Below are 72,089 nucleotides of genomic sequence, written 5' to 3'. Positions count from 1 at the left end.
ACAAATAAACTGAAATTAGTTCAGATTTGAATAAACAACAAAAAGACTTAATCATTAAAAAAACACATCGAATTCACTTCTGAATCCAAATGAACCTCAATTAAACTAAAAAATAATCAAAATTACTTAAGGAATAAAAAATTTGGTCAATAGTTATCAGCAGCATCAAGTGAACCTCAATTAATACACAAATAAACCGAAATAAATTAAGAAATGAACCGAAATTATTTAATGATGGTATCAGAGAAAATCAGAACTAATAAAGATATTTATAAAATATTGGTGTTATTAGTGATGACGATAACGAAAAAGGAAAAGAAAAAAACAAGATGCAACATTGGATAAGAAGAAGCTTGCGTAAATTTAGAAGAAGAAAAAGAAGGCGCGTGATTTGAAAAGTTGTTATAACAATTCAGTTAAACTTGGTTAAGTATTTTGTTTGAATTTAGAGTTTTATTGAGTAAAAAATATCCCAACGGCAAAAAAGAGTAAACTACCATTTGTACCCACGAAAGTTGAAAATGCTGACATATCTACCCATAAAAAAAGAAAATTACCCTTTGTACCCATAAAAAATGATTTTTACAAGTAAAATTATCCAAATCCTAAAAAATTAAATAAAATTCCTAAATTACCCTTCTCTCCACCACTACCACTATCATCTCCTCCCATCCCCTCCCCCCTCTCCTCTCTCTCTCTCTCTCTCTCAATGTTCTCATCTTTTCTCCACTACTGTCACCACCACCACTAACCCATCCTCTCTCTCTCCTTCCATTTTCTAAGCTCGTCGCCGCCGCCATAATCCGTCAACTCTGCCAACTCTTTTCTCTTTCTCTTTCTCTCGCTTTCCTTATGTGTTTTGCTTTTCTCTTTCTCTTCTGCTTCTTCGAATTCTCAACCCAGAAAAATGGTTTCACCATCATCAATAACAACAGAACCATCTTCAGATTCTTTGCCCCCACACTCTCTCTTACCTGCAAAATCCCTTATCTTCACCACCACACCATCTTCTTCACCCAATCACCTTTCTAACCCTAACACTCTTCACCCAGCCACCACCCCTCTTTCCCTTTCTAATCTCAAATCCCACCACCACCCTCTTCAACTAGCCACTACCCCCTTTCCCTCCAAAACTCACACACGGAGACATTACACACACACCCACCCGAGGAAGAAGAAGAGAAGAGGAGGAGGAGCGAGACCGCACTAGCAACGTGGGGACTCACTGACGCTATCGCATCATCGTCGCCGTTGTTGAGGGAGCCCAAAGAGGATATGCGACCCAGAACCAAGGAAGGGAGAGCTGTCGCCGCCGTCGCGCCCTGCTGCTGCCGGCTGCGTCACATCTGTCACCGCCATTGATTGAGTCTGTCGCTGTCGTTGTCACTGGTCTGGAAGGAAGAGAGCGCGCAAGAGATCGGAGAAGGAGGAGAGGGCTGTAAGACCCAAAATCTTTGAAAAGTCTTTTTATGATCAAGTCTCAAATCATATAGTTATTTATAGCCTTAATTTCAGAAATTATTTTATTAAAGATAATCAAGGCAAGTTTTGATTTATTGGATTTGAGATAAGTTATGATTATTATCCAATTTCACAATTATTGGATTATTTTCTATATTCAGAGTATAAAGTTAGTAGTTGTGAAATAATAAGGATTTCTATATGCTTTGGATTAAATAATTAATATTTTAAATAGTAATACTGCTATTTTGGAAAAAAAATAAAGGAACTAAGTATATTATTTCTAATTTTTAGATTTGGGCATTTTATTGAAAATAATTTGTGAAATTGATGAGCAAATAGTATTTTCTATACATAATTAGTGTTGGATTTAAATTGGGTTTCAATTACCATAATTTCCCCAATTTCATTTGAAATTACTAAAATGCCCCTAACCCTAATTTTTGAAAATAAAACCCTAACCCTGAAACCCTAATCCATGACCCGGTTCCCCCTTTTACCCTCAGCAAACTCAGATTCAAAAACCCTGTAGCTGCCACCCATTTCTTTTCCCATCGGCAACTCACACAAAGTTTCCTTTTCCCGGAAAGAAAGAAACAGTGAGCCAGCGAGAGGGGGAGAGAGGGAGGCACGTCTCGTCGCCGTCGAGCTGGAGGGGGAGCTGTCCGCAGCGCCATGGCACCACCGCGACCATGCCATGCCTCACCGCGAGCTACCCAATCGTGCCATCGCCGTCCCGTGGAGCCATCGCCGGACCGCCGCGCATGAGGATGATGGGCTGTCGCTGCCTTCTCGTCGCAAAAGAGAGAGAGAATTCGGGAGCAGAGCAGACGAAGGAAAGATCTGAGGCGAGCTGGGAGCCTGACCACCGCGCGGAGCCGCGCTGCTGTGTGCTGTCGCTGTCGCCTCGGACTGCTACCGTCACTGAGCTCCGTGGAGTAGAGAACGACGCAGGTGAGAGGGGATCGCGCTCTGCTGCAGTCGAGCCGGCCTTGCTACCTCCGCGGCTGGGGCTGTCTCTGTCGCCGGCGAGAAGGAGAGAACCGTGCGGGAGAAACGGAGCGCGATGGGGGAGAAGCCGGCTCCGCCACTGCCTCTCACTGCCGCCACATGTTCCTTCGCCACTGCTAGAGGTGAGTTACCGGAACCCTCTGCCACCGGGAGTCAGTATCTCAGCCGCCCAGGAAACCACCATTAGAGTCACCGCTGTGTTGGGTAAGCTCTCCCATATTTCTGCTTCCTTGTTCTGCCAGTTTATTTCTACGTTGGAGCCTGTCACTGAAATTTTTTGTATTGGATGATGTGATTATTGTAAATTCCTTGCCGCTGCCGCCGCTGGAATCACGGACCAAGGTGGTGGAGAAGGCCTTTTTTCCGCTGCTGCTATAATCGTTCTTACTGTTGCTACTGTTTCGTTTGGTAATTCAGTGAGTATCTCACGTTTCGAAAACCCTGCTTTAGTGTCCGGTTGTGTTTGGTTAAAGACCTTGAGGCTTGGTAATGTAGGTTTGAGTTCTGATGATTGCGTTTCGCATAAGTGTTGCGGAGGCTGCTGTGCCATTCCTTTTATTTCAGTAAGTGTTTTTATCTCGGAATCCTCGCCACTTGTTTTTAGATTATGAGTTTTAAGATTTTCATGATAATGATGTGTTAGGAAGTAGTAACTGAGCTTATATGTGGCGTTGAGGCTGTTTCTACTTTTGAGAAAAAACACGCGGAGCCGGGACTTTGATTGTCGATTCGGGTTGAGGCGGGAAGGACTCTGTGACGCGTTTGGGTTATGGAATTGCGTTTTGAGGTAGGGGCGCTTTCCAAGAACTATGTTTTGTGTATTGGAATTATTACATATGGATACTGGTGTGAGATATTGTGTATTTGGTGATTGTATCTGCCTTATGTATTATTTGATTGACTCGAATGACTATGGATGTTGGTTTGGCTGAATTGTTGTGTGGCTTGTGAAATGTAATGTTTAGAAATTGATTTTTTAAAGATTTGAAATGTGAGTTTAATCCGTTGAGGATTGGTTTGAAGTAAGTCAATTATTTTGATCATGTGAAAGATAGAATACTCTTGAAATTTAGCTTGGGTTGCTTAAATTGATTTGGTTTTGATAAATGATTTACTGCTGAACCGATTCTTTAAAGCTTTAGAAATAAGTTAAATCGGTTGATATTGAGTTGATTTTTGAAATAGTTTCCTTGAGATATGCCACTGAGGCGACTGTTGGATTTAGCTTGCTTTTGAATTGATTTCTGGTTTTGAGCTGTTGAAAAGGAATGAGAAACAGTTTAGTTGGGACCCGAACCGGGTGGCAAAAGTCCAAGTTTTAGGGGAGGTGCTGGCGAAATTTCTACAAAATCCTAGTCTTGTTTGAAAAGTTATTTAAAAAGGGTTGGATTTGAGAAATTGTATTATTTGATTTATTAAGAGAATATTTATGTTTTCAAGCTTAACTTATTTAATGAACTTTATGCGTTGAGTTCGGCTTATTTAGAAAGGACTATTTTTACCGTTTGAATCACTGAAGGAAATAATGATACTCTAATATTGATTTCAATATAAAAAGGAGCTTTTAGTGATTTCAAAGGAATCTAGACTTTTGATTGAGTAATTAAGTTTGAGGCATTTTGGAAGAGTTAGAAAAATGGGTTCCAAAAAGAAACCTGAAAGTGGTTTGATTCAAATGAACCGGTTCCTTTTCAAATGAGTTAATTTTTGGACCGGGTTGGAACTTGTGATTTTGTATGGCCGGTTTTATAGTAAATTCAGTTTTATTTACTTGAACCGAGAATCTATGATTTTAAGAGTTTTAATGAATTTTAAGGAATTGATATATGTTGACCTTCCCTAAAGACTTGGGACTCTGCCGAGAAACTTTTGTTATAAAATCCCATTGTTGGATGGGTGATTTTGAATACTTTGAAATAAATCTTTAACTTGCCATGGTTTTGGAAGTTTTGGAAAGAGAATACCGAGAGTGGCTTTGTTTTAAAAAAGGGAACTCACTTTGAGTAAATTTGGCTTATGAGCCTGAGATGATTTGAGAAACGGGATTTCTAAAGCCAAGGCTGAAAAGAGTTAAAACTTGATTTCAAAGTGAAGCGATTGAGAAAAAATGATTTATGGCTTAAATGCCGGTTTTATGAATTTGATGATGTTGGATGGTGAAAGTGCTGTTTTGTTATGGGCCGGAATGGCTGTGTATGATTATGAATATTGGCTGGTTCTGGATTGAACCGTGAGCCGAAATGGCTGTGTATGATATTGATTTATGGATGATTGCCGAATGAGTTATGGACCGTATGGCTGACTATGAATTATGAATTTAAGCCGGATGGCTGAGATGGATGTTGATCCATGGCTGGGACTGAATGAATATGTGCTTGAGATACCTGGGTAGTAGCAAGGGTTGTGGTTCGTCCCACTTGCTCCAGGTTAGAGACTGTAACGCCTGGGTAGTAGCGGTAGTAGTGGTGATTCCACTCGCTCCAGGTTCAGCTTTTAAGCACCCGCCTGGGTAGTAGCCACAGTAGTGGTTATTCCACTGGCTCTGGGTTGAGCGGGTAGTAGCAATGGGGTTGTAGCTCAAACCTACTTGCTCCGCGATGGGTGTTTCTATCCATGGTTAGCTACCAGGACGTGTCGGGTTGGCTATATAACCGACAGATGATATCATCAGCCACTATGGACAGGCATGCATCATATGCATTTATGTGACATTGTTTGGGTGTGCATATTATACTTGGTTTGCCTATGTGATTAATTGCTAACTGTTCTACTTGCAATAACTGTTTGTTTGTGCTTGCATCTTCCTATTTGTGTTTGCTACTGGGACTCTGTTGGACTGTGGTGATTCGTTATTGTTGGATTGTTTGGGCCTAGGGCCGTGGTTGGAATGAGATGAACTTATGGTTGATTTTGGTTTTGTGTTTCTGGTTTGGAATAAAATATGAAAGGCTAGTTTGGTTCAGTATAGATAAACCCTTTTGAAAGGCTTTTGAGTTTTTGAGAATTGAACGGTTCCTCTTTTAGAAAAGAATTCCGACTTTACTTTTATTGTAAACTGTTGTTTTTGAAAAGAGGCATAAGATGGTTATTACTCACTGGTACGGTTTATCTTCATGTATCCTATTACAGTAATTTCAAAAACCCTCTACTGAGAACCCTTTCGAGGATGATGTTCTCACCCCCCTACATTTTTCCCTTTTCAGGATAAGGGCGCAGAAGTCACGAGAAGTTTATTTAGTTGTTGAGGTGCTCTGTATTGTTTTAGTTATGGTTTATTGTACCCTCGCCTTTATCTTAATATAATCTGTAAGAGGGTTAGGAATTGTATTGATTATTGCTTGTAATATTATTTGTATATATATTTATGTATATATATATGGATGTACTCTTTATGAGTTATTGTAAGTTGTATGGTATTTATGGATGTACGTTATCGAACGAAAGTATTTTTGGGAACGATGTTGCGGTTTAAAAGTTTTAAACGGGCTCATATTTTAGTATTAAATAGCATAAGTGTCGTCGTAATGTCCGAGCTATCAAAGTCGCGCAGCCGGAAGCGTGAGCTTTGGTAGTTAGGGTGTTATATTATGGTATCAGAGCGGTTCTTCCTGTAGAGCCTGAGGAATGGACTGACTATGCTTCAATTGCATACTCTGAGCGTTTGTCATGTATTAGGCCTTGTCGAATGACGAGAATTAGAGCTTTATGCACATGACGATCTATTGATTAACGCCATTAGTCTTGTGTTGCATAATTCCTGATATTAAGTTTGGGAGGCTTAATACTAGTGAATTATGTATATGAAAGCACTGATGGGTTATCATAGATGATATACGAGTTTCGAGTAAAGCGAATCGCGGGTTTTGGGGAACGTTAGAAACTATTTCTCGAGGCTATTCAGTTGTGTGTCTTGAATTCTGTTCGAGTCGACCTGTTGTTTCATATCCTAACTTGATGTTCTTGTTGCTAATCCTTTTGAAAAGTAGTTTGATTTTTCAACTCTATTCCTCTATTCATATACATTCTTGTTTGATCTTAAGTGCCTATGCTTGGTTGAAATTCTTGTTGTATCTACCTTTCTTGGTTTGAGTTCTTTTTTTTTCATGTATCTTTTGATATGACTTTGAACTTGTCCTAATGCGCTGTGCATTTTAACTCCGGATTCCGAGTCCATTATTAGAGAGATTGTTGATTCAGTTTTCCTCTTGTTTGACAGTGATTACAGCCAATTTTGAGGTTTTATAAAAATTGCTGTTGATTAGATATATACTTATCTATATATGAAACTTTGAGATTTCTTATACAGTTTAACAACTATTTATCTCTAATACCTCGCCTGTACTTTTACTGGTTTACGGAATTGAACTTACTTTAAAAGTAAATTGACTTTCTAGTAATTTTACTATAGTTCCAATGCACATCTTCATTTGATTATGTATTTGGATATTTTTCAAAATTTTGGAAAGGAAAGATTTTTCACTTTTATCCCGGTTGAGTTTCATTTGATAAGCTTTACCTAACTTATTTTGTATTGAGTTTGATTTAGCATGCTATATGGTTTGTGCCATTGTTGTTCTTTTGAAAGTGTTGGACTCATAGCTTTCTTCCTATGAACAGGCTAAATTCTCTATTTAACCTTTCATCTCTATGAATGTCATACTTTACTTTATTTTTGACTAATCTTTTACATTTTGTGAACATTACCATTGATCTTGGTTTGTCCTCTCTTGTGAATCTCATCCTTATGAGGGTCAGTTTAATTCATTTCAAGTTAGTGCATTGTCTATTCTCCTATTATCTCTACAAGAGTTTTTAGTCAAAGATTTATCATTGAGAAATTACAAATGATTGAGTGGTCTTTTTCTATGACTTTTGTATTCTTTGGGATCAATTGAAAGCTTATTTGATGTCTCATGCCTAGTGGATCTTGTTTGAACTATTTTGGTTTAAGATCCTTTCTTGCAAGGCTTGACTCATTTTTAGTACATCTTGAACTTCTTGAATGTTCTTCTGAGATGGTGATTTCAAGAACGCTTTTGGAGTCTTGTTTTGAACCTTTTAAAGAAGTTTTGAATTCTCTTTGAAGAAATATTAAACGGAATTTACTTTCTGTTGCTTGATTGAGATTGAAACCATTGTTCAATTTTGATGAAGTTAATTTAAAAATCGGCATGCGCTATTTTAAATGAGGTTCTGGAGAACTTCCTTATTTAGTGGAAACCGATTCATTTGTAAAGCACCACTTATTTCCTTTACCAAATTGTAAGAAAATTTTTACCTCGGAATTTCTTTTCTAAAAAGAGTTTAACTTCCTCTTTCATCCTTGCTAAACCTTTTATACACGCTTGTTAAATATGGACTTTGGAAATTTTTAAACAAGCATTTGATTTCCCTCCCGAGTTTTATGAATTGCTTTTGATTAGGTCGTGCACCTAACTATCTTTCTAAAATACTTGAGGAAATATTTTAGCTATTAGTCAAACTTGTGTGCATTTTGTTTTAGAACTCTACAAAGTCTACTTCAACATGAATTTGCATTAAAGCAAAGACACGATTATGCTTTTGTTACTCTCTTGAAGAATGGTTGTTGCTTAACTTCTCTTTTAGACCGCAAAGTGATTTTTTTCGCAAGTTTTCGGCTCTTTTAACGAACAGCATATTCGGAAGTATTTTAATTATGCTCTTGAGTTCTGTGAGCTTGGTCTTGGGTCTGGGATATTCTTTTCTGTAAACCTTATACCTCTTCGACTCAGCTTGAGTTTGTTTTAAACTGATGCGCTGGTTTTCTTCCTATTGATCCTGTTGAACTTCTTTGATCCAAGGATTATCTTTGAAGTTGTCAATTAATTTATTTCTAGCAAACTTCATTACTTGAGCGTCTTTGGTTATCTGGAAATTGGATACTTTCCGTTAAACCTGAGTATTACCCTTGACAATTGTCTCTCCGTTCTAAATCTGGTATCCTTCTGAGTAGACTCGAGAATTGTTTTGATATCACGTGCGACTTGTAGACGTAGTAACGCGATGCGTTAGTTCTTTAAGACGTGATGTGTGTATACGGAAGTTGAAGCGGTAGGTGTGCAACATTATGAGTTGTGGGTGTTTTGTTCCTTGCGGACGAGTTTGCGGTTGTAAGGCTTGTGATCGAGTATGGGATTGTAAAGTGCTTGATGGAGTTGGAAAGTTGAAACCTTGAGGTTGATATGAGATTAGTGTGCGGATATTGAGCACATCGTTTTAACTCCATCCTGTTTTATAGCCTTTGATGCCTTGCCTACTATCACATGATTGACCCATGTTATCTTTTGCATTGAGCCTACCTTGTAACGTTTGCTTTGCAATCACACTCCTACCTTTACATCCTTATGCTTATGACAATCAAAGTATTTGAAAATCGTATATATGATTATATTGAGATATTTTTGCTTCTTCCTTAAATGTGTTCAAGGGTGAACTGTTATGGAGTTTCTTTCATTTTGTATCAATTTTCGAGGGCGAAAATTTTTATAAGGTGGGTAGAATGTAAGACCCAGAATCTTTGAAAAGTCTTTTTATGATCAAGTCTCAAATCATATAGTTATTTATAGCCTTAATTTCAGAAATTATTTTATTAAAGATAATCAAGACAAGTTTTGATTTATTGGATTTGAGATAAGTTATGATTATTATCCAATTTCACAATTATTGGATTATTTTCTATATTCAGAGTATAAAGTTAGTAGTTGTGAAATAATAAGGATTTCTATATGATTTGGATTAAATAATTAATATTTTAAATAATAATACTGGTATTTTGGAAAAAAAATAAAGAAACTAAGTATATTATTTCTAATTTTTAGATTTGGGCATTTTATTGAAAATAATTTGTGAAATTAATGAGCAAATAGTATTTTCTACACATAATTAGTGTTGGATTTAAATTGGGTTTCAATTACCATAATTTCCCCAATTTCATTTGAAATTACTAAAATGCCCCTAACCCTAATTTTTGAAAATAAAACCCTAACCCTGAAGCCCTAATCCATGACTCGGTTCCCCCTTTTACCCTCAGCAAACTCAGATTCAAAAACCCTGTAGCTGCCACCCATTTCTTTTCCCATCGGCAACTCACACAAAGTTTCCTTTTCCCGGAAAGAAAGAAACAGTGAGCCAGCGGGAGGGGGAGAGAGGGAGGCACGTCTCGTCGCCGTCGAGCTGGAGGGGGAGCTGTCCGCAGCGCCATGGCACCACCGCCACCATGCCATGCCTCGCCGCGAGCTACCCAATCGTGCCATCGCCGTCCCGTGGAGCCATCGCCGGACCGCCGCGCGTGAGGATGCTGGGCTGTTGCTGCCTTCTCATCGCAAAAGAGAGAGAGAATTCGGGAGCAGAGCAGACGAGGGAAAGATCTGAGGTGAGCTGGGAGCCCGACCACCGCGCAGAGCCGCGCCGCTGTGTGCTGTCGCTGTCGCCTCGGACTGCTACCGCCACTGAGCTCCGTGGAGTAGAGAACGACGCAGGTGAGAGGGGATCGCGCTCTGCTGCAGTCGAGCCGGCCTTGCTGCCTCTGCGGCTGGGGCTGTCTCTGTCACTGTCGCCGGCGAGAAGGAGAGAACCGTGCGGGAGAAACGGAGCGCGATGGGGGAGAAGCCGGCTCCGCCACTGCCTCTCACTGCCGCCACTGCTAGAGGTGAGTTACCGGAACCCTCTGCCACCGGGAGTCAGTATCTCAGCCGCCCAGGAAACCACCATTAGAGTCACCGCTGTGTTGGGTAAGCTCTCCCCTATTTCTGCTTCCTTGTTCTGCCACTTTATTTCTACCTTGGAGCATGTCACTGAAATTGTTTGTATGGGATGAGGTGATTATTGTAAATTTCTTGCCGTTGCCGCCGCTGGAATCACGGACCAAGGTGGTGGAGAAGGCCTTTTTCCCGCTGCTGCTATAATCGTTCTTACTGTTGCTGCTGTTTTATTTGGTAATTCAGTGAGTATCTCACGTTTCGAAAACCCTGATTTAGTGTCCGGTTGTGTTTGGTTAAAGACCTTGAGGCTTGGTAATGTAGGTTTGAGTTCTGATGATTGCGTTTCGCATAAGTGTTGCGGAGGCTGCTGTGCCATTCCTTTTATTTCAGTAAGTGTTTCAATCTCGGAATCCTTGCCATTTGTTTTCAGATTATGAGTTTTAAGATTTTCACGATAATGATGTGTTAGGAAGTAGTAACTGAGCTTATATGTGGCGTTGAGGCTGTTTCTACTTTTGAGAAAAAACACGCGGAGCCGGGACTTTGATTGTCGATTTCGGGTTGAGGCGGGAAGGACTCTGTAATGCGTTTGGGTTATGGAATTGCGTTTTGAGGTAGGGGCGCTTTCCAAGAACTATGTTTTGTGTATTGGAATTATTACATATGGATACTGGTGTGAGATATTGTGTATTTGGTGATTGTATATGCCTTATGTATTATTTGATTGACTCGAATGACTATGGATGTTGGTTTGGCTGAATTGTTGTGTGGCTTGTGAAATGTAATGTTTGGAAATCGATTTTTTAAAGATTTGAAATGTGAGTTTAATCCGTTGAGGATTGGTTTGAAGTGAGTCAATTATTTTGATCATGTGAAAGATAGAATACTCTTGAAATTCAGCTTGGGTTGCTTAAATTGATTTGGTTTTGATAAATGATTTACTGCTGAACCGATTCTTTAAAGCTTTAGAAATTAGTTAAATCGGTTGATATTGAGTTGATTTTTGAAATGGTTTCCTTGAGATATGCCACTGAGGCGACTGTTGAATTTAGCTTGCTTTTGAATTGATTTCTGGTTTTGAGCTGTTGAAAAGGAATGAGAAACGGTTTAGTTGGGACCCGAACTGGGTGGCAAAAGTCCAAGTTTTAGGGGAGGTGCTGCCGAAATTTCTACAAAATCCTAGTCTTGTTTGAAAAGTTATTTAAAAAGGGTTGGATTTGAGAAATTGTATTATTTGATTTATTAAGAGAATATTTATGTTTTCAAGCTTAATTTATTTAATGAACTTTATGCGTTGAGTTCGACTTATTTAGAAAGGACTATTTTTACCGTTTGAATCACTGAAGGAAATAATGATACTCTAATATTGATTTCAATATAAAAAGGAGCTTTTAGTGATTTCAAAGGAATCTAGACTTTTGATTGAGTAATTAAGTTTGAGGCATTTTGGAAGAGTTAGAAAAATGGGTTCCAAAAAGAAACCTGAAAGTGGTTTGATTCAAATGAACCGGTTCCTTTTCAAATGAGTTAATTTTTGGACCCGGTTGGAACTTGTGATTTTGTATGGCCGGTTTTATAGTAAATTCAGTTTTATTTACTTGAACCAAGAATCTATGATTTTAAGAGTTTCAATGAATTTTAAGGAATTGATATAGGTTGACCTTCCCTAAAGACTTGGGACTCTGCCGAGAAACTTTTGTTATAAAATCCCATTGTTGGATGGGTGATTTTGAATACTTTGAAATAAATCCTTAACTTTCCATGGTTTTGGAAGTTTTGGAAAGAGAATGCCGAGAGTGGCTTTGTTTTAAAAAAGGGAACTCACTTTGAGTAAATTTGGCTTATGAGCCTGAGATGATTTGAGAAACGAGATTTCTAAAGCCAAGGCTGAAAAGAGTTGAAACTTGATTTCAAAGTGAAGCGATTGAGAAAAAGTGATTTATGACTTAAATGCCGGTTTTATGAATTTGATGATGTTGGATGGTGGAAGTGCTGTTTTGTTATGGGCCGGAATGGCTGTGTATGATTATGAATATTGGCTGGTTCTGGATTGAACCGTGAGCCGGAATGGCTGTGTATGATATTGATTTATGGCTGATTGCCGAATGAGTTATGGGCCGTATGGCTGACTATGAATTATGAATTTAAGCTGGATGGCTGAGATGGATGTTGATCCATGGCTGGGACTGAATGAATATGTGCTTGAGATACCTGGGTAGTAGCAAGGGTTGTGGTTCGTCCCACTTGCTCCAAGTTAGAGACTGTGACGCCTGGGTAGTAGCGGTAGTAGTGGTGATTCCACTCGCTCCAGGTTGAGCTTTTAAGCACCCGCCTGGGTAGTAGCCGCAGTAGTGGTTATTCCACTGGCTCTGGGTTGAGCGGGTAGTAGCAATGGGGTTGTAGCTCAAACCTACTTGCTCTGCGATGGGTGTTTCTGTCCATGGTTAGCTACCAGGACGTGTCGGGTTGGCTATATAACCGACAGATGATATCATCAGCCACTAGGGACAGGCATGCATCATATGCATTTATGTGACATTGTTTGGGTGTGCATATTATACTTGGTTTGCCTATGTGATTAATTGCTAACTGTTCTACTTGCAATAACTGTTTGTTTGTGCTTGCATCTTCCTATTTGTGTTTGCTACTGGGACTCTGTTGGACTGTGGTGATTCGTTATTGTTGGATTGTTTGGGCCTAGGGCCGTGGTTGGAATGAGATGAACTGATGGTTGATTTCGGTTTTGTGTTTCTGGTTTGGAATAAAATATGAAAGGCTATTTTGGTTCAGTATAGATAAACCCTTTTGAAAGGCTTTTGAGTTTTTGAGAATTGAACGGTTCCTCTTTTAGAAAAGAATTCCGACTTTACTTTTATTGTAAACCGTTGTTTTTGAAAAGAGGCATAAGACGGTTATTACTCACTGGTACGGTTTATCTTCATGTATCCTATTACAGTAATTCCCAAAAACCCTCTACTGAGAACCCTTTCGAGGATGATGTTCTCACCCCCCTACATTTTTCCCCTTTCAGGATAAGGGCGCAGAAGTCACGAGAAGTTTATTTAGTTGTTGAGGTGCTCTGTATTGTTTTAGTTATGGTTTATTGTACCCTCGCCTTTATCTTAATATAATCTGTAAGAGGGTTAGGAATTGTATTGATTATTGCTTGTAATATTATTTGTATATATATTTATGTATATATATATGGATGTACTCTTTATGAGTTATTGTAAGTTGTATGGTATTTATGGATGTACGTTATCGAACGAAAGTATTTTTGGGAGCGATGTTGCGGTTTAAAAGTTTTAAACGGGCTCATATTTTAGTATTAAATAGCATAAGTGTCGTCGTAATGTCCGAACTATCAGAGTCGCGCAGCCGGAAGCGTGAGCTTTGGTAGTTAGGGTGTTACAAGGGCGATAGCGCCAGTAGGTGTCACTGCCACCAACGTCGTCGACGCTGTTCAGTGAGGAAGAACCTTTTTTCTCTGCTTTTTCTATTGTTGTTGTTGTTGTTGCTGCTGCTGCTGTTGCTGCATGTGAAGAAGATGATGATGGAGGTATAGTGGTGGTGGTGGTGATAGTAGTGATAAAGAAAATGAGATGGTGGTGGGATTTGAGATTAGAAAGGAAAAGGGGGGTGGTGGCTGGGTGAAGAGGGTTAGGGTTAGAAAGGTGATTGGGTGAAGGAGGTGGTGTGGTGGTGCAAATAAGGGTAATTTAGGGATTTTAGGTAATTTTTTAGGGTTTGGATAATTTTTCCTGTAAAAACCATTTTTATGGATACAAATGGTAATTTCCTTTTTTATGGGTTGATATGTCAGCATTTTCAACTTTTGTGGGTACAAATGGTAGTTTACTCGACAAAAATTTAGCATTTTATCGATGACAATTTTTAGCGATTTAATGAAAACGATGCCTGATAAAAAAAATTTATAACATATGTCTTGAGAATATATTTTAAAAATATTTGAATAAAAATTTAAAAAATAAATTCTTGACAATTTTAATATATTAAACATCGAAAGTTTAAAAAAACTCATTATTATATTTTTAATATGTGTTTTTAAATATATTTTAGTTAAATTTTTTAAAAAATTGAAAGGTTTAGAATATTTAAAAATAAATAAAATTTATTATTTTTAATTATTATTTTAAATTTTTTAATTTAATTTTTTTAATCTAATAATTTAATAATATACTTTTAACTAATTTATATTTTTAAATATTAATAATTAATTAATCACAAAAAATAAATTCCACTGGTCTTCTAATTCTGATATTTCTCGACTCTTAAAATAAAACAGCTATTAATTATACCTCACACTTAATTGGATCTAAAGGTGGAGCCAGTTAACAAAAAAACAGGAAAAGAAAATGATTTGGATTATATGAAGGTGCAACGTGGAGGAATGTCCCCTCCTGATGAGTTGGAACTGGATTAGAACGAGTTTCTCGTTCACAAATATATAATTTTTCTCTCATTGAAGCTATGTTACCTTTCAATGCTTCGAAAGGCCGTTTTTCAAAGTGTATGAGTCACAGCTCCACAGTGGACTCACCCTTAAACATTCTCAATCAGCTGCTTTATCACAATTTCCACGACAGATCCTGAGTCCACGAAGAAAATCCTAAATACGTGATTGATCCAGGTTTTTTTTGTCCCACAGCATACTCCTATTCCATAAGTTAAAAATTAATTTGTCAGTTCTATTTAATAAATTAAAAATTAATTTATCATAAATTTAAATTTTCATTTAAGATTTGTCGTTTTTATAAGATAAAATTATTGAATTTGAACATTTTGATACTTATTTAAACGAACAAATAAATTAATTATTTGACTAATTCAAATTAATTTAATCAATGTGTGGTAGTTTTTGTCTTGTTTCTGTAAGAAGGAGCACTTTTTGGACAAGCAAAACGTTGATGGATTTGTGCAGTAAATTCGCCCGAGCATGCAAATCCAAAAATTAAAACAACAAAACTACTAGTTTTTATGGGAAACTTGCTTGTAACAAGTTTCATAACCAACTTTTCATCCGTGGAAAGGTGAACTCAAATGGTGCGGGAGTTTATACACCTAATAATGAGCTTAAAACCAAAAAAAAAAAAAAAAAAAAAATTGACATTGAAGAGTATGCTAGGAAACAACAGAAAAAATTTACTGCTTTAGTTGAATTTGTTGTCTTCATTTCTATTTTTTAAAATCTCAAAAACATGTTCAGTTTGATTCTATATTTTGGTTTTTAAAAACTAAAAAATTGAAAAGTCTAACAATGTTTATTTGTCTTTTTTTTTTATTATTTCCATTTTACTACAGCGCCTTTCAACGTAATAAGTTGGGGGATTTTTTTTTAAATAAATAATTTAGTAGCGTATTTACCAATTTATATTATTTTGTTTATCTCATTTACATTGTAAATGAGATAAACCAAATTTTGCTTTGTCTCGTTTGTAAACGAGATATTTAGAGTTTGAAAAAGTACACATATATTTATTATTATAAAAAACGATTACAATAATCTAAATTTTTAATACTTAAAAGAGTACATAAAAATTTTATTTAAATTTATTTTTAAATTTGTAACAAGTACTAGAAGTATGTATATTTAAATTTTTAATATTTAAAAGAATACATAAAAGTTTTATTTAAATTTATTCAACTTCTAATTTTTTTAATTTGGTATCTTCTTTCATTACTTATTTAAATTTTTCGTTTATTATTTTGTTATAAATTAGATTTAAAATTGTTTATTATTCTGTTTAAAGTAACTATACGTTAAAAAAAATTAAAATATTAGATTAATGCAGGGACTTCCTCTCTTTGCTCTTCTAGGGAAATAGCGTATGGTTTCAAATTTTCGTAGTCCCTCTCTTCTAGGGAATGTAGGAATGTATTGTTTCAAATTCTTTTTAAGAAACAATGGGTTCAAATCTACTTAAATAATGAAAATAAATTTAAGAAAAAAAAATCGTAGAGTTTAAAAATTTGAATGAATTATAAGAAAGGAAGATTGATTACTTAAGATAGAGAAGGGGAGAGTTAGTTGATATAAGTAGAAGAAAGGCATTGAATTAGATGATTCCAAAATGTTTGGACTATTAAATAGTCCCATAATAAAATATATTTTTAAAATTTTTTAATAGCTGTTAAATAATCTTTATATAATTTTAATTACAAATTAATTTTTTATATATTATTTAATTATAAAATTTATTTTTTATTTTATAAATTATTATTTTATCATTCATCTATCATGTTTATTAATAATCAAAAACAAAAATAATAACGAATTAAATTTTTAATCGTAATAATCTTTTTGGCTATCCTAATCGATTAAAATTTTATCTTTGATCCGTTACATCCGTATAGGGTTGTGAAATCATTTTTTTTAAATCAATCCATTGAATTTACAAAACAATTGATGAATTTCAGGTTTTTCATAATTCAATCGATTGAAATTCAGGTTTCCACAAAATAATCGATTGAATGTTGGACAAAAATATGATTTTTCCAAAAATCAATCGATTGTAACTTTTACACAATAATCGATTCAACGATGCTTAAAACGTGGGTTTTTTCTAATTCAATCGATTGTTGATTTTACCCAATCGATTAAAGACTTCAAAGCAATATAAGGTCTTACAATTTAATCGATTGTTTATGTTACCCAATCGATTTAAGTCTTGAAAGCAATACGGATTTTCACAATTCAATCGATTGGTTGTGTTATCTAATCAATTGAATTATACACTACGGTATATGTTACGCCGTTCTCAATTTTTCTGCTCATGTTTATAAATTATTATTTTATTATTCATCTATCTTATCTTTAAAATTCTATCTTCAGTTTTTAAGTTTTATTTTGATTTAGATACTCTAATCTTATCTTTTCTTTAATATTAAGATTATAATTTGGTGAATAATCTATCATCAATTACTCAATCCTACAATTGGAATCGTTTATCAATCTCTTTGATTATCAAAATTTTCATTATTTTTGTTCCAGTTATCCATCTACTTAATATCCAATTTTTCTTTATTTTTTATCCATCTCTTTAATATCCAATATTTGTTCATCATTAATTGATAATCACAGTTGTAGCAATCAGCAAAGATCCAATCAATTTCTTCATTGTAGTGTTAAGAAAATAATCCATTGTTTTGATTTCAAAATTGAGGTCAGTGAATAGAATCTCTAATTTTGTAATTCTTTGTTTTGATTCTTTAATTGTGAAATTGATAGTGTAATAAAAAAAATATTTTTTTATCTTATAGTAATTCACAGACATTGAGGAATACTAAAAAGTAAATAAATTTTAGAGTAAAGTATTGTTTTTGTCCCCAACGTTTGGGGTAAGTCCCAAAGTTATCCCTAACGTTTCAATCGTCCTATTTAAGTCCCTAACGTTTCAAAACTGACTCAATGTTGTCCTGCCGTTAGGAATCCGTTAACAGAATTGACAGCGGGACAAAATTGAGACGATTTTGAAACGTTAGGGACTTAAATAGGACAAAAACATTGGGGACAAAAATGATACATAGAAATAAATTTTAATTTTATCCTTCAATAATATCAATTTTTTACTATACATAGTATTCAATTATTTTCTAATCACATCTCAGTAAATTACACTTAATCATATTACTTTCATTTTAAATAAATTAATTTTTTTATAATTTTACTCTTAAAGATTTTTAGTTCTCATGAAATGTTTGTAAAATGATTACTATATAAACTTGCAGAAAAGAAAAAAATATATATATACAACAAAATATAAATTATACCTTTTGTCTCTAATGTATCAAAATTCTTTAAAATTATAAAAAAATAAATTTATTTAAAATGAAAGTAATGTGATTAAGTGTAATTTATTTAGATATAATAGAAAAATAATTGAATACTATGTACAGTAAAAAATTAATATTATTGAAAGATAAAATTAAATTAAAATTTATTTTTATGTATCATTTTTGTCCCTAACGTTTTCGTCCTATTTAAGTCCCTAACGTTTCAAAATCGTCTCAATTTTGTCCTGCCGTCAATTCTGTTAACGGATCCCTAACGGCAGGACAACATTGAGACAATTTTGAAACGTTAGAGACTTAAATAGGACGATTGAAACGTTAGGGACAACTTTGGGACTTACCCCAAACGTTAAGGATAAAAACGATACTTTACTCTAAATTTTATTATTTTTTATTATTAATTAGCTAACAATATTTAAAAGTGTGGACTTAAAATGTATTATTGGATTATTATACTAAAAGAATTTATATAACTTACATTTTTTTTGTTATTGTAAGTCCCACTATAATGAAGCTTATATTCCATGGTAAATCGAATTAGATGAATTCGATTTATGGAATAGGTTGAGCGTCATAGCAAATCGAATCAATTAACATTTTATCAAATCTCTAAATTGAAGCAACTAGCTACGAATTATATCACGGGTACTCACCTTTAAAAAAATTATTAAATATTACTCAAAATAATAATATTTTAAATATTAAATATTTAACTACTAAGTCTAGCAATTCAAACACTTTCATTGGATACGTGATTTGTGTTTCTTAAAAAAAAATTTTAAAAATAGCAGCAGTTTTTCAGTATTTTTTATTTTTTTTAATTTTCTTTTAGAATAAAAAAATGTACTAGTATGTAACCATTATATGTGTATATATAAAACATTTGTATTAAATATATTATTAAAATAAAAATTGTTAATAAAAATATAATTAAAAAGATAACCTAATTAGTATATTTTATTCAAAATTTATGTAGTTATCTCATTTTATACCAATAAATAAATAGAATGAGTGTAAATCGAATTTGTTTGCTTTGATTTACATAGTTATATGGCAAAACGACTCATTTATGTAATCGTTTTGGATTTAGGACATTGATGTAATATTGGAAGCTATTTAGTTTTTTTGATGTTATAAGACGTAGTGTACTGAAATTTTTTTTATTGGATATTTTTAAGATGTCAGATATATTTAGGAACATTGAGATGGATGAGCCAGGAGGACGATGACATTAACCAACAAGAAGAGCTAGTTTGTGACCAAGATATGATGGATGAACAAAATGAATCCGAACAAGATTTCAGAGATGAATTTACTAAGGGAGTGTATTTTTCTGAATCTGATCCGTCAGAAGATACCCTTGAAGTTGCTTATGCGGTTGACTCCGTGCAAGACATTACAATTTTGAATTTCAGTGAAATTGTGTGGAGGAAATTAGTAAATATCACTTTTCTACTTTGCAGCTTGCATTTGATTTTTATCTAAAGTACACAAAGTCAAAGGGCTTTAGTGCAAGGAAGAGTAAGACTTTCAAGAATAGTATTGGCGAGGTTTACAAACAAAATTTTGTATGTCATAGGCAAGATTCAGGGAGGAGAAGTATTATACGATGGAAAAAAAAGCAAGGAGCCTAGATTGGAAACAAGAACTGGGTGTGAAGCCCGAACGGATGTTTTGTACCTGAAACTGGAAGGTGGCATATCTTTTATTTCTCTGACGAACACAACCATGTTCTATTGGATACACAATTCAGTGCTATATTGCCTGCCCATAGAAAAATGTCAGAGGCAGATATTATGCAAATGATGAACATGCTAAAGTTCAGGATTAGCACTTCACAGATATTTGGTCTTCTAGCTAGTCAAGCAGACGGGTATGAATTTATTGATTATGGTCCCAGAGATATGTACAATGAGTTTGCAAGGCAAAGGCGTCAAGTTTCTGGTAATGCAGCTCGAGTGTTGAAGAAGTTGGAGGATATGCGGTTGAAGGATCCACAATTATATTTCAAGGCATGTCATGATTCAAGAGGTTTGTTTCGTAACTTGTTCTGGTATGATGGAAATAGCCAACTAGACTACCAATGCTTTGGGGATGTTATTGCTTTTGATGCCACGTACAAGAAGAATAAGTATAGTTGTCCATTAGTCATATTCAGCAGGGTTAACCACCACAACTAAACAATTGTTTTTTCTGCTGCGTTAATTGTGGACAAAACTACTGATACATATATTTGGCTCATGCGTCAGCTCATGTTTGCAATGAAGGGTAAGACCCCGGCCTCAATAATAATTGATGGGGCCATGGCGATTAGGAATGCAGTAAGAGATGTATTTTTCGAAGTCAGACATAGATTATGCGCTTGGCACCTTATTCAAAATGCGACTAGTAATGTTGAAAATCCATCATTTACATCTAAATTCAAGAAAATCATGTTAGGAGACTACGAGATTCTCGTGTTTAAGCGGAAATGGGTTCAGCTTATTGAAGAATTTGGCTTTGAGGATAAGCTGTGGGTGAACAACATGTATAAAGAGAAGCATATGTGTGCTACTGCATATATAAGAGGTAATTTTTTTTGCTGGCTTTAGAACTACCTCAAGATATGAAGGTTTACACTTAGTTGTGGCAAGATATGTGGGGTCACGGTATGATTTGACAAGTTTTGTAGAGCATTTTCAAAGGTGTATTGCACACTTGCGCTTTAAAAAATTTAATGCTGATTATGAATCTACACGTGGGGTGCCCGTCATGCAGACTTATATAGAGTTTCTAGAGAGATTAGCTACTGAGGTATACACTCATGAGATATTTCTATTGTTTCGGCCATTTCTTTCTAGAGTTGGATCAATGCAGGTGCTAAACGTAGAGAATCACGATGATTGCTTAAAGTACATTGTGTGTAAGCATGGGAGACCCAATTTTCTGTAGACTATTGAATTTCGTCAAGAAGAAATTATCTTCATGTGTTATTGTTTAAGAATGGAGTCATTTGGAATTCCTTGTGAACATATTGTGAAAGTTTTGGTTGACAGAGACATTGTGAGATTTCCCGGTCATTAGTGTTGGATAGATGGACAAAGAAGGTGAAATCAGCACTCAATGATGCAAGTGGGTTCACCAGGGATGCTGTTGTTATTAGTCATCAAAGTGCCTTAATGGAGTTTTCTAAACAATTAGCCATTGTTGCAGCTAAAATCCCAGAAAGATTTGAAGAGACACGTGACATTATTATGGGATTGTATTCATCTTACAAGGCAGCAGACGAAGGCAGTAAGCAACCTCAGTCAGGTGTAGCTAAAAGTAGCAATCCGTATGTGTATCAAACCAATGTAAGTTTAGACAACCATCTAAGAAGAAGCGGCAACGTTGTAGTATTTCTCAAATGGAAGGACATAAAAAGACAACATATCTTTGGCAAAAGGACATTGACAACAACGTTATGGAAGAGGAAGCTAATGGTTTAGTTGATGGCGATATGTATACCGAACCGAAGAATATTCATGATTGGGCACTAAATCCTTGTTAGGAGGAATATCCATGATTGATATCAATTGAAGAATATTGTATGATTAAAATTAGTTGAATGATCAATATTTGAAATAATTTGTCAAAGTATAAAAAGTTAGTTGGAGTGAGCTAAGGGAATATATATATAAAGGTAGTTAAATTTCAATTCTATCTATTTTTTAATTTTTAAACTAAGTATGCAATCCTAAAAATCATCATGTTATCTTATCTTTAGTTAAAATCAAATATAAATTAAATTTTATCTTGATTTTTATTTTAAAATTTAACCAAGTGAGTTTTAAATTAATATGATTATATCTTATCTATAATTATTTTAAGTCGATAAATACTTAAAATCTGATAATAATAATAACAATGATGATGATGATGATGATGATGATGATGATGATGGTGATGGACAGGTCACTAATAGGAAAACAAAAACAGGAACAAAACAATCGATTGAAACTATCAAGGAAAACTAGAGGAATCTAGTTGAATAGCACTACACATGTGTTCAAGCTTTAACCAATCGATTGAATACATAATTGAAGATACTTCAATCAATTTCATGCATAAAACAATCGATTGAATGCATACCATAGTGGATTTCACGCATTCTTCAATCGATTAGTTTTCTACTTCAATCGATTGATTGCATATCTCAATTGATTTTAAGAACAATTTAAATGTTTACAAGCCCTTTCAATTTCCACGCCTTGGAATGATGTCCCTTGGGTCTGTAATGCCTAGATTAGTGTATAGAGGATCAATTGCTTCCCCTTAATGATTAGTAGCTTGAGTTTGCCTGTCCTGATGCTGCCTCATCTCAGCAAATTGTTCGTCAATGTATAATCTTATGCTTCGCAATTCATCCATCAAATCTCATATTGTTGGCAAAGGAGGCGGTGGTGCTGGGATTCCTGGGATTGTGCTTGCACCTCAGGGTCTTGTGGTTGTCCTTGTGCCTGAGGTTCTTGGGCATCCGGATTTCTTCCCATTTTTCTTAGAGTGCTGTCATCAATCTTCGCTACATTACTCAAGATGATACTTTTCTCTTCACTCAAGTCAATTCTAAGCCATTTGAAAATCTTGGTCCATTGGCAAGCATATCCTGAACTAACACTTAATTTTTCGCTCTTCATTTCAAGCATATGATGAACCATAAAATAAGGTTAGTTTATCTCCTTTACGGTCACCATAGCCCAAAGCACTAGAATATCTTCATTAAACAAGATTCCGTGATTATGTTTTCTTGGAATCAACATGTATGAAAACAAATACATCAATATACGCTGCTCATTACCCAAACCACTGCAACTTATATTACCTCTAGCATCTATGTGTGAATCCTCATACTACAAACTCTGCAAACCAACCAATCTATCATATTGACCTCATTCCTCATTTGTCGCAATACCTCTAATAAATTTTGCCACGTGAGAAACTAAATTTCATTGTTTATCTAATTGTTCCAAAATAACTCTATAATGCTGTGATCCTAAATCAAACTCAATCAGCGGCATTACTTCCTCATCTTCTTCATCACTTTCAAGAACAACATAATTTAAAGTACTATAAATAGTCCTAATCAAGTGGGGATAATATTCATCCTTAGTTTGTACAAATTTAGTCAAGTGCTGTGTTTGCAAAGCATTCCAGACCAAATTATAATGTCTACCATGAATGAAATCGGCTGTTATATACCTGGGAGGAACAATTGCCCTTGACTTAAACTTTTCCACATAGTTATTCAATGCTCTCGAAGACAGCAACCACCTTGCCATGTAATGGGATGAAGCAACTAGTCTAGCGGATGTAGAACTTTCACCCTCAACCCTAGCTCTCTTTGCGTTTTTAGTTCTGGCCATTTTGGGGATATTGGTTCGGTGGGTTTTGTAAAAATTTGGATGAGGTTTAATAATATGTATGTGGTTCGAAACCGGTGTTGATGAGATTGGAGAAGATGAAAAGAGAAGCTTTCTGGATTTAGAGAGAGAAAAGAGGTTATGCAGAAATGGAGGGAAGCTGAACACAGATAGTTTATCTGGCATAATATATAGGGCAGATGAAAATTCAATCGATTGTATTATAACACCAATCGATTGAATGCAGAAAAAAAAACCTTATTCACGTCACATTTCAATCGATTGTATTATAATACCAATCGATTGAATTTGAAAATACCATTAATCCGTGCAAACTTGAATCGATTGTATTATGATTCCGATCGAGTAGATTTTGGTATATCATTATAATAGAGTAAGTCAATCGATTGGGTAACACAACTAATCGATTGAATTGTGAAAACCCATATTGCTAGACATGAGTTGAATCGATTGGGTAACACCAACAATCGATTGAATAAGAGAAAGCCCACAAGTCTCACAAAATTCAATCGATTGTGTATCAATTCCAATCGATTGAATTATGGGAAACCTGACATTCAATGGATTGTTTTGTGAATCCAATCGATTGATTTTCTTAGAAACACGATTTCACAACCCTATACGGATGTAACAGATCAAGGATAAAATTTTAATCGATTAGAATTGCCAAAAAGATTATTACAATTAATAGAAGATCTAATATTGTTATTGTTTTTGTTTTTGATTATTAATAAACATGATAGATGAATAATAAAATAATAATTTATAAAATAAAAAATAGATTTTATAATTAAATAATATATAAAGGATTAATATGTAATTAAAATTAGATAAAGACTATTTAGTAGTTACTAAAAAACTTAAAAAACATGTTTTGTTATGGGACTATTTAATAGTCCAAACGTTCTGAGACCATCGAATCCTTTGTTTAGTAGAAACGTAAAACATGAGAAATTAGAAAACATGAAACATGCATGCAGTGGGAGAGGATTTTGGCGCTAACAAAACAAACACAATTTCTATAACTGTTCTTATATTTGAATTTTTTCAAATTTAATGATGGAACTATAACATTTATTAATATTTCATTGGATCTAAATAGTAATAAAATATATCAATTTTTTAAAAATCGATCTAAATTAAATTATTAATATTTTTATACTTATATACACATATCTAATTTATAGTATAAACGAATTAATTATAAATAGATCTCGTTTACAAATACGTGGAGTAAGTCAATTTATTTTGAAATTAGTGCTTATCTCCTTAATATGAAATGTGTAACAGCCCAGACCACCCGCTAGCACGATATTGTCCGCTTTTGGCACATAAGGTCTCACGGTTTTGCCTTTGATGATAGGGATGATAGCCGAAACCCCCCACACTCACTTGTCAAAACACGTCATGCTAGGGAGAGTTATCCACACCCTTATAAGGCATGCTTCGTTCCCCTCCCCAACCGATGTGGGGCCTTACAATCCACCCTCTAAGGGAGCCCAGCGCCCTCGCTGGCACATCGATTCGGGACCTGGCTCTGATACCATCTGTAACAGCCCAGACCATCCGCTAGCACGATATTGTTCGCTTTGGTACACAAGGCCTCACGGTTTTGCCTTTGATGATAGGGATGATAGCTGAAACCCCCTACACTCACTTGTCAAAATGCGTCATGCTAGGGAGAGGTATCCACACCCTTATAAGGCATGATTCGTTCCCGTCCTTAACCGATATGGGACCTTACAATCCACCCCCTAAGGGAGCCCAGCGCCCTCACTAGCACATCGATCCGGGCTTCGGCTCTGATACCATCTGTAACAGTCCAGACCACCTGCTAGCACGATATTGTCTGCTTTGGCACACAAGACCTCACGGTTTTGCCTTTGAGGATAGGGATTATAGCCGAAGCTCCCCACATCACTCGTCAAAATGCATCATGCTAGGGAGAGGTATCCACACTCTTAGAAGGCATGCTTCGTTCCTCTCCCCAACTGATGTGGGACCTTACAAGATATACTCATAATTAATTTATTTATACTAAATAAATAATAAAATATAAAAACATAAATTTTATCCAAATTATATATATATTGGTAATAAAATATTCAAAATATTTATTTAAAAAAAATCCAATAAGGTGGGGCTAAAGTTACCTCTAAATAATGTAACAAACAACCATGCTTCTTAAGAATCGCGTTGATAAGCGAAAACCTAACTTATGAAAAGACACCACGCCTACATTATTGTAATTGCAGTAAAAACTATGCGCGTGCTCAACTTGTCCTTTCCCTTGTATCTAATCAAATTTTCAATGTTAGAATAGGTAACTAACAAGAATACAAGATGAAAGATATCTGTTTCCTAACTTGTTTTAATTGTCATAATATTAAAAGAAGAAAAATTTATCAAAATAAATTTTAAATCTAATTATTAATGCATGATACAATATAATCATGCTTAAGCTTGATGATAAAAGTTTTAATTTTTAATGTTTATTTTATTTCTCATAACCATCTACCTTGTTAACAAGTAAAAATAATTTGATTTACTAATAGCATAAAAATTGAAGAATAAAAATTTTGCTTTTCGAAAATAACTTATTAAAGTTGATTTTTGAAAAAAAAAACTTTCTAAAATTTGTAATTTCTATTTGGTAAATTAAACAAAAAATAACTTTTAAAATACACTACAAGAAAACTGCTGAATATCGTCAGATTTAGCGGCAGATGTTAGCGTTGAATTTATCGGCAGATTTGGCAATAAATTCGTCAGGTAAAAAAATTACCGTTGAATTCGTTTTTCAATAGTAAATTTGCCGGTAATAATTAGAGGGAAAAAAGATTAATTGGTGCAAGGATTACCATCGGATCTATATAAATCCGACGGTAACTTGATTAGTGAAACCTTGCGTTTTGGAGCACCCGTGAAGCTTTACCGGCGGATTAATCCGTGGTAAATCCAACAGTAATCGTGCTCTAAATTTGAACCGTGAACCCTCCTCCCCCTCATTTCGAATTCTCTCTCTCTCTCTCTCTCTCTCTCTCTCTCTCTCTCTCTCTCTCTCTCTCTCTCTCTCTATACTGCCAATAATCTTTACCAGGCCGCTCCCGTAGCGTCGGCCACCACTAGCATTCTACCGTCGCCACTGTTGCTGCTACCATCGTTGCTCCATCTGCCTCCAACAACAGTTGTTGACATTCTGGCGACCACCAACAACCAACTCCAGCCACCTGTTTCCTTTCTCTAGTAACATCATCATTTTCTAATTAATTTTCCTTTTTGTTTTAGTTAAATTTAGGATAAATTTTGGTTTTAGTTGTTAATTAGTATTATAATTTAGGTTTTTTAGTTGATTAATGTTTTATGACTTGATTATCTTCAATAAAGATTTCATTAATCTAATTTTGAATATTGAAATTTGTGTAAATGATTGAGTCAAAGTTGATTAAAGATTAAAAAGGGATTAATAGCTCTAATAATAAAATTTATTAGTAACAATGCTTGAAGCCTCTTGGTGGGTGGATTAGGATTTGAACCCTTGTTTGTTGCCTTAATGATTGAAAAAGTTAATAACTTAAAGACAATTAAAAATAACAAACTAAGTAAATTTATGTTGACTAAATTATTTGATATTTGAAAAGTTGAGTACGGATGAGAGATATTTGGTTTAGATGGAACCCTTGAAGGATGGAGAAATCTGAATTTTAGGGGGGTTGTCGAAATTTTTATAAAATTTTGAATGAAATTGAAAAATAGGAATGATGGGAATTGTTGTTGCAAATTTGATTTGATAAGATTCTATGAAATTTTAATTTGATTAATTCTAAGTAAAGAATTATATTTTGGAAAGTTTTAGTAAAATGTAATGGATGCAAATTTGAATTTAATTGGTATGCTCTTTGCAGACATGACGACAGGTAGAGGTGTAACAAATCAGCCTTGTGGTCGTGGTAGAGGGTGGGTGTTTACTAGTATCCCTGGGACTTCTCGTTCCTTGCCTTCTACTCTGACTACCCCTGGGACATCACAGGCAATGGGTGCACAGGATTAGTCATTCTTCATGGTCTCTAACCCTAATTACTTGGCTCCTTCTGCTGTGCCACCCCTGCAATTATGAAGTCGTCCAACTGCTTCACCAGAGTGAACTCTTCTACCACCTCCGTCCACTTAGTAGCCCACTATTTCAACGATGATGCCTCCAACGACAGATACCACGGTGCCTGACGATCGGATTCTTGCTAGTAAAGAAATTCCAAAATAAATTCCCGTTGTAAGTATAGTTTTTAAACCAACAGAGAATCCTTTCGTACAAAAATTTGGTTGTCACAAGTAACAAAACCCAATAAAATTTATAACCGAAGTATTTAAACCTCGGGTCATCTTCTCAAGAAATTGCAGGGAGGTATGATTTATTATTGGTTATGTAAAAAGATATGTTTTTGGGTTTTTAAAATAAAAAACAAGTAATTTAAATGACAAGAAAAATAAATTAATAATTATAAAAATCTCTTTCAAGGTATAAGAACTGGAAATCCTATCCTAGTTATCCTTATCAGGTGTGATGAGAATTGTTTATCGCTCCCATTTAGTTAACCCTTACTAAATAAAGAAAAGTCAAGTGGACCAATCAATTTGATCCTCAAGTCCTAGTCAACTCCTGTGGAAAGACTAGCTTTAGAGCGATCTAAATCAATCAGCGATTCCCAATTTTCAATCAACTGCTAAGTCTGATAACCCAAGTGTTATCAATTACTTAACCAAAGCAAAAAGGGAGAAAATCTATTCGAATAAAAAAAGCCTTCAGATTGGAAGCAGCAGTAACATAAATAAAAGAAAGAAATCTTAAATCTGAAATACCTCAAATTATATTAAATAAAGTAATCAACTCTAATATAAAGTTCATAAGCCAAATTGAAAAGATAAATAACAATTAAAGTAATAGAATAAATAAAAGTAGAAAATAAATTAAAGGAACATTGAACCTGTGATTGAAGAGAAGTAGCCTAATCATAATAGAAATCCTAAATCCTAATCCTAATCCTAAATCCTAAGAGAGAGGAGAGAGCCTCTCTCTCTAAAAATTACATCTAAAACCTAAAATTTGTGAATTATGAATGTTGTGTATGTTTGTATGAATGAATGGATTGATTCCCCCACTTTATAGCCTCTAATCTGTGTTTTCTGTGCCAAAAACTGGGTCAAAAACAGCCCAGAAATTGCCCTGGTACGTACAGGTCACTGCAAAGTCACACGAAAGCGTCGTCCACGCGTTCGCGCGGATTGGGTTTTTTGCCAGGTCACGCGTCAGCGTGATCCACGCGTTCGCGTCATCTGGCTTCAGGTCAGCTATAGAAAATTATATATCGTTGCAAAGCCTCGGATGTTAGCTTTCCAACGCAACTAGAACCACGTCATTTGAATCTCTGTAGCTCATGTTATGGTCGATTTAGTACCAAGAGGTCAGGCTGGACAGCTTTAGCAGTTACTTCAGTTTCTTGTATTCCTTCCATTTTGCATGCTTCCTTTCCATCCTCTAAGCCATTCCTGCCCTATAATCTCTGAAATCACTTAACACACATATCATGGCATCGAATGGTAATAAGAGAGGATTAATATTAGCAAATATAAGGCCAAAGAAGCATGTTTTCAATCATAGCACAAAATTAGGAAGGAAAACGTAAAACATGCAAATTGTATGAAGAAGTGTATGAAAGATTGATAAAATCCACTCAATTGAGCACAAGATAAACCATGAAATAGTGGTTTATCAACCTCCCCACACTTAAACATTAGCATGTCCTCATGCTAAGCTCAAGAGAAGCTATAAGAGAGTGAAGAGGAATGGTAGAATGTATGAAATGCAACCTATCTATGTGAATGCAACTACATGCTAAGATGTTTTTACCTACTTGGTTAAAAGTAAATAAATATTTTAAGAACAAATATGAACGAAATTTCACTAATTCAAATCATAAAATAAAGTACAAGTAAACTTGCAGAAGAAAATAGCTCATAAAAGCCGGGAACAAAGAATCGAGCATCGAACCCTCGCTGGAAGTGTATGCACTCTAATCACTTAGGTGTTTAAGGTTCGATTCTCTCAATTCTCTACTAACCTTGCTTTCTAAGGCTTGCTCTTCTTCTACCAATAAAAAAAATTTAATGTATAAATACACATATCAAGAGGTCTTTTAAGGGTTGTAATGGGGCTAGGGTCAAGGTAGGATTGTATTTGGCCAAGTGGACTAAAATCTGAATCCTTAATTAACTTAAACTTTCCACCTAAATTTAGACAATCAATGTAATCATAATACCACATCTAACTATCCATTAGCCATGTTTTCCACATATTCATGCATTCTAATTTTGAGTACAGTACATATGCATTGCTTTCACCATGGACGGACTTACGGGGGGGCGAGTGGAGGCCTCGGCCCCCCAACTTTTTTAAAAAAAGATTAATAGTAATAAGTTATTAAGTATGATTTAATTTTTTAAAAATCTATTTAATATTTAATCTAATATAAATAAAAGTCCAGTCTAACCTAAATATTAATGATTTCTAATATTTAAAAAGTAAGTAATAATATTAAAAAAATAAAAAGATATTATTACTAATATTTTTTAATTAAATAAAATTTTTTAAATCCCATAAAATAGATTTTTTTTCTTCTTATGAGCGTCCTTCTTGATTCATTTGGTATTAATTTTCTCTGTTTCAACTACTACAACTGAGAGTTCTTTTTCAGCTATGAATATTGTGAAGAATAATTCAGAAACAAAATAAAAGATAAATTTCTTACTAATTGTCTTTTAATTATATTGAAAAGAAAATTGCTGAAAAATTTGACACAAATTCTATTATCGATGAATTTTTGAAACGAAGAATCGACCATTTCGTTAATAAAAAGTACATACATATTTTTTGTACTTTAAAATATATTCTCTATCATTATATTTTTATAATGCATTTTATATTATATAATTTTTTTATATAATTTTTTAATATTATATATGTTATTGGCCCCCTATGATACTATTTCTGGATCCGTCCCTGGCTTTCACCATTTACTTTGGGGCATTTTGTCCCCTTTTTATTTATTTGCTCTTTTTCTTTTCTTTTTTTATTTTTCTTCTTTTTTTTATTTTTCTTTTCTTAATAATTTTTTTCTTTTTCAATGCATATGATTAAGGTATTGAATGCATGAACATGTCCTAAAATATTTCTTTCACATTTTGATAAAGATATATAACACCCAATTCTCAAACCAAATATTTTCAAACCCAACTTCCCCACACTTAATTCGTGAGCATTCTCACTAGTCTAAGCTAACTAAGGATTCAAATTAAGGACATTATTGTTTTTCGCTTAGAGTTAGTGATGAGCTAAAGTAAAGAATAAAGGGGTATAATAGGCTCAACATTGGTTTGCAAAGGATAATGAAAGGGTAAGGCCATATGGGTATGTAAGCTCAGTGAAACAAAGGCCTCAATCATATAAGTGCATGCATACATCAAACCATGGAAATATAGAATTAAGCAAGACAAAGATCACAATTTTAGAGAGAACAACACACACCAAAAATAAAATATTGGTTGGTAAAATGCAACCAATCAAATAGGCTCAAAATCTCACAGGTTTTATGTGTTCGAGCTCTAAACCATGTTTCAGTATAATATTTCTTCAAACGAGTTCAATAAAAATTTTAATTCAAATTAGTGAAATGCTATAAAAAGTTTCTTAAAAAAGAAAATATTACTTTAACCAAGTAGTGGTAAAATATGCACAAAATCAAGCAAACATGCAATCAAACATGTAAATGCAACAATGAACAAACAAAGAAAATAAAACATTGGTGTTGAGACAGGAAGGTACTAACCCAAGAAGATCGGTATCGACCTCCCCACACTTAAAGATTGCACCGTCCTCGGTACATGCTGAGAAGTGCAGGTGGATGGGTGGCTCCAACTGACGCTTTTCTCTAGAGATTGTGCAGATGGACTTGTCTGTTGCCCCATATAGAAGTTTCTCTTTCCCTTTCTCGGTGGCCATCCTGAAAGAAGAGAAAAAAGAAGAAAAGTAACCCAAAAATAAAGATAAGAAAACAAATAAAGTATAGGTGGGTTAATGCCAAATAATGAGGGTCTCAATTACATGGTAGTTACAACATGCAAGTGAGAAAATAATAGAAGCACATGGCATACCAATGGTGCAAAATTTACAACAAAAGGGAGGAGTGTGGGTAATGAAAGATAATGTAAGTGCATAGCAATACAAATGGAATACAAGTATCATAAAAGATTAGCATTGACTTATGAATAATAATACCCAATAGTGGAAAACAAGTCACTAAGCACCAAAAGAAAGCAATAGAAATGCAACAGTGGAATAAGAACATTTAACACCAATAGAAAAATAATAAACACAGAAAAGAAAATAAAAACATGCATACAGTTAAAATGCAATGAATGAAAATATGTAAATAAATTAAGTAAAATAGAATGAAAGTGAAGAAGGATGAGAAGTTAAAGGGATGAAGAAGAAGAAGAAAGTAAGAAAGGAAGAAGAAAGAATAAGAAAAGATAGAAGAAAGAAGAAAGAATGATAATAGAAAGATAACTAGGGTTGGAGAAGAAAAGATAGGAATTCTGGCGCTGATTTGGATAAACTGTGCGACGCTTGCGACGCGGACGCGTGGTGCACGCGTTCGTGTGGTTGGCGCTATTTTCAGGTGACGCGGACGCGTCAGGGACGCAGACGCGTGACCTGATTTGTGCTATTGGCGCGAGAGCAGCCTCGTGTTCGCACAACTCTCTGTTTCATACTCTCATTGCCAAAATTCAAGGTGATGCGTGCGTGTGGGCAACGCGATCGCGTGAATGGCCATCTTTTGAAAAACGATGCAGACGCGTGGGACACGCGTTCGCGTGATAGGGCTTGTGCTTCCAGTACCATTCCAGCCCTACTCCACCATAAGTCTCTACCATATACCCATTTACGTCGATTTTGCACGGTGACGCGGTCGCGTGGGTGACGCGGACACATGGGGAGGCTATTTCGCAAACAACGCAAGCGCGTCAGCGACGCGGTCACGTGGGCATATTTGTGCCTAAGGCACGCTTCCAGCCACGCTTTCGTGTGACTCTCTGCTTCTCTTTTTCTTAGTTTCTAATGCACTATGACGCGGACGCGTCAGCGACGCTGATGCGTCGCTTGCATTTTTTTTTGTAGAATGCGAATGCAAATGTGAATGCAGACTATATGCAGCTATATGCAGAGATTATGAGAAGAGTCATTAACAAAAACAAAAATAGAATAAATTAAAATAAAACTAAGACTGAAACGGAACGATCATACCATGGTGGGTTGTCTCCCACCTAGCACTTTTAGTTAAAGTCCTTAAGTTGGACATTTGGTGAGCTCCTTGTCATGGTGGCTTGTGCTTGAACTCGTCTTGAAACTTCCACCAATGCTTGGAATTCCAATAAGCTCTATCAATACCAAGTAAAATTTTCAAGCTTTGATGGAGTTCTTCACAAGCTTTGATCTCCCAAATTTGATCCTCATATATTCCCGGATCCCAAATCTTGTTTCTATACCCGTCTTCAAGTGGATCATGATGATTCCATCTGGGTGGTTCAGCCTTAGAATTCTCATTTAGGCACCCAAACATCCTCCTAGATGATGTCAGGGCATTTTGGCCAGTTTCAGTGACCTTTTCTTTATTGTTTTTAGGGTAGTTTCATGCATTTTCTTAGGGAATAAGCAAGTTTTGGGTAGAATTTCACTTACATCTTGATTCAAGAATACATTGTGCACTTTACATGATTTCATGAGGATTTTGCATGAATTTAATGACAAATTGGATGATGCATTTCCCATGACTGGGACTAGAGCTTTGATGCACTTTATTGCTTGATTTCAGGAGAAAGGAAGCAAGGAAGAACCAAGTTAGCAGCCACGTTAGTCTAACTAACGTGACCTCTAACGTGGAATGGGAGCTAACTTGCAAAGTTAATGAGAAAAGTAATCGCCAATAACGCCCTCGAAGCCATAATAGCCCGCGTTAAGAGTCACGTTAACTAAGCTAACGTGAGCTCTAACGTGGAAGAAAGAAATGAAGCCAACGTTAGTGACACTTACCTTTGTCACTAACGTTGGACCAAGCTCACAATTGGCCACGTTAAGAGCCACGTTAACTCAGTTAACGTGGACTCTAACGTTGAGAAGCAAAAGAGAAACCAACGTTAGTGACACTTACCTTTGTCACTAACGTTGAGCTAAGCCACAATGAGCCACATTAACTCCCACGTTAACTTAGTTAACGTGGAAGCTAACGTGGAGGGAGCAAGAATCGCCAACGTTAGTGACACTCACCTTTGTCACTAACGTTGGAATGAGCCAATGTGAGCAACGTTAACTCCCACGTTAACTTAGTTAACGTGGAAGTTAACGTGGATAAGGGAAGGATGAGCCAACGTTAGTGACACTCACCTTTGTCACTAACGTTGGAAATGGCTATCATTGCTACATTAAAAGCCACGTTAACCTAGTTAACGTAGACTCTAACGTGGGAAGTAGAGGCACATTGGAACGTTAGTGACAAAGGTAAGTGTCACTAACGTTCTCGAAGGATTGGCAAGCTTACGTTAAGAGCCACGTTAACCTAGTTAACATAGACTCTAACGTAGGGGGAAGGGAAGACTCTCAATGTTATTGGGAAAGGTGAGTCCCAATAACGTGTGTGAAGGACCAAGAGGCAACATTAGTGGTCACGTTAGTGCCACTAACGTTGAAGTTAACATGGACCATCCCTGGGTGAGGAACGTTAGTGAAAATAGTGATTGTCACTAACGTTCTCGAACCCACACTCTCACTTAACGTTAACGCCACTAACGTCCTGAGCTAAACACCCTGCCTACTTCACACTTTCTCTCTGCAAGTAAAGCTAAGCCCACTGCAGAAGATAACTGCTTCAAACTCAAGATCCAAAGGCCCATATCCAAGACTTGAAGAACTAACTAGAAGATTAGAAGAGTAGTATATATAGGGGTAGTTTTGAATTAGAAAAAGAGCTTTTTGGGGGATTGGAAATTGGGAACTACTCTCTGTATAATTTACTTTCTCTGCACTTCTAGTTCTAATTTTTATGATGTATTCTCCATCTTTGTTTTCTATTTCCAGAGCTATGAACAACTAAACCCCTTTCATTGGGTTAGGGAGCTTTGTTGTAATTTGATGGATCAATACTAGTTTTCATTATTCTTCTTCTATCTTTTCTCTTGATTTTACTAGAAAGCTTTCAATCTTCATCCAATTGGGTAGTTATCTTGGAAAATAAGCTATTCATACTTGGATCTCTTCTGAACCTTGGAAGAGGAATGAAGAGATCATGCTAGAAATGCTTTCTCATGTTGGACCAAATTGGGTTTGGTTGGATATGGTGACTATAATCCTACTAACACTTGATTTGGGAATTCATGTGGTATAATCAGTGACCATACTTCATCTCTTCTCATGAGCAATTGACCAAGGAATTGGCTATTGATCAAGATTTGAGATATTGAATTGCCAAGGAATTGGAATTCGATCACTTAAGATTGCCAAGGAGATCAATGAATGCATTGATTGAGGAAGAGATGAAAATGAACTTGATCCGGAGAATGCAACATCTCCTAAGCCCAATGAATCCCCATCTCTGATCTTACCCATTCTCTTTAATTTCTGCAATTTACTTTTATGAGCATCTTCTCCATTCCCATTTAAATTCTGCAATTTACCTTCCGCCATTTACTTTCAGCTCTTTACTTTCGGCATTTACATTTTCTGCTATTTACTTTCTCGCCATTTAATTTCCTGCAACACCCAAACCAAATTCTGCTTCGCTCAACTAGAACATTCCTCTAATTAAAGTTGCTTGACCAATCAATCCCTGTGGGATTCGACCTCACTCTATTGTGAGTTTTTACTTGACGACAATTCGGTACACTTGCCGAAGGAAAATTGTTGAGAGACAAGTTTCCGTGAGCATCACTAGACCCATTCATTCGAGCTTTACACTAACCCTTGCATTTAGATTTTGAGCTCCCAACCACAGTGAGCCTAGGATTGTATTGCCAACCACTAACCATCTCCCTCTCACTCTTAAAGCCACAAAGAGCTCTAAGTTGACCATCTGTCTCAATTAAACCATATTCAAGTGGGAAAGGAAAGGTTAAAGATAAGAATTTTACCCACTTGAATGTTGTATTAGATGGTAATGGCTTTGGGGGAGAGGTCTCCAATAGCTTTGGGAAGGTGATTTCAATCTCCATTCCCTTGAGCTCTTCCTTGACAACTTCTACCTCTTTGTAAGCTTCTTCAATTTCAACCTCTTCCTCTTGGTAGCTTTCTTCCAATTCAATCTCTTCTTTATTACTTACCAAGGGCATGAGAGGTTGTGCTTCTTCTTCTTTAATCTCCATCTCTTGATCAACCTCTTCAAAGTCTTTAGCCATGATATGTCTTAGAGGTTGTACACCCTCTTCAACATCAAATTCAAACGTCTTGGAAGGAGGTTCTATGACTGGACTTTCCCATGGAGGTTCTGCATCTCCTAAGTCTTCAACCACTTCTTCCTCTTCAATAATTACTGCTTTGTCCAGTTGTTTTAGTATAAAATCGTACTCATCCTTGATGATTTTCTTTCCATGATAACTCCTTTCAACTATTCCTTCATCTTCAAAGGTCTCTCCTATCTCCACATTTTGGGCCTCCTCTTGCCCTAAGACAAAATTAGACTCCTCCTTGATGTCTTCCTTCACTAATTCTTCAACCACTCCTTCGACTTCAAGGGTCTCCACTACCTTTATCTGTAGGGCCTCCTCTAGCTTCTTATGAAGTATGGATTCGTGAAGATGATTCCTTCTTTCTTGTTCTATATCAATAGCATAACTGGGATCATCTTGCTCTTGGATTGATGGATGTGGGTGATCTTCTATTGAGTGTGGTGATGGGATGGGAAGATTATTATGTGGTTGAAAAGGAAGCGCACTGAAACTTGAGGGTTGAATATTAGAGGTAGAGGGTTGGTCCATGCGGGATATAAGATTTTGGAGTGTAGAGGTGAGACCAATGATATTAGAGATGAGTGTGTTGTTATCCAATGGAGATTGGGGTGGATAGGAGGGTTCATTTGTTGGGAGAAAGGGCTCATAATACGGAGGTGGTTCTTCTTGATAAGGATATAGAGATGGTGAATATTGAGGTGGTGGTTCTAGTGTGGTTCATGTGGTGGTTGGTGTAAAGGGGCTTGTGAGTATGGTGGTTCAAAGGTGTGTTAGGGAGGTGGTTCATAAGCATATGATGGGGCTTGTTGGTAACTACAAGGGGGTCCACCATATCTATCATCTTGGTATGCACCTCGGAATGGCTCCTGACCATAGTAATTTGGTGGATGTTGGTTGTCACGAAGGGGTCCACCATATCTAATGTCTGGGCATGCATTGTAGGATGGTCGTTGTCCATGGTATCTTGGAAGGTGTTGTTGCCGAAAGGGTTGATCAAATCCTCGTGGCTCCTTCCAACTTTGATTGTTCCGACCTTGATGTATGTTTCTGTTATAGCTTCCATTCCTTCCAACAACATTAGAACCAAAATTGAAACCAGAGGTGTGAGAATTCATAGTAGCAAAAGAAAATAAAAACAAAAACTAATAAAAAAATTAATGAAAATAAATTCCTAAAACTAGAAACACTGACTGCAATATAAGATAAAGATTTGAAAAGGGTTTAAATTTTGAATTTTGGAATTTAAATATTGAAATTTGAAATTTGATTTTGAAATAAGATAAGATAAGATTTTGAAAAGGATATGATTTTTGAAAAAGATTTGAATTTTGAAATTTAAAACTAAGATAAGATAAGATAAAAATTTTAAAATAAAAATCTGAATTTTTTTTTAATTTTCGAAAAAATCAATTAAAATAAAGAGAAAAGATATTTTTGAATGTAATGAGGAAAGAGAAAAACAATAAAATGACACCAAACTTAAAATTTTTAGATCCAAACGAAGAAAACAACCAAGAACAACTTGAAGGTCAAGATGAACACGAAGAACAATTTGAAAATCAAGAAAGAACAAGGAACATTATTTTCGAAAATTTTAATAACTAAATAAAAACCAATAACCTCTTAATTTACGAAAAGGCAAAAATAAAAACAAAAATAAAAATAAATAAACAAGCAAAAAGCAAATATTTACAATAACCAATAATAAGGCACACGTTTGCAATTTCCCGGCAACGGCGCCATTTTGACGATCAGATTCTTGCTAGTAAAAAAATTCACAAATAAATTCCCGTTGTAAGTATAGTTTCTAAACCAACAGAGAATTCTTTCGTACAAAAATTTGGTTGTCACAAGTAACAAAACCCAATAAAATTTATAACCGAAATATTTAAACCTCGGGTCGTCTTCTCAAGGAATTGCAGGGAGGTATGATTTATTATTGGTTATGTAAAAAGATATGTTTTTGGGTTTTTAAAATAAGGAACAAGTAATTTAAATGACAAGAAAAATAAATTAATAATTATAAAAATCTCTTGCAAGGTATAAGAACTGGAAATCCTATCCTAGTTATCCTTATCAGGTGTGATGAGAATTGTTTATCGCTCCCACTTAGTTAACCCTTACTAAATAAAGGAAAGTCAAGTGGACCAATCAATTTGATCCTCAAGTCCTAGTCAACTCCTGTGGAAAGACTAGCTTTAGAGCGATCCAAATCAATGAGCAATTCCCAATTTTCAATCAGCTGCTGAGTCTGATAACTCAAGTGTTACCAATTACTTAACCAAAGCAAAAAGGGAGAAAATCTACTCGAATAAAAAAAAGCCTTCAGATTGGAAGCAGCAGTAACATAAATAAAAGAAAAAAAATCTTAAATCTGAAATACCTCAAATTATATTAAATAAAGAAATCAACTCTAATATGAAGTTCATAAGCCAAATTGAAAAGATAAATAACAATTAAAGTAATAGAATAAATAAAAGTAGAAAATAAATTAAAGGAACATTGAACCTGTGATTGAAGAGAAGTAGCCTAATCATAATAGAAATCCTAAATCCTAATCCTAATCCTAAATCCTAGAGAGAGGAGAGAGCCTCTCTCTCTAAAAACTACATTTAAAACCTAAAATTTGTGAATTATGAATGTTGTGTATGTTTGTATGAATGAATGGATTGATTCCCCCATTTTATAGCCTCTAATCTGTCGTTTCTGGGCCGAAAACTAGGTCAAAAACAGCCCAGAAATCTCTCCCAGTGATTTCTGGTACGTACAGGTCGCTGCAAAGTCACGCGGAAGCGTTGTCCACGCGTTCGCACGGATTGGGTTTTTTGCCAGGTCACGCGTCCGCGTGATCCACGCGTTCGTGTCGTCTGGCTTCGGGTCAGCTATGGCAAATTATATATCGTTGTGAAGCCCCGTATGTTATCTTTCCAACACAACTAGAACCGCGTTATTTGGATCTTTGTAGCTCAAGTTATGGTCGATTTAGTACCAAGAGGTCAGGCTGGACAGCTTTAGCAGTTCCTTCAGTTTCTTGTAATCCTTCCATTTTTGCATGCTTCCTTTCCATCTTCTAAGCCATTCCTACCCTATAATCTCTAAAATCACTTAACACACATATCATGGCATCGAATGGTAATAAGAGAGGGTTAATATTAGCAAATATAAGGCCAAAGAAGCATGTTTTCAATCATAGCACAAAATCAGGAAGGAAAACGTAAAACATGCGAATTGTATGAAGAAGTGTATGAAAGATTGATAAAATCCACTCAATTGAGCATAAGATAAACCATGAAATAGTAGTTTATCAATGCCAGAATTCTCTCACGGATCCCAGCCAGATGTCCCTCTACCACCTCCCATCGTACCTATGATGATTTTGCCTGATGGTGTGACAACTTGAGCACTGTTTTAAGTTTTTTATATTCATACTATTTTAGCTAGTTGGTTTAATTTAGTTGCACTCATTTTTCTAGTTTTAGTTGATTTAAGTTGTTAAGATAAGTTTGATTTAGGTTAGTAGGTTTGAACTACTGAAAGTGTTTGAGAATTTTTGATTGTTTGATGGATGTTGCTGCTTAAGCTATATAATTCCATGTTAGTTTGTTTGTGAATTGTTTAGGTGATTTTTTTATGGATAGAGTTTGTGGCGCATTCTAGTTATAGATGAAACTCTGCCGAAACTTCTAAAAAATCTAAATATAATTGAAGTTTACAGATTACTTTAAATAAATTTTTCATAAACTACTAATCTTAAGTTTTCCATTGGTAGGTTTGTGTCAAATAACAATGCCTATACACAGGAGTGTACTAATTTCATCAAGATGATGTACAACCATCCGTGGTGAGCCACAAGAAGATCCTTGCTGAGACCAGAGAGCGATGGTTTCAGAAGTGGGCGGTAAAAATTCTAAATATTCAAACCTTACTTAGTTTATATCTTCTATTTTTTTTAATTATGTGTTTAATTTTGATGAATTATTTGGTGAATATTTTTTGTGCATGAGAAATTTATATGGGACAAGACTCATGATGTCATAATCAGGAAAATCTTCGACCATCGGATGGCTAGGCGACTGCAGCAGATGATGGATGACATATGTGAGTAGCGCGACCACCTCATTATTTGCATCCGCCCGGACCTTAAGAAGGCATTGTACGTCCATTATGAGACTGATGAGAGGTTCAAGTGTTAACGTCTCACGAACAGAGTTAATAGGGAATCGACCAGGTCGTCAAAATACACTGGTCGTCAAAATACACTTGTTTCAATTTATTATTAACTTCGTTTTGTTTTTGAAAAATAATGTCATTATTACTTGATTTAACATATTGTTTCAACATGTGTAGTCTAAATCGTTGAGTCGTGATGTGATGATGGCAGAGACCTTCAAGTATACTCACACCTTGAAGGAGAACATTGAGAGATTTGCTGATCAGCGGGCTACAGATCATTATGTGAGTAAACATCATGAGTATAAAGTTTTCAATTAACTGCAATCCTAATCATAACATGTGTTACACAGGAGTCCTAATCATAAATGCACCTCCACACTAAGACATTCATCCACCTCTACCACTATTTGGCACGTCGATCCCGAGGACAGTGTCGATTTGAGAGAACATGTGCTGGAGCTCCCGGAGCCTTCACCAAGAGGCTCAGTAGTTTGAGCAATCTAAGGAGACGTATCAAGAGATCCTCACAGCATCTCAGACATAGATTACCTCAGGCTGGAGTGGAGGCGGGAGCTGGAGTGGCTTCAGCGGATGGAACAACAGATGGCGGTATACTAAGATCAGATGTGGCTCAGTGGCAGCAACACTACAATAGGGGCATCGACATCACTGCATAGTCCGACACCTTAGCAGGACCAAGGGGATGACGACGACGACTATGAGAATCTTTAGTTATTAGAGTTTTGTTGTAGACTGTTTCATTATATATTCTATTTTTTTACTTTTAATTTTTTTTATACACTTGATATTTAATTTACCATATTTGGTTTCTATTATTTAGAATTTGACTACTAATCTGTGTAAAAAAATAAATTTAAATAAAAAATTTTCAGGCTGATGCAACATTTAAAAAGTGTTGTCTAAAGGCTGACAAATGGTTGCCTTTAATCTAAAGCAACACTTTTAGACTTAAAGCAACACTTTTAGATCCCTTGCAGATACAGCCGTTGCTTTAGATTATAGGCAACACTTTCTTTACTCAAAAGCAACGCTTTTGAAGGCAACAACTGATAAGTGTTGCCTTTGGTTGAAAAACAAAAACACTTCAGAGGTGTGTTTGAGATAACACTTTTGCAGTGTTGTCTTTTCTCATATTTTGAACACTACTAATAAATGTTGCCTATTTGTCATAAAATGTAACCCTTTTACGTGTTGCTTATAAGTTTGAGTTTGCAATCCTTTGAAGTGTTGCCTATTAGTTTTGAATATGCAACCTTTAAAAGCATTGCCTTTTCTTTTGGATATACAACCATACAAGTGTCTAATATTCAAAATATGCAACTAATAGAAGGGTTGCTTTTTTGGCAAAAATAAAAGTTACTTTTGTAATAAAAGTACAAAAAAAAATTACAATAAAATTGTTTGTTTATACATGTGTAATTATTTTAATTAATAAATAAATTTGTGCACAATAAAAAAATTTATAAAAGAGACAAAATAACTAATAATAAAGTTCTAATTAAAATGGATATTAAAAGATTCAATTAGTATTTCAATTACATATTTATCAATAATTCTCAACAAAATAATAAAATTCTTTCTCACAATAATTATCATAACAAAATAGTAATTAATATTTGTCAAAAAGATGTCAATCTGCTTGCATATTTTATATCCATACTTGACTTGTCCTGTATGATAAATCTACAAATAATACACAACAAATTAATTAATAATTATTTTCAATAGAAATAGAATTGATTAATAAATATTTTAATTGATGAGTTTGATAAAAAAAAAAAACTATGTAGTTGTCACGTCCACCAAGATCAAGAACAGGGAGCAATAAAGTGATGGAAAAAAATAGTGATCTACATGTCCTTCAATTTGTTGTTAATGGTGACATAAATGGTGTGAGGAGGAAAATCTCCTAAACCACTTATACCAACATTGAACTTCAAGAAAATTAGTATAGCCAATATTGTAGAAATTGATATGAAAAATTACATAAACTCATTTTTGGCACAACATATGAAATTCGTGCAAGAATTTTTACATAAATGAAAGGTCAAATGTTTTCTTGCTCAATTACTACATGTCTACATCTACTTAAAAAGGTTAAAAAGGAAGAAGACTTTGAGCTTAGGATAACATGACTATATAATTTAACCAATAAAAAATGCGACTTGAAGGACACGAGTGTTCGGCAAGGCACCAGTAAATAAATAATGAATTTTCCAAAGCACTCAAAAAAAATATGACGGGGGGATCAAAATTATAGAATAGAACATTGAAGGTAAAAAAATAAAACTATAAAGAATAAGATTAAAATAAGTTTATAAACCATTGTGCATCTATTTATTACCAACCAAAACAAGGGAAAGACGCAGCAATTTGCAGATCATGGCTCCAAGTTAGAGGTAAGTTTTAGTAATAGCCTCTTCAAGTTCTTGGAAGTCCCAACATCATCTGCTGAGTATTTCTCTGAAGAAAAGTGAGGAGAACTATGCGGAATTCAGCAACAGCTTTACACAAATAACAACACATTCACAACTTTGGAAGATCAGAGACACTCACCAATTGAATCTCTTCGTAGAGCAGTTAAATGGGGGCAACTGCAAAATTGCAGTAAATAATGATTCTTCTTAGTATTGGTAGGCAAATATCAAATTATAATCTTCTCATAGAAGTAACATGCCGAGTTACATAAACAGATAAAATATCAATCAGGGACATGTAAACAAATCCAAACAAGCAGTTACAAGCCTACACTCTTTGACTATAACGTTGGATCTATCCAACACAGATAAAATAGTCACAACTTATAATAGTTACAGTATAGCAACAAGTTGAAAACAAGCTAATAAAGATAACACCTAAAATTAATTATAATTAAAATCAAACAATTCATGAAGCAAGGCCTAATCTCAATTTTCTCAACAAAATAACAACTGAGTAAGAAATACCTAGTGATAGAAAGACCAAATTAGACATAGCTCTTTAGCATACATACAACAAAACCTAAATACAAAAAGTAAGAACTAAATTACAAAACACAACTCCTATTTAGTTTCTAGTTTTCTCTTTTTGTTTTAACCTTTAGTTTCTTTTAGTGTTTCAGAAGCTATTCGAGCTTGAACTATGTTTGGTACTAATGAACATGACAGTGATGCAACTCCTTGTTATTCTAAAAATAATGCAGAGGTTTTCTAGAATAAAAATTATACACAATAAAATACCTGAAGATTACCATCTGCACTGCCTCTTTGTTCCATTTTGATGATGGCTTGCTGCAACCCCACCTTTCTTTCCTAATATGCATAAAAGAATGGTTAAGCGATGCAGTAAAATGTCATATTTGCAGAGAAATATAGACAAGGCATGACAATTAACCCTACCTTTTACTATTTGCCAAATAATAATACAAATTTCTAATTACCTGTATATCACAAAATTTAGCTTCTTCAACAATCAATTAAAAAAGAAATGAACGGAATAAATTAGTATTTACCCAATTAACAATAACCCTGATGCCATATCAGGAGCCTGCTTCTGAAATTGTTCCTCTAGCTTCTTTAAGTTTTTCATGTTATCTCGTCCTGCATATTAGTGACCAAAATGTTCAGTATGGAGTAGGGAAAGATGGAAAAATTAAAAAGACAAAAATGTGAAGGAAAAAAAATTGAAGTCCGTAATACCGAATTGGTGGATAATGTTAGGGAGTATATCTTGCAACTCTGTAAAAGGAAGGATTACATGTCAATAATAAATCAGTTAAAAATAAAGAGTAACTTAAAGTATAGCAGAGCAATAAACTGTTTAAACGATAAAATACATATAACAGAAATGTTATTTTTCCAATGTGATACACAGAACAATGAGTAACATATGGTATTCAATTTCATGTCTTTGTGTAACACCCTAACTACCAAAGCTCACGCTTCCGGCTGCGCGACTCTGATAGCTCGGACATTACGACGACACTTATACTATTTAATACTAAAATATGAGCCTGTTTAAAACTTTAAACCGTAATACCGCTCCCGAAAATACCTTCGTTCGATAGCATACATCCATAGATACCATACAACTTACAAAAGCTCATAAAGAGTACATCCATATATATAAACATATATATATATATATATATATATATATATATATATATAAATAATATTACAAGCAATAATCAATACAATTCCTATCCCTCTTACAGATTATACCAAGATAAAGGCGAGGGTACAATAAACAATAACTAAAGTAATACAGAACATCTCAACAACAAATAAATAAGCTCTTCGTAACTTCTGCGCCCATATCCTGTAAGGGGAAAAATGTAAGGGGGGTGAGAACATCATCCTCGAAAGGGTTCTCAGTAGAGGGTTTTTGGGAATTACTGTAATAGGATACATGAAGATAAACCGTACCAGTGATTAATAACCGTCTTATGCCTCTTTTCAAAAACAACGATTTACAGTAAAAGAGGAATCGAAAATCTTTTCTGAAAGAGGAACAGTTCAATTCTCAAAAACTCAAAAGTCTTTCAAAACGGTTTATCTATACTGAACCAAAATAGCCTTTCATATTTTATTCCAAACCAGAAACACAAACCGGAATCAACCATCGGTTCATCTCATTCCAACCACGGCCCTAGGCCCAAACAATCCAACCATCAACCAATCATCACAGTCCAACAGAGTCCCAGAAGCAAACACAAATAGGAAGATGCAAGCACAAACAAACAGTTATTGCAAGTAGAACAGTTAGCAATTAATCACATAGGCAAACCAAGTATGATATGCACACTCAAACAATGTCACATAAATGCATATGATGCATGCCTGTCCCTAGTGGCTGATGATATCATCTGTCGGTTATATAGCCAACTCGACACGTCCTGGTAGCTAACCATAGACAGAAACACCCATCGCGGAGCAAGTAGGTTTGAGCTACAACCCCCTTGCTACTGCCCGCTCAACCCAGAGCCAGTGGAATAACCACTACTGCGGCTACTACCCAGGCGGGTGTTTAAAAGCTCAACCTGGAGCGAGTGGAATCACCACTACTACCGCTACTACCCAGGCGTCACAGTCTCTGACCTGGAGCAAGTGGGACGAACCACAACCCTTGCTACTACCCAGGTATCTCAAGCATATATTCATTCAGTCCCAACCATGGATCAACATCCATCTCAGCCATCCGGCTCAAATTCATAATTCATAATCAGCCATACGGCCCATAACTCATTCGGCAATCCGCCATAAATAAATATCATACACAGCCATTACGGCTCATAACAAAATGGCACCTCCACCATTCAACATCATCAAATTCATAAAACCGGCATTTAAGCCATAAATCACTTTTTCTCAAATCGTTTCACTTTGAAATCAAGTTTCAACTCTTTTCAGCCTTGGCTTTAGAAATCTCGTTTCTCAAATCTCAGGCTCATAAACCAAATTTACTCAAAGTGAGTCCCCTTTTTAAAACAAAGCCACCCTCGGCATTCTCCTTCCAAAACTCCCAAAACCATGGTAAGTTAAGGATTTATTTCAAAGTATTCAAAATCACCCATACAACAATGGGATTTTATACCAAAAGTTTCTCGGCAGAGTCCCAAGTCTTTAGGGAAGGTCAACTTATATCAATTCCTTAAAATTCATTGAAACTCTTAAAATCATAGATTCTCGGTTCAAGTAAATAAAACTGAATTTATTATGAAACCGACCATACAAAATCACAAGTTCCAACCCGGTCCAAAAATCAACTCATTTGAAAAGGAACCGGTTCATTTGAATCAACCCACTTTCAGGTTTCTTTTTAGAACCCATTTTTCTAACTCTTCCTAAATGCCTCAAACTTGATTACTCAATCAAAAGTCTAGATTCCTTTAAAATCACTAAAAGCTTTTTATATTGAAATCAATATTAGAGCATCATTCTTTCCTTCAGAGATTCAAATGGTAAAAATAGTTCCTTTCTAAATAAGCCAAACTCAAGGCATAAAGTTCATTAAATAAATTAAGCTTAAAAAACATAATTATTCTCTTAATAAATCACATAATACAATTTCTCAAATCCAACCCTTTTTAAATAACTTTTCAAACAAGACTAGGATTTTGTAGAAATTTCGGCAGCACCTCCCCTAAAACTTGGACTTTTGCCACCCGGTTCAGGTCCCAACTAAACCGTTTCTCATTCCTTTTCAACAACTCAAAACCAGAAATCAATTCAAAACAAGCTAAATCCAACAGTCGACTCAGTGGCATATCTCAAGAAAACCATTTCAAGATCAACTCAATATCAACCGATTTAACTCATTTCCAAAGCTTTAAAGAAACAGTTCAGTAACAAATCATTTGTCCAAGATCAAGTCAATTAAAGTAAACCAGGCTAAATTCAAAAGTGCATTCGACTTTTCACATCATCAAATAATTGACTCATCAAATCAATCCTCAACGGATTAAACTCAGATTTCAACTCTTTAAAGAATCACTTCAAAACATTACATTTCACAAAGCCGCACAACCATTCAACCAAACCAACATCCATAATCACTCGAGTCAATCAAATAACACATAAGGCAGATACAATCACTAATTACACCATATCTCACATCAGTATCCATATGTAATAATTCCAATAATAAACTGTAGTTTTCGGAAAGCGCCCCTACCTCAAAACGCAAATTCCATAACTCAAACGCGTCACTGAGTCCTTTCCGCCTCGACTCAAAATCAACAATCAAAATCCCGGCTACCAAAACCTCAGCTCCAAACCATTTTCTCAGCAACCACAATGACTCTAATCACAATATATAATAACCGAGATTAACTCTCATAACAACAAATGCTACAACTCCTCAACGTATAATAGAGCAGTAACTAGAGGACTTTCAAATCGAAAACGCTTACCGAACCGAAGAAGGAACGGCTAAACCGAAATAGCGACGGCCTCCAAACCGGTTCGGCGACAGCTTTAATCGTGACCCGCAATAACCGGAGCTTGAACCTATGTTACAAAACCTCAGAATCTCTGGCCAATCATAACAGCATATTGATTTTCAAGAGCTCCGGAAATGAAAATGCTTACCGTGAGAAAGGATTAAAGACTGAATCAAACTGCAGAAGCTCCGGTGATGGTTTCTGTGACCAAAGCAGCTTCTCCGACAGCGACAACATTACATATGACAGCCACTTCATTAAATACAACAGTTTCAGTGACAGCTTCAAGGTAAAATTGAACTGGCAGAACTAGGAGAAACCAGAAACAGGGCAAGCTCACCAAAACGGCAGCGATTCTAACGGCGGTCTCCGACGGCAGAGGCGGCGTGCAGATCGACGGCAGACCACAGTGGCTCCTCTACTCAGCGGTTCTGCCTCCCTTCCTCCAAACCTCCATGAGAAGCACCAGCTCCAAACCAAGCTCGACGGTGGTAGTGGAGTGGCTGACCTCAACACTGGCGACGCCGGGCGGAACAGCGACGGTGACAAAGGGGCACGAACGGCGACGTTGGGACGACGGCCACAAAGCCCTCACCGTGATGGTCGTGAAATGGGTCGCCACGGTGACGTGCCATACAGCCCCTCTCCTCGGTGGTGAACCTGGCTCGCGGTCGCTCTCTCTCTCCCTCTGCTGGCCCTCGACGGTGACGACTCCGAGGGGAACGACGAGCAAGGACGGCGGCTCCTCGTGCGACAAATCGGCGGCAGTTCCACGGTCGGCGGCGACACAATTAGGTCGCAGCAAAAATGCGCAGTGGCGGCGGCGAGTTCCTGGGCGGTGGATCGACGGTGACAAGGCCTCCCCTGCCTTCTTTCTTCCAGACCTCCCCCTCCCCTTCTCAAATCTCTCCTTTCTTTCAGAAAAAAAATCAAAGGAAACTGCGTGTGTTGCCGCTGCTGTTAGAAGGGAGGGGCTGCTGCAATTGTGGGGAAACCGGGTCGGGTTAGGTTTTTCAGGGTAAGGGTTTCATTTTTTGAAAATTAGGGTTAGGGTTACTTTTGTAATTTCAAATAAAAGTAAGGGTAATATATTAATTATGAACAATTTTAATCCAACAAAAATAAATGCATAAAAATGCTATTTGCTCATCAATTTTACAAATTATTTTCAATAAAGTGTCTCAACCAAATAATTAGAAATAATATACTTATTTTCTTCATTTTCCAAAATAGTAATATCAATATTTTAAAATATTAGTTATTTAGTCCAAAATCATATAAAAATCCTTTTTATTTCACAACTACCAACTATATGATTTAAATATAAAAAATAATCCAATAATTGTAAAATTGGATAATAACCATAACTTATCTCAGATTCAATAAATCAAAACTTGCCTTAATTATCTTTAATAAAATAATTTCTAAAATTAAGGCTATAAATAACTATATGATTTGAGACTTGATCATAAAAAGACTTTTCATAGATTCTGGGTCTTACACTTTGTGCCATTAAAGACTAATAACATGCGCAAGAGCAACAAGTTAATAGCTGACCTATTCACTATGGCACATGTATAAATAATTTAAAAATACTTTATAATTTAATACAAAGCTCATTTTGACTATAAGGCAGTGTGCAATTGGAGAAAAGATGAGAGCTGCTTGCCCTTTTATTTCTGAAGCACCATTAACAACCCAAGTATTGGCAGTAATGGATGCTTGAACTGGAGGAGGGGGGGAGGGAATCCAACTAGTCAATAAAATTTAAAACAAAATTTGAGTATATGACATTACACAAATACAAGATTTCTACACAATATCCGAATGAATGTTACTTTTGAAATTTAGAAACTGGATAACAACTTCATCCTTTTTTACATCCTGAACTTATATCACATGAGCACCCTCATTATCTTCAATCATTCGTTTTTTATTCAATTCCTCCAAAACCCCAGGGATATATGGATTATAGAACCTCTCTCCTTGTCACCAAATATATCACCATTCAGTAGAATACTAAAAAAAAATATTTACTGAAATAAAAAAAATGTCTAATTAGTTCAGCACAATATATTTTTTATTTATTACTACACTTTGTGCAATAAGTAGTGGCATAAGGACATCACAAGGCTATCCTTTCTCCTTGTTTGAAAAGCAGAACAAAGCAAGGCATAATGCAACGTTCTCTAAGAAAGTAAAGACATAGTTTCATCTATTGATTTTTGCCAAGACTAAAGATCTAAGATGAGCATATTCATTATTAAACAACAGAGTATGCAAGCACTTCCATATACATGTCAAAATATAGGGGGAAAAACACAATTAGTGAAAAGAGAAAAAAGCTTTGTGACATATAGGAATCGCATATTAGTCAAGATTTCAAATGCAGTTTTTTCTGTTGAACAAGTATCACTATGTGGTCTAATATATTTTTCTTTATATTTTAGTTAAAAAACCGTGTATATACTGAAAAAAATCCCTCAAACTAATTGACTACAACTACTACTATACTCCAACATAAGTAGCTACTTTATAATTTAGTATGATTTTACTTGGAACACTCGAACTAGTTTTGTTATTTCAACAATTTAACCAAATTAAACCACTAGTATGTAAAATCTAAGAATTTTTTGTCATACTTGAGAGATATATACAAGCCTTCCAAGACGATGGCGGAGGAAGAGAAGCATGAGGACCAAGGCTGAGGCAAGCATATGGCGGAGCAAAGCGTGATGTTTCAGAATGGCACGAGCAAAATATTGAACGTGGCAGAGCAGAGTAGAACAAGGCGCGAGCAAAAGATTGAACACGGCAGAGCAGAGAAAAACACGACGTGAGTAGAAGATCGAACACCGCGGAGCAAGCAAAACACGACACAAGCAGATCTAACACCACGCTAGCAGAAGAACATGGCGCAACCAAAAGATCAAACACGGCAAAGCAAGCAGAACACAACGCGAGCAAAAGAACACAGCACAGCAGTGCAAAACACGGCGTGAGCAGAAGAACACGGCGCAAGCAGAAGAACACGGCGGAGCAGAGCATAACACGCCGCGAGCAGAAGAACACGATGTGAGTGAACATGGAGTGTGCTGGAGCAGTGATGAACTCAACGATGGAAAGCAGTGTGCGTCAATGTTGTGAAATTGGGGAAATTGAGTTAGGGTTGGGAGTTTTAAGTTTGAAATTTTAGGATTAGGATTTTGTTCATACGTAATAGTGATGAAGGTGATGAATAAATATGTTATGTGTTTCTCAAACTTTTCTCCCTATTTTTGGTTATGGAAGAAGTAATTTTTATTAAAATATTTTATGGAAAAAAATTTGTGATAAAAATGCTCATCTATTTTAGGCAACATTTATAATGAGAGGTTCATTAAAAATCTATTAGCAATGCTTGTAAAGTGTAACTTGTAAATACATAATTGTGTCTATTTAATTTGTTGAAGCAATGTTTTTTACGTATTCTTTAATTGATGAAAAGAGAACGTTTATAACATGTTGACTAATAAAATGTTGCAATAGTATTATTTCTTTGCAACAAATTTGAAGTGTTGCTTTTAACTAGTTCAGACAACACTTTTTAAGTGTTTTTTGCTATACATATTGCAATAGCTGAAAAATGTTGTAGTGTCTATTGTGTAAAAAAATAATTAAATAAAAATTGGATTTACCGAGGACAAAATCGACGGTAATTAGACGAGAAAGAATTAATGTCTTTGTTTCAATTTATTTATCTTACGAAGCTTTAATGTATTTTCTTAGCTTTGTATTGATATATTTTTATTATTATAAAAAAATTAGTTTATTTATAGGAGATAATAAAATCACTTCTATTTTGATAATGTTACTCATTTTATTTTACAAATTCATATAAAATGTAAATAAAAAAATCATGTAATAAGAATGAAGTGATCATTGATTTTCTTTACTTGTAAATTTGAATGAGTAAATGGTGGCCTGCTATTTAATCATTGATCATTGTAGTTAGCATGCCCACCATCTACCTATCATTCATTTAAAATTACATGTAAAGAAAATCAATTATCAATTCTTCTTATTTTTGATAATATCATGCTTTACATGATTTTTTTGCATTACATTTTATATGAATTTACACACACAAAAAAAAAGAGTGACATTACTAAAATAAAAGTGATGTTATTATCTCTTATAAATTAATTAATTTTTTTCTTTCATGATAGTGAAAACACATCAATACAAAGATAAAAAATTACGTTAATGCTTTATAAGATAAATAAATCGAAAATGTACATAACCATAAAAAACTACTTTTAGCTTTATGGTAGATAATAGGTTAAAATAAGTAGATAAATCACAAAAAAAAATGTATAATTTTATTTTTCTTGAAAATAACTGACGAACAGACTTCTGCTGGTAAAGAAATTCACAAATAAATTTTCGTTGCTAGTATAGTTTCTAAACCAACAGAGAATCCTTTCGTACAAAAGTTTGGTTGTTACAAGTAACAAACCCCTAATAAAAATGATAACCGAAGTAATTAAACATCGGGTTGTCTCTCAAGGAATTGCAGGGAGGTGTATTTATTATTGGTTATGGAAGATTGTCTTTTTTGGGGTTTTTGAATAATAAACAAGAAAAGTAAATTGCAAGAATTAAAGTAATAACTAATAAAGCTCTTGGCAAGGTATGAGAATTGAAAATCCTATCCTAGTTATCCTTATCAATTGTGATGAGAATTGTTCATTACTCCCACTTAGTTAACCCTTACTAAATAAAAGAAAGTTAAGTGGACTAATCAATTTGATTCCTCAAGTCCTAGTCAACTCCTAAGGAAAGACTAGCTTTAGAGGGATCCAAATCAACCAGCAAATTCCAATTATCAATCAACAAGGGAGTTTGATAACTCAAGTGTCACCAATTACTCAACCAAAGCCAAAAGGAGAGAAATTTAAATATTGAAAGCATCAATCACATAAATTGAAGAAAGCAACCATAAATCTGAAATACCTCAAATTGCATTAAATAAAGAAAATTGATTCTAACATGGAGTTCATAAACCAAATTGGAAAAATAAGTAATTAACAAGAGAAATAGATTAACCAAAGCACTAGAATAAATAAAAGTATAAGAGAAACTAAATTAAAGGAACATTGAGCTTGGAATTAAGAAGAAGTAAACCTAACCTAAGAGGAATTCTAAAACCTAGAGAGAGGAGAGAACCTCCGTCTCTAGAAACTACATCTAAAACCTAAAATGTGAATGAATGAATGAATGAATGCATTCCCCCACTCTGTAGCCTCTAATCCGTGTTTTCTAGGCTGAAAACTGGGTCAAAAATAGCCCAGAAATTGCCCACAGTGATTTCTAATTCGTCCAGCACGCGGCTCTGTCACGCGTACGCGTCGTCCACGCATACGCGTCGTCCACGCGTACGCGTGGATTGAATTTTTACCAAGTCACGTGTACACGTGATTCACGCGTGCGCATCGCCTAACAACATGGAAACTATGATAAATTATATATCATTTCGAAGCCCCGGATGTTAGCTTTCCAATGCAACTAGAACCGCCTCATTTGGACCTCTGTAGCTCAAGTTATGGTCAGTTAAGTACGAAGAGGTCAGGCTAGACAACTTTAGCAATTCCTTCAATTTCTTGTATTCCTTCCACTTTTGCATGCTTCCTTTCCATCCTCTAAGCCATTCCTGCCCTATAAACCTTGAAAACACTTAACACACATATCATGGCATCGAATGGTAATAAGAGGGGATTAAACATAGCAAATTTAAGGCCAAAGAAGCATGTTTTCAATCATAGCACAAAATCAAGAAGGAAAATGTAAAACATGCGATTTCTATGAATAAGTGTGTAAAGGCTTGATAAAAACCACTCAAATTAGCACAAGATAAACCATAAAATAGTGGTTTATCAATCTTCCCACACTTAAACATTAGCATGTCCTCATGCTAAGCTCAAGAGAAGCTATAAGAGTTAAGAGGAATGACAGAAAGTATGAGATGCAACCTATAAATGCAACTATATGCTAAGATATTTCTGTCTACTTGGTTAAAAGTAAATAAGCTCTTCAAGACAAACATAAATCAGATTTCACTAATTCAAATTATACAATAAAAGATAAGTAAACTTGTAAGAAGATAGCTCATGAAAGTAGGAAACATAGAATCAAGAGTTGAACCCTCACTAGTAGTGTATATGCACTTTAATCGCTCAAGTGTCCAGCGTTAATCACTCTACTCTTCTCTAGTCTTGCTTTCTAGACTTTGTTCTTCATCTAACCAATCAACACAATTTTAGTATACCAATGCAAACATCATGAGGTCTTTTCAGGGTTGTAATGGGGCTAAGGTAAGGGTGAGGACATATGTATGGCCAAGTGAGCTATAATATGAATCTTTGACTAACCTAAGCTCTCACCTAACATACACACACACTCTATGTAACTCTAAAATCATGCCTAGCTACCCAAAATTTTCACTTTTGTATATTTCACATACTTATGTACCAAATTTTCTTTTAATTTCACCACATATGCATTGATCTTTTATTAAACTTAGTATTGGGGTAATTTTGTCCCCTATTTATTTATTTATATTATATATATATTTTTTTCTCTTTTTCTTTTTATTTTTCTTTTTCTCTTTTTATTTTTTTCTTTTATTTAAAATATAAAAGTAAACATAACATATCAATGCACATGGTATTTTAATCTTTTCTGGTCTCACATGAGTAGGCACCCAAATTTCTAATATTTTGTCAATAAGAATTAACACTTTTATCAACCCAAGTTCCCACAGTTTTCCACACTTAATTGATACACAATCTCTAACTTAAGCTAACCAAAGATTCAATTTGGGATAATTAATTTGTTTTTCTGCTTAAGGCTAGTGATGTGGTGAAATACAGAATAAATGGGGATTAAAAGGCTTAAAGTGGCAAACAAAGGTGATTGAAAGGGTAGGCTATTTGGGATAAGTGAGCTAATAACAAATGATGGCCTCAATCATATGCAAGCATATGAATACACTAAACAATGGACATATAGAATGGAACAAAATATAGATTATAATTATAGAGAAGGAAATACACAAGAATAAAAAATTATGGTTAAATAGTGTAACCATGTAATTAAGCTCAAATCTCACGGGTTGTGTGTTCTTAGCCATAATTCATGTTCCAAATTACAATCCTCAAACAAGTTTAACACAAATTTTCAATTTAAATTAGTGAAATATCATAAAAAGGGTCTTGAAAAAAAATATTACTTCAACCAAGTAGTAGCTAAATGCACAAATCAAATAAACATGAAATTAAACATGCAAATGCAACAACTAATTTAACAAAAAAATTAAACATTGGTGTTGAGAAGGAAATAACTAACCCACGGAAGTCGGTATCGACCTCCCCACACTTAAAGATTGCACCGTCCTCGGTGCATGCTAGGATGTGCAAGTGGACGGGTTGCTCCAACTGATGCTTTTCTCCAAAGATTGTGCGGTTGGACTTGTCTGTTGCCCCATATAGAAGTTCTCTCGTTTCCCTTCCTCGGTGGCCATCCTGAAAGAAGAGGAAAAACAAGAAAAGTAACCCAGAAACAAAGATAGAAAACAAATAAAACATGGTTGGGTTACTGCCAAATAATAATAAGGGTCTCAACTACATGGTAGCTACAACATGTGAGTGAGAAAAAAGTAAAAGCAAATGGCATATCAATAGTGCAAATATTGCAACAATGGGGAAGAGATAGTAGATAATGAAAGACAATATAAATTCATGTCAATGCAAAAGGAATACAGGTATCATAAAAGATTGGCATTGATGTATAATTAATAATGCCAAACAATAAGAAACAAGTCACGAAGCACTAGAATAATGCATGAAAAGATACAACAGTTGAACAATTAACACCAATGGTAAAATAATAACTTAGAAAAGAAAATAAAGTATGCATAAGATGAATATGTAATGAAAGAAAGGATGCAAATAAGTTAAGTAAAATAGGGTGAAAGAGAATAAGGATGAGAAGGTAAAGAAATGGAGAAGAAGAAAGTAAGAAAGAAGGAGGAAAGAAGGAGAAAATAGAGAAGAAAGAAGTAAGGAATGAAAAACGGGACGTGATGCGCACGCAGGGCACGCATGCGCGTGAAAACTGTATTCGCCATGCGACGCGTACGCGTGGGTGGTCTGGAAGCGAAAGGACGCGCACGCGTCAGGGATGCGTACGCGTGGGTGATTTTGTGCCTCTAGCACAATTCCAGCGTGGGGGCAGCACAACTTTCTGTCCAACATGCTACTGACGCTGATTTCCCTATCCACGCGTGCGGGTGCTAGACGCGTACGCGTGGATTTCCCTTGTAGCAGATGACGCGCACGCGTGCGCGTGGGTCAAATTATACGCAGAGCACACCAGCCGCACGATTCCATCACAACTTTCTGTTCGTTGGATGGGGGAGCAAAGTTGCACGATTCCATGCGTGGGTTTCGCCCCCCCTTTTTTGAAGTATGCAGAATGCAAAATGCAGATGCGAATGCAGACATTATGAATGAACACTAAGAAAAATAGAATAAAATAAAACTAAGGATAAAACAAAGTAAAATAAAACTGAGACTGAAAAAGAACGATCATACCATGGTGGGTTGTCTCCCACCTAGCACTTTTAGTTAAAGTCCTTAAGTTGGACATTTGGTGAGCCCCTTGTTATGGTGACTTGTGCTTGAACTCGTCTTGAAACTTTCACCAATGCTTGGACTTCCAATAAGCTCTAAAATCTCCAAGTAAATTCCCCAAGCTTTGATGGAGTTCTTCACAAGCTTTGAGCTCCCAAAATGGATCCTCTTGTATGCCGGGATCCCAAATCTTGTTTCTACATCCGTCTTGAAGTGGATCACCATTTTTCCACTTGGGTGGTGAGCAATTGGAATTCTCATGGAGACATCTAAACAACCGCCTAGACCCATTCAATTGAGACTGATACCAACCATTGCACTTAGATTTGGAGCGTGCAACCGTATTAAACCTTGCATGACAACTCTTACCACTAACCATCTCCCTCTTATTCTTAAAGCCACAAAGAGCTCTAAGTTGCCCATCCGTCTCAAGCAAAGCATATTCAAGTGGACTAATTAAGCTTAGAGATGAAAGATTTACCCACTTGAATGAAGGAATGGATGGTGATGGCTTTGAGGGAGAGGTCTCCAACAACTTTGGCAAGGTGATTTCTAGCTCTATTCCCTTGAGCTCTTCCGTGACAACTTCCACCTCTTTGCAAGCTTCTTTAATTTCAACCTCTTCCTCTTGGTAGCTTTCTTCCAATTCAGTCTCTTCTTCATTGCTTACCAAGGGCATGGGAGGTTGTGCTTCTTCTTCTTGAATCTCCATCTCTTGATCAACCTCTGCAAAATCTTCAACCATGATATGCCTCGGAGGTTGTACGCCCTCCTCAACATCAACATCAAACTCCTTGGAAGGATGCTCTATGACTGGACTTTCCCATGGAGGTTCCGCATCTCCCAACTCTTCAACCACTTCTTCCTCTTCAACTATTACGGCTTTGTCCAGTTGTTTTAGTATAAAATCGTACTCCTCCTTGATGATTTCTTTTTCATGACAACTCCTTTCAACTATTCCTTCATCTTCAAGTACAAAATCCAACTCCTCCTGGTTGACTTTCACCTTTTGATAACTTCCTTCAAGGGTCTCTCCTACCTCTACCTTTAGGACCTCTTCTAGCTTCTTATGAAGTATGAATTCATGAAACCGATCCCTTCTCTCTTGTTCCAGGTCAGTAGCATAATTGGGATCATGTTGCTCTTGGATTGATGGGTGTGGGTGCTCTTCCATGGAGGGTGGTGATGCAGTAAAGCTTGAAGGTTGAATGTTGGAGGTATTCGATGATCCAATCTGGGAGATGAGGGCTTGTATAGTGGAGGTCAGATTGGTAAGTGTTCTTTCCATGGTCTTAACAGAGTGAGGTAACTCGTCATTGGAAGATGAAGGGGGCAATTGTTTTGGAATTGGGGTGGTTCTATGTATGGTTCATAAGGATCACAGGGTGGTTGATATGATGGATAAGGATTAGGGTCATATGGGGGTGTTTGGTGATAAGGGGCTTGTGAGTATGGTGGTTCAAAGTTATGTTGAGGAGGGGGTTCATAGGCATATGGTAGGGCTTGTTGGTAACCACAAGGGGGTCCACCATATTCATCATCTTGGTATGCACCCTGGAATGGCTCTTGACCATAGTAATTTGGTGGAGGATGATTGTCACGAAAAGGTCCACCATAACTATTGTCTTGGTATGCATCATAGAATGGTTGTTAGTTACAGTGCATTGGAGGGGGTTGTTGCTAAGAGGGTTGATCAAATCCTTGTGGCTCCTCCCATTTTTGATTGTTCCAACCTTGATGCCTGTTCTCATTATAGCGTCCATTCCCTGCAACATAATTTGAACTAAACTCATAGCCAAAGGGGTGAGAATTCATAGTAGCGAGTAAAAACAAAAACTAATAAAAATTAATGAAAATAAACTCCTAAAACTAGAAACACTAATAAAGAAACGAAAAAACAAATATTTACAATAACCAATAATAAGGCACACGTTTGCAATTCCCCGGCAACGGTGCCATTTTGACGAACGGACTTCTGCTAGTAAAGAAATTCACAAATAAGTTCTCGTTGCTAGTATATTTTCTAAACCAACAGAGAATCCTTTCGTACAAAAGTTTGGTTGTCACAAGTAACAAACCCCTAATAAAATTGATAACCGAAGTAATTAAACCTCGGGTCGTATCTCAAGGAATTGCAGGGAGGTGTATTTATTATTGGTTATTGATGAGCGGATAATTTATACGCTTTTTGGCATTATTTTTAGTATGTTTTTAGTATGTTTTAGTTAGTTTTTATTATATTTTTATTAGTTTTTATTTAAAAATTAATTTTCTGGACTTTACTATGAATTTGTGTATTTTTCTGTGATTTCAGGTATTTTCTAGCTGAAATTGAGGGACCTGAGCAAAAATCTGATTCAGAGGCTGAAAAAGGACTGCAGATGCTGTTGGATTCTGACCTCCCTGCACTCAAAGTGAATTTTCTGGAGCTACAGAAACCCAATTGGCGCTCTCTCAATTGCGTTAAAAAGTAGACATCCAGGGCTTTCCAGAAATATATAATAGTCTATACTTTGCCTAAGATTTGATGGCCCAAATAGGCGTTCCAAGTCAGCTCAAGAATTCTGGCGTTTAACGCCAGAACTGGCACAAAAGCTGGAGTTAAACGCCCAAATTGGCACAAAAGCTGGCGTTTAACTCCAAGAAAAGTCTCTACACATGGAAGCTTCAATGCTCAGCCCAAGCACACACCAAGTGGGCCCGGAAGAAGATTTCTGCATTAATTACCTATTTCTGTAACCCTAGGCTACTAGTTTTCTATAAATAGGACCTTTTGCTATTGTATTTTCACACTTGATCAGATTTTGATAGACCTTTTCATGTTTGGGAGGCTGGCCATTCTGCCATGCCTAGACCTTTTGTTCTTATGTATTTTCAACGGTAGAGTTTCTACACACCATAGATTAAGGTGAGGAGCTCTGCTATTCTTCATGAATTAATGCAAAGTACTATTATTTTTCTATTCAACTCAAGTCTATTTCTTCTCCAAGATATTCATTCGCACCCAAGAACATGATGAATATGATGATTATGTAACACTCATCACCATTCTCACCTATGAACGTGTGACTGACAACCACTTCCGTTCTACATGCAAACAAGCTTGAATGTGTATCTCTTGGGTTTCTAATCTAAGATTAGAACCTTCGTGGTATAGGCTAGAATTATTGGCGGCCATTCCTGAGATCAGAAATGTCTAAACCTTGTCTGTGGTATTCTAAGTAGGATCTGGGAAGGGATGACTGTGACGAGCTTCAAACTCGCGATTGTTGGGCGTGTGACAGACACAAAAGGATCAATGGATCCTATTCCAACATGATCGAGAACCGACAGATGATTAGCCGTGCGGTGACAGCGTGCGTAGAACATTTTCACTGAGAGGACGGGAAGTAGCCATTGACAACGGTGATGCCCAACATAAAGCTTGCCATGGAAAGTTGTATGAATGATTGAAAGAAGGCAATAGGAAAGTAGAGGTTCGAGAGGAACAAAGCATCTTCATACGCTTATCTGAAATTCCTACCAATGAATTACATAAGTATCTCTATCTTTATCTTATTTTATGTTTTATTCATCTTTTAATTATCAATCCTCCATAACCATTTGAGTCCGCCTGACTGAGATTTACAAGATGACCATAGCTTGCTTCAAGCCAACAATCTCCGTGGGATCGACCCTTACTCACGTAAGGTTTATTACTTGGACGACCCAGTGCACTTGCTGGTTAGTTGTGCGGAATTGTGACAAAGTGTGATTCACATTTGAGAGCTCCAAGTCCTTTGGCGCCATTGTTGATGACCACAGTTTCGTGCACCAAGTTTTTGGCGCCGTTGCCGGGGATTGTTCGAGTTTGGACAACTGACGGTTCATTTTGTTGCTTAGATTAGGCACTTTTCTTTTTATTTTTCAGAATTTTTAAGAATGAATTCTAGAGTTTCAAGGTGATGTTCTTATCATCGCAAAAGCTGATTGATTCTCATCAATTTAGCTGCTGAATGTAATGTCCTGCTGAAGCTTGGCTAACCATGTCTAATCTTTTTAGACTGAAGCTTTAGACTAACATTGCATGATTCCTGAAATTCTTATTAAAAGTTTTGATTCTCTTTATTTTATTTTTTATATAAGTTTCGAAAATCACCAAAAAAAAATTTATAAAATCATAAAAATCAAAAATATTTTATGTTTCTTGTTTGAGTCTAGTATCAATTTTAAGTTTGGTGCCAATTGCATGTTTCTATTCTTCTTGCATTTTTCAAATATATGCATTATGTTCTTCATTGATCTTCAAGCTGTTCTTGATGATTTCCTAGCTTTGATCTTTAAATTCTCTTGTTTTGTGTGTTTTGTTGTTTCTTACATGTATTTTTAAATTGTTATAGTCCTTAGTATACAAACTTCTAAATTTGGTGTCCTGCATGCATTGTTTATTTGATCTTAGTTGCATTTTTTATTGTTTCTCATCATTAAACATTCAAAAATATTTTCAAAATTGTGTCTTTTCAAGTCAATAATACAGAGAATTGAAGATTCAGAACATTCAGCAGAGGAATTAAATAGAAAAAGCTGGGCGTTCAAAACGCCCAGTGAAGAAGGAAAACTGGCGTTTAAATGCCAGCCAGGGTACCTGGCTGGGCGTTTAACACCCAAAAAGGTAGCATTTTGGGCGTTAAACGCCAGAATGGATACCATTCTGGGCGTTTAACGCCAGGATGACATAAGAGGGAAGATTTTGTTTTTAATTCAATTTTTTTTTTTCAAGTTTTCATAATTCTTCAAAATCAAATCTTTTTCAAATCATATCTTTTCAATCATATCTTTTCAAAATCAATTTCTTTTTAATTTTTTTTATTTATTACTATTTTCGAAAATTCTTGCTACAATTAATAATTTAATTCAAAATTTTCTAGTTGTTACTTGCCTATTAAGAAAGGATCAAAAGTTTTAATTCTAGAATCATATCTTCTAATTTCTTGTTAGTCAAGTAATCAACTTTAATTTTAAAATTTCTCTTTTTAATTTGATCTTCAATCATATCTTCTCAATCATATCTTTTCAGTCACATCTTTTTCAAAATTAAGTTTCAATCACATCTTTTTTATTTCTAATTTCAAAATCTTTTTCAAAAATCACTTAATTTCTTTCCCAACCTTAATTTTCGAAAAACCTTTACCAAATTTTCAAAATTTCTTTTAATTATGTCAAAATCTTTTACTTTAATTTCGAAAATTCTTCCCCTCTTCTCACATCCTTCTATTTAAGGGACTAACACTCCTCCTCAAGGTGCAATTCGAACTCTATCCTTCTTGATAAGTTCGAATTCTCTTCTATCTACCTTCTCCTTCTATTCTTCTTTTCCTCTGACACCTCAAGGAATCTCTATACTGTGACATAGAGGATTCCATACTTTCTTCTTCTCTCTTTCATATGAGCAGGAGTAAGGACAAAGGCATTCTTGTTGAAGCTGATCCTGAACCTGAAAGGACCTTGAAGAGAAAGCTAAGAGAAGCTAAAGTACACCTCTGTAGAGGGACTAACAGAGCTTTTCAAAGAAGAAGAAGCAATGGCAGCCAAAAACAACAATGCCAACAATGCAAGGAAAGTGCTTGGTGACTTTACTGCACCTACTCCTGATTTCTATGGGAGAAGCATCTCCATCCCTTCCATTGGAGCAAACAACTTTGAGCTTAAGCCTCAATTAGTTTCTCTAATGCAATAGAATTGCAAGTTTCATGGACTTCCATTGGAAGATCCTCATCAGTTCTTAGCTGAATTGTTGCAAATCTGTGACACTGTCAAGACCAATGGGGTTGATCCTGAGGTCTATAGACTTATACTTTTTCCTTTTGCTGTAAGAGACAGAGCTAGAACATGGTTGGATTCACAACCTAAGGAAAGCCTGAACTCTTGGGAAAAGCTAGTCAATGCCTTCTTGGCAAAGTTCTTTCCACCTCAAAAATTGAGCAAGCTTATAGTGGAAGTCCAAACCTTCAGACAGAAGGAATGTGAATCCCTCAAGCAATTGATCAGAAAGTGTCCTTCTGACATGCTTTCAGAATGGAGCATCATAGGTATATTCTATGATGGTCTGTCTGAACTATCCAAGATGTCATTGGATAGCTCTGCTGGAGGATCTCTTCATCTGAAGAAGACGCCTGCAGAAGCTCAGGAACTCATTGAAATGGTTGTAAATAACCAATTCATGTACACTTCTGAAAGGAATCCTGTGAATAATGGGACAAATCAGAAGAAAGGAGTTCTTGAGATTGATACTCTAAATGCCATACTAGCTCAGAACAAAATATTGACTCAACAAGTCAATATGATTTCTCAGAGTCTGTCTGGAATGCAAGCAGCAACAGGCAGTACTAAAGAAGCTTCCTCTGAAGAAGAAGCTTATGACCCTGAGAACCCTACAATGGAAGAGGTGAATTACATGGGAGAATCCTATGGAAACACCTATAATCCTTCATGGAGAAATCATCCAAATCTCTCATGGAAGGATCAACATAGACCTCAACAAGGTTTCAACAACAGTAATGGTGGAAGAAACAGGTTTAGCAATAGCAAACTTTTTCCATCATCTTCTCAGCAACAGACAGAGAATTCTGAGCAGAGCCCCTCTGACTTAGCAATCATAGTCTCTAATCTAATTAAAACCACTCAAAGTTTCATGACTGAAACAAGGTCCCCCATTAGAAACTTGGAGGCAGAAGTGGGTCAGCTGAGTAAGAAAATTACTGAATTCCCTCCCAGTACTCTCCCAAGCAATACAGAAGAGAATCCAAAGAGAGAGTGCGAGGACATAAACACGTCTCACATGGCCAAACCTGGAGAGGAGGAAGAGGCATTGATTTCCACTGAGGAAGACCTCAATGGACGTCCACTGACCTCCAAGGAGTTCCCTAATGAGGAACCATGGGAATCTGAGGCTCACACTGAGACCATAGAGATTCCATTGAATTTACTTTTGCTATTCATGAGCTCTGATGAGTATTCTTCCTCTAAAGAGGATGAAGATGTTACTGAAGAGCAAGTTGCTAAGTATCTTGGAGCAATCATGAAGCTAAATGCCAAGTTATTTGGTAATGAGACTTGGGAGGATGAATCCCCCTTGCTCATCAAAGAACTGGATGACTTGACTAGGCAGAGATTACCTCTAAAGAGACAAGATCCTGGAAAGTTCTCAATACCTTGTGCCATAGGCACCATGACCTTTGAGAAGGCTCTGTGTGACCTAGGGTCAAGCATAAACCTCATGCCTCTCTCTGTAATGGAGAAGCTAGGGATCATTGAGGTACAAGCTGCAAGAATCTCACTGGAGATGGCAGACAATTCAAAGAAACAAGCTTATGGACTTGTAGAAGATGTCTTGGTAAAGGTTGAAGACCACTACATCCCTGCTGATTTCATAATCCTAGAGACTGGGAAGTGTGAGGATGAATCCATCATCCTTGGCAGACCCTTCCTAGCCACAGCAAAAGCTGTAATTGATGTTGACAGAGGAGAATTGATCATTCAAGTGAATGAAGACTCCCTTGTGTTTAAAGCTCAAGGATATCCCTCTGTAACCATGGAGAGGAAGCATGAAGAGCTTCTCTCAATACAGAGTCAGACAGAGCCCCCACAGTCAAACTCTAAGTTTGGTGTTGGGAGGTTCCAACATTGCTCTAAACATCTGTGAGGCTCCATGAGAGCCCACTGTCAAGCTATTGACATTAAAGAAGCGCTTGTTGGGAGGCAACCCAATCTTTAATTATCTATGTTAAATTTCTCTTTTCTTTTGTTATTTTATATTTTCTGTAGGTTGATGATCATGTGAAGTCACAAAAACAATTGAAAAAGCAAAAACAGACTGAAAAATAGAATTAAAAACAGAACACCCTGGAGGAGAAACTTACTGGCGTTTAAACACCAGTAAGGGTAGCAGAATGGGCGTTAAACGCCCAGTCTGGCACCATTCTGGGCGTTTAACGCCAGAAATGGGCACCAGACTGGCGTTTAATGCCAGAAATGGGCACCAGACTGGTGTTTAACGCCAGAAATGGGCAGCAGCCTGGCATTTAACGCCAGGATTAGCAGAAAGGGGGCGTTTTGCATGCCACTTGGTGCAGGGATGAGAAATCCTTAACACCTCAGGATCTGTGGACCCCACAGGATCCCCACCTACCCCACATCTCTCTCTCTTCTTCACTCACTTACCAATTACCTCAATACCTCTTCCCCAAAAATCCCTCACCTATCAAATCCCACCATTCTCTTCACCACTCACCTCCATCCTTCATAAAATCCCACCTACCCCACCATTCAAATTCAAACCACTTTCCCTCCCAAACCCACCCATAATGGCCGAACCATACCCCCCTCTCCACTCCTATATAAACCCATCTTCACTCCTTCATTTTCATACAACATACACACTACTTCTCCCCCTTGGCCGAAACACTAAGCCCCCTCCATATCCTCTATTTCTTCTTCTTCTACTCTCTTCTTTCTTCTTTTGCTCGAGGACGAGCAAACCTTCTAAGTTTGGTGTCATAAAAGCTAAAGCTTTTTTGTTTTTCCATAACCATTAATGGCACCAAGTCCTCATGGACATCTGTGAAGAGGGTGCCCAATGGAAGAGAGATTCAAGAGGGAAGCCGGTTCAACTAAGAAGGCATGACCTCAAGCCCGTGGCTAGGGGATGGTTGGAGTTCATCCAACGCTCAATCATTCCCACTAGCAACCAGTCTGAAGTTACTATAGACCGGGCTATCATGATCCATAGCATCATGATTAGGGAGGAAGTAGAAGTTCATGAAGTTATATCCCAAGAACTCTACAAGGTGGCGGATAAGTCCTCTACTTTGGCAAGGTTAGCCTTCCCTCATCTCATTTGTCACCTCTACAATTCAGTTGGAATTGACATAGAAGGAGACATTCTTATTGATGAGGACAAGCCCATCACTAAGAAAAGGATGGAGCAAACAAGAGATCCCACTCATGGACATGAGGAAATTCCTCACCATGAAATCCCTGAGATGCCTCAAGGGATGCATTTTCCGCCACAAAACTATTGGGAGCAAATCAACACCTCCCTAGGAGAATTAAGTTCCAACATGGGACAACTAAGAGTGGAGCACCAAGAGTATTCTATCCTCCTCCATGAAATTAGAGAAGACCAAAGAACCATGAGAGAGGAGCAACAAAGGCAAGGAAAAGACATTGAGGAGCTTAAGCACTCCATTAGATCTTCAGAAGGAAGAACAAGCCGCCATCACTAAGGTGGACCCGTTCTTTAATTTCCTTATTCTTTATTTTCTGTTTTTTGAAAATTATGCTTTATGTTTATTTATATTTGTGTCTTTATTACATGATCATTAGTGTCTAAGTGTCTATGCCTTAAAGCTATGAAAATGAATCCATCACCTTTCTTAAATGAAAAATATTTTTAATTGAAAAAGAAAAAGAAGTGCATGAATTTCGAATTTTAAAACAGTTTAATTATTTTGATGTGGTGGCAATACTTTTGTCTTTCTGAATGAATGCTTAAACAGTGCATATTTTTGATATTGTTGATTCATGAATGTTAAAATTGTTGGCTCTTGAAAGAATGATGAAAAAGGAGAAATGTTATTTGATAATCTGAAAAATCATAAAATTGATTCTTGAAGCAAGAAAAAGCAGTGAAAAGCTTGCAGAAAAAAGGATATATGCGAAAAAAAAAAGAGAAAAAAAAGGAAAAAAATAGAGAAAAAGAAAAAGCAAGCAAAAAAAGCCAATAGCCCTTTAAACCAAAAGGCAAGGGTAAAATAAAAAGGATCCAAGGCTTTGAGCATCAGTGGATAGGAGGGCCCACAGGAATAAAATCCTGGCCTAAGCGGCTAAACTAAGTTGTCCCTAACCATGTACTTGTGGCGTGAAGGTGTCAAGTGAAAACTTGAGACTGAGTGGTTAAAGTCGTGATCCAGAGCAAAAAAAAAAGGAGTGTGCTTAAGAGCTCTGGACACTTCTAATTGGGAACTCTAGCAAAGCTGAGTCACAATCTGAAAAGGCTCACCTAGTTATGTGTCTGTAGCATTTATGTATCCGGTGGTAATACTGGAAAACAAAATGTTTAGGGTCACGACCAAGACTTATAAAATAGCTGTGTTCAAGAATCAACATACTTAACTAGGAGAATCAATAACACTATCTGGATTCTGAGTTCCTATAGAAGCCAATCATTCTGAATTTCAAAGGATAAAGTGAGATGCCAAAACTGTTCAGAAGCAAAAAGCTAAAAGCCCCGCTTATCTAATTAATACTGATCTTCATAGATATTTTTGGAATTCATTGTATATTCTCTTCTTTTTATCCTATTTGATTTTCAGTTGCTTGGGAACAAGCAACAATTTAAGTTTGGTGTTGTGATGAGCGGATAATTTATATGTTTTTTGGCATTATTTTTAGTATGTTTTAGTTAGTTTTTATTATGTTTTTATTAGTTTTTATTTAAAAATCACTTTTCTGGACTTTACTATGAGTTTGTGTATTTTTCTGTGATTTCAGGTATTTTCTGGCTGAAATTGAGAGACCTGAGCAAAAATCTGATTCAGAGGCTGAAAAAGAACTGCAGATGCTGTTGGATTCTGACCTCTCTGCACTCGAAGTGGATTTTCTGGAGCTATAGATACCCAATTGGTGCGCTCTCAATTGCGCTGAAAAGTAGACATCCTAGGTTTTTCAGAAATATATAATAGTCCATACTTTGCCCAAGATTTGATGGCCCAAACAGGCGTTCCAAGTCAGCTCAAGAATTCTGGTGTTTAACGCTGAAACTGGCACAAAAGCTGGAGTTAAACGCCCAAATTGGAACAAAAGCTGGCGTTTAACTCCAAGAAAAGTCTCTACACATGGAAGCTTCAATGCTCAGCCCAAGCACACACCAATTGGGCCCGGAAGAAGATTTCTGCATTAATTACCTATTTCTGTAACCCTAGGCTACTAGTTTTCTATAAATAGGACCTTTTGCTATTGTATTTTCACACTTGATCAGATTTTGATAGACCTTTTCACATTTGGGAGGCTGGCCATTCGGCCATGCCTAGACCTTTTGTTCTTATGTATTTTCAACGGTGGAGTTTCTACACACCATAGATTAAGGTGTGGAGCTCTGCTGTTCTTCATGAATTAATGCAAAGTACTATTGTTTTTCTATTCAACTCAAGTCTATTTCTTCTCCAAGATATTCATTCACACCCAAGAACATGATGAATGTGATGATTATGTGACACTCATCACCATTCTCACCTATGAACGCGTGACTGACAATCACTTTCGTTCTACATGCAAACAAGCTTGAATGTGTATCTCTTGGATTTCTAATCTAAGATTAGAACCTTCGTGGTATAGGCTAGAATTATTGGCGGCCATTCCTGAGATCCGGAACGTCTAAACCTTGTCTGTGATATTCTAAGTAGGATCTGGGAAGGGATGACTGTGACGAGCTTCAAACTCGCGATTGTTGGGCGTGTGACAGACGCAAAAGGATCAATGGATCTTATTTCAACATGATCGAGAACCGACAGATGATTAGCCGTGCGGTGACAGCGTGCGTAGAACATTTTCACTGAGAGGATGGGAAGTAGCCATTGACAACGGTGATGCCCAACATAAAGCTTGCCATGGAAAGGAGTATGAATGATTGGAAGAAGGCAATAGGAAAGCAGAGGTTCGAGAGGAACAAAGCATCTTCATACGCTTATCTGAAATTCCTACCAATGAATTACATAAGTATCTCTATCTTTATCTTATTTTATGTTTATTCATCTTTTAATTATCAATCCTTCATAACCATTTGAGTCCGCCTGACTGAGATTTACAAGATGACCATAGCTTGCTTCAATCCGACAATCTCCGTGGGATCGACCCTTACTCACGTAAGGCTTATTACTTGGATGACCCAGTGCACTTGCTGGTTAGTTGTGCGGAATTGTGACAAAGTGTGATTCACGTTTGAGAGCTCCAAGTCCTTTGGCGCCATTGTTGATGATCACAATTTTGTGCACCAATTATGGAAGATTGTCTTTTTTGGGGTTTTTGAATAATGAACAAGAAAAGTAAATTGCAAGAATTAAAGTAATAACTAATAAAGCTCTTGGCAAGGTATGAGAACTGGAAATCCTATCCTAGTTATCCTTATCAATTGTGATGAGAATTGTTCATTACTCCCACTTAGTTAACCCTTACTAAATAAAGAAAAGTTAAGTGGACTAATCAATTTGACTCCTCAAGTCCTAGTCAACTCCTAAGGAAAGACTAGCTTTAGAAGGATCCAAATCAACCAGCAAATTCCAATTATCAATCAACAAGGGAGTTTGATAACTCAAGTGTCACCAATTACTCAACCAAAGCCAAAAGGAGAGAAATCTAAATATTGAAAGCATCAATCACATAAATTGAAGAAAGCAACCATAAATCTGAAATACCTCAAATTGCATTAAATAAAGAAAATCGATTCTAACATGGAGTTCATAAACCAAATTGGAAAAATAAGTAATTAACAAGAGAAATAGATGAACCGAAGCACTAGAATAAATAAAAGTAGAAGAGAAACTAAATTAAAGGAACATTGAACATGGAATTAAGAAGAAGTAAACCTAACCTAAGAGGAATTCTAAAACCTAGAGAGAGGAGAGAACCTCCCTCTCTAGAAACTACATCTAAAACCTAAAATGTGAATGAATGAATGAATGCATTCCCCCACTCTGTAGCCTCTAATCTGTGTTTTTTGGGCCGAAAACTGGGTCAAAAATAGCCTAGAAATCGCCCCAGCGATTTTTGATACGTCCAGCACGCGGCTTTGTCACGTGTACGCGTCGTCCACGCATACGCGTAAATTGAATTTTTGCCAGGTCACGTGTACGCGTGATCCACGCGTGCGTGTTGCCTAACAGCATGGAAACTATTGCAAATTATATATCATTTTGAAACCCTGGATGTTAGCTTTCCAATTCAACTAGAACCGCCTCATTTGGACCTCTGTAGCTCAAGTTATGGTCAATTAAGTACGAAGAGGTCAGGCTGGACAGCTTTAGCAATTCCTTCAATTTATTGTATTCCTTCCACTTTTGCATGCTTCCTTTCCATCCTCTAAGTCATTCCTATCCTATAAACCTTGAAAACACTTAACACACATATCATGGCATCGAATGGTAATAAGAGGGAATTAAACATAGCAAATTTAAGGCCAAAGAAGCATGTTTTCAATCATAGCACAAAATCAGGAAGGAAAATGTAAAACATGTGATTTTTATGAATAAGTGTGTAAAGGCTTGATAAAAACCACTCAAATTAGCACAAGATAAACCATAAAATAGTGGTTTATCAATAACATTTAGAGTATAAACCACCATTATGCATCGCAGTTTATGCTTTTATTTTTTTTCTCATAAACCGCTATGACTTACAGCAATTTTTGCTTTGTCGTTTGTAAGACTCCAAATTTTTAGAAATTAAATCATAAGATTAACTAAGATTATGATATTTATTTATGATTTTATTTTCAAAAAATTATCTTATAAAAAGATAATTAAAGCTAAGTATGAGATTCAGAGTTTTAAATCAATTAGCTCTCATATAATTTTCATAGTAATTAAATATTTTCTTATATATATTTTAAAGTCTCAGTAATTGAAAATAATAAGAATTCTATATACTTTAATTTGATTATATTGATTTTGTACTTTATTTGATCATCTTTAATTTTAAATTAGAGTACTCAATTAAAAATAAATTTGTAAATTAAAAAATAATTAATATTTTTAAAGCTGCTTATATCGACTTAAATTTAGTTTTAAACTATTACTCTACCGTTTTATTTTTTTTTAAATTCTTGCTCTATACAAACCCTAATTTTACCCTAACCTAACCCTAACATACCCACACACTCACCTACTCCCTCACTCAGCGCCGCCACCCCCTCATCCCACACTCACATGCACGAAAAAAAAAAGAAAGAAAAGAAAGAAAGAGAGCTGCGGAGAACGGGAATCACTGCCATGGGAGGAGGATGATGCTGATATAGCCATGCCGCCATGGCTGTCATCGTTGTGACTGTGTGTGGAGGACCGTCACCGTTCGTTGAGGGAAGCTCGGAGAGAGAGAGAGAGAGAGAGAGAGAGAGAGAGAGAGGTGTCACCACCGTCGTCGGAACTTTTGCATACGAAGGAGAGGAATGGCGTCGCGGTGGGAACTGGATTCTTCCGCCGCCATCGAGATCGCTGTCACCGTTGGAGGGGAACCTTACCGTCATCGTCATGGCTGCAAGCTTGGGCTTCAAGGAGGGAGAAAACGCGTGGCTAGGAGGAGGAAGAGGGGTCCTGTCGTCGCCGTCGTGCTCCACGCTGCCATTCTGGCCACCGGACACCGCCACTGGAGTCCCCGTCATCTTGGTAAGTTCTAGCTCTGTTTCGGATTTCCTTCTTTTTCCATCGAAGTCATTGTTACCGTGAGGGTTGTTGCTGAGGTTGTCTGTGTCGGCGAGACTATTCATAATCACAGTGTTGTTAACCCCACTCAGAAGATGGACAGGAGCTAAATTAAAAACTCAACTCTCAAACAAACTCTCATCTCAGGTTCACATTATTTTTAGTTGCTTGAGGACAAGCAACAATTTAAGTTTGGTGTTGTGATGGGTGAGCATCTTTTCTATATTTTCTAAGTAATTTAGATATCAAAATTGTGGAGTTTTTATTAGATTTTGGTGTTTTAGCCCTGTTTGGATGCTACTTTGATGTGCACTGTTGTTCTGGTTATTTTAGGTAAAGTTCGGATGAGTTTGACAGAGTTTTTATAGAGAAAAAAGGAAGAATTTTGATGCTGTCAAGCTGGCGCTAAATGCCACGACTCAGCATTTAGCGCCACAAGCCTCATGAAGTGTGCAGCATTTTGTGAAGCTGGCGCCAAACGCCACGACCTAGTGTTTAGTGCCATAAGCTTTGTAACTCTTGCCAACGATGTACGCTAGTGGCGCTAAACGTCGGGATGCCAAGAGACCAGTAACACTAGATTTGCTTTCTGTCCAGCAGCGCTAAACACTGAGCCTGGCGTTTAGTGCCAGTAGCGCATTTTCCACTCTCCACGAAAGGCCTTATTTGATTTTATTTAATTTATTTTTTATTTAGAAAAAGATATTATTAGATTTTAGAATTTTAATTTCAAATCAATTAGGATTAGATATAAAATGAAAAAAGATTCAGCTCTTCGGGCTCTCTTCACTTCTTCTCCCTTATTCCGTACTTTCATACTTTTTACTCTAGGTTTTTTTTCGGAGCCATGAGCAACTAAACCTCTACTGTTAAGGTTAGGAGCTCTGTTTATTTTGATGGATTAATACTATTGTTATTCTACTCTTAATTAAGGCACTGATTTAAATTCAAGGATTACTTTCGTTCTTCATCCTAGGAATTAGAGTATATTGGAAGGTAACTCTTTTTCTAATTGAATTCTAGTTGAATATTGGAAAAGTTAAATCACTTGAATAACAGCTTGAAATCAATTTCTCCTAATTCTCTAATTATCTGGATTTAACGCGATACGTGACATATAATCGTCTTATTTTTTGGTACTTAGGATTTGTGTGGCTCATAAACTAGAATTGGTCTTAATCCTCTAATTTAATTTAAGTGACCAAGGAATCGGCGGTTGATTAAGTTAGGGGAGATTAAATTGTGTGTTCATGAGACTTGGTGATTCTTGTGTTTGGGGGGGGGGGGGCTCTAGCTTGAGTTCTAGCTAGATATCATCATCAGTTTTTGTGGATAAAGGTAAAAGCCATTTCCCCTTTTGTTTATGAAGTTATATGAAATCCTAGAGTTTGAGTAATGTGTCTATTATGTGAAAATAGTGTGGATTGAATATTGGAAGTATTGGGTTGATCATTGGTGGTGCTTGAGCTTGGTGGACTTCAAGTTAGAGAGTTTGGTTTTGACTTCATTAAGGTACGATTTAAGTTTCATTTAAATACCATATAATGTGACATGAAGTCCTAGGCTAGTTGTCTTAGGATAGGTTTGAATAGTGTGAATTGGTTGATTTAATTGATTAGACATGATATGTTCATGTAATGTGAATTGTTAATATGTTATGGAGTGATGGAGAGCTATGTGACAATGGTTATGAGTAATTGGCATTGATGTGGTTGTGATTTGGGTGTAATTATGAATGAAAATTGTTGAATTTGGCATTGAATGTTTTAATTGTGAAGTTGGAGGCCTTGTGAGTCAAAATTGTTGAATGACGTTGATGTTGAAGATTGAAATTGATTAAGTGAAATTGGATGCGATATGGATTATGATAATGATTATTTGCCGTGAATTGTGTTGGA

At 36.0% G+C, this 72,089-nt stretch overlaps 2 protein-coding genes across 2 annotated transcripts; one reads left to right on the top strand and one right to left on the bottom strand.

Annotated features, from left to right (window-relative positions):
• The first annotated feature begins 19,783 nt into the window (after window positions 1-19,783).
• LOC107607373 (protein FAR1-RELATED SEQUENCE 5-like) lies at window positions 19,784-40,444 on the top strand. Its single transcript, XM_016309339.1, has 5 exons — window positions 19,784-20,167; window positions 20,255-20,573; window positions 20,677-20,798; window positions 21,041-21,337; window positions 40,301-40,444. Exons 1-5 carry the CDS (start codon window positions 19,784-19,786, stop codon window positions 40,442-40,444), a joined length of 1,266 nt encoding a protein of 421 aa, XP_016164825.1.
• Window positions 40,445-41,782: 1,338 nt separating this feature from the next.
• Window positions 41,783-50,330, bottom strand: LOC148576875 (uncharacterized). Its single transcript, XM_088503294.1, has 7 exons — window positions 49,712-50,330; window positions 43,825-43,863; window positions 43,638-43,725; window positions 43,366-43,437; window positions 42,704-42,741; window positions 42,496-42,630; window positions 41,783-41,830 (listed from the first exon to the last, which is right to left on the bottom strand). Exons 1-6 carry the CDS (start codon window positions 50,154-50,156, stop codon window positions 42,569-42,571), a joined length of 744 nt encoding a protein of 247 aa, XP_088359420.1. The 5' UTR covers window positions 50,157-50,330; the 3' UTR covers window positions 41,783-41,830; window positions 42,496-42,568.
• Between the last annotated feature and the right edge of the window lie 21,759 nt (window positions 50,331-72,089).

The sequence above is a fragment of the Arachis ipaensis genome, chromosome B1 (genome assembly GCF_059453495.1).
Source record: "Arachis ipaensis isolate K30076 ecotype BB chromosome B1, ASM5945349v1, whole genome shotgun sequence".
NCBI lineage: Eukaryota > Viridiplantae > Streptophyta > Magnoliopsida > Fabales > Fabaceae > Arachis > Arachis ipaensis.
The sequence above is the reverse complement of the archived record's forward strand: the minus strand, read 5'-3'. Positions and strand labels throughout refer to the sequence as shown.

Bases quoted from the DNA above. Each gene is read 5' to 3' on its own strand.
- LOC107607373 (XM_016309339.1), top strand. From the start codon at position 19,784: ATGTCAGAGGCAGATATTATGCAAATGATGAACATGCTAAAGTTCAGG. The intron at 20,168-20,254 runs GTTAACCACCAC...CTCATGCGTCAG, and splicing joins CATTAGTCATATTCAGCAGG to CTCATGTTTGCAATGAAGGG. The intron at 20,799-21,040 runs GTATACACTCAT...TTTGGTTGACAG, and splicing joins TAGAGAGATTAGCTACTGAG to AGACATTGTGAGATTTCCCG.
- LOC148576875 (XM_088503294.1), bottom strand. From the start codon at position 50,156: ATGTTCACTCACATCGTGTTCTTCTGCTCGCGGCGTGTTATGCTCTGC. The intron at 42,742-43,365 runs GTATTTTATTGT...GCAATTTTGCAG, and splicing joins GTGCAGATGGTAATCTTCAG to TTGCCCCCATTTAACTGCTC. The intron at 42,631-42,703 runs GTGAGTGTCTCT...AATTCCGCATAG, and splicing joins TCTACGAAGAGATTCAATTG to TTCTCCTCACTTTTCTTCAG.